The sequence below is a fragment of the Pseudorasbora parva genome, chromosome 11, assembly GCF_024679245.1.
Source record: "Pseudorasbora parva isolate DD20220531a chromosome 11, ASM2467924v1, whole genome shotgun sequence".
Lineage (NCBI taxonomy): Eukaryota > Metazoa > Chordata > Actinopteri > Cypriniformes > Gobionidae > Pseudorasbora > Pseudorasbora parva.
The window spans coordinates 47268751-47340649 of NC_090182.1; the positions used below are offsets into that span (position 1 = coordinate 47268751).

Genomic DNA, 71899 nt, shown 5'->3' on the forward strand with positions numbered 1-71899 from the left:
GTCCTAACGCCCCAGTATAGTGATGGTGTTAGTGAGGCCAGCAGGGGGTGCTCACCCTGTGGTCTGTGCGGGTCCTAACGCCCCAGGATAGTGATGGTGTTAGTGAGGCCAGCAGGGGGCGCTCACCCTGTGGTCTGTGTGGGTCCTAACGCCCCAGTATAGTGATGGTGTTAGTGAGGCCAGCAGGGGGCGCTCACCCTGTGGTCTGTGTGGGTCCTAACACCCCAGTATAGTGATGGTGTTAGTGAGGCCAGCAGGGGGTGCTCACCCTGTGGTCTGTGCGGGTCCTAACGCCCCAGTATAGTGATGGTGTTAGTGAGGCCAGCAGGGTCACCCTGTGGTCTGTGTGTGTCCTAACGCCCCAGTATAGTGATGGTGTTAGTGAGGCCAGCAGGGTCACCCTGTGGTCTGTGCGTGTCCTAACGCCCCAGTATAGTGATGGTGTTAGTGAGGCCAGCAGGGGGCGCTCACCCTGTGGTCTGTGTGTGTCCTAACGCCCCAGTATAGTGATGGTGTTAGTGAGGCCAGCAGGGGGCGCTCACCCTGTGGTCTGTGCGGGTCCTAACGCCCCAGTATAGTGATGGTGTTAGTGAGGCCAGCAGGGTCACCCTGTGGTCTGTGTGGGTCCTAACGCCCCAGTATAGTGATGGTGTTAGTGAGGCCAGCAGGGTCACCCTGTGGTCTGTGCGGGTCCTAACGCCCCAGTATAGTGATGGTGTTAGTGAGGCCAGCAGGGTCACCCTGTGGTCTGTGTGGGTCCTAACGCCCCAGTATAGTGATGGTGTTAGTGAGGCCAGCAGGGTCACCCTGTGGTCTGTGCGGGTCCTAACGCCCCAGTATAGTGATGGTGTTAGTGAGGCCAGCAGGGTCACCCTGTGGTCTGTGCGGGTCCTAACGCCCCAGTATAGTGATGGTGTTAGTGAGGCCAGCAGGGTCACCCTGTGGTCTGTGCGGGTCCTAACGCCCCAGTATAGTGATGGTGTTAGTGAGGCCAGCAGGGGGTGCTCACCCTGTGGTCTGTGCGGGTCCTAACGCCCCAGTATAGTGATGGTGTTAGTGAGGCCAGCAGGGTCACCCTGTGGTCTGTGCGGGTCCTAACGCCCCAGTATAGTGATGGTGTTAGTGAGGCCAGCAGGGTCACCCTGTGGTCTGTGTGGGTCCTAACGCCCCAGTATAGTGATGGTGTTAGTGAGGCCAGCAGGGTCACCCTGTGGTCTGTGCGGGTCCTAACGCCCCAGTATAGTGATGGTGTTAGTGAGGTCAGCAGGGGGCGCTCACCCTGTGGTCTGTGTGGGTCCTAACGCCCCAGTATAGTGATGGTGTTAGTGAGGCCAGCAGGGTCACCCTGTGGTCTGTGTGGGTCCTAACGCCCCAGTATAGTGATGGGGACACTGTACTGTCAAAGAGCACCGTCTTTAGGATGAGACATTAAACTGAGTTCCTGACTCTCTGTGGTCGTGATCTTTCTGTCGTGATGGTGTCATACGCTGTGAAGAAGAAAGAAAAAAAACGTAAAAATAAAAAAATACATTTTAAACCGTTTAACTTTATATAAATGTCAAAATTATTACTTTCGGTAAATGGTTAAATGGTCAAAGAGCATCCCTAATCTTCTTCTCGCCAATTTGCTTGCAGCCAGAGCAGTCTTCTTTCGGTTTCTTTTGGTTTGTTTGGCAGGTGATAAATAGCCTATTTAGTTCCAGGTTTTTGGCTTCGTTTGAAACGAAGGCTTTGGCTTTGACTTTTTGTTGTTGTTGTTGCAAAATAGACATATTTATTGGATATTTCTCCCCGTTTCCTTTATAGGAATGAATAATGGTGATAAGTGCTTTGATTTCCACCACTTGTGGCCGTGGCCTACTTTAATAAACCCCGCCCTATAGCCTGATTGACAGTTGACTGTGTTAGACATCAGTGGCTTGTTCCACAAAGCTGGTTTCAGTTACTCAGGTAAGTTCGAGATTAGTTTGAGCAAACTCTGGTTTTTCAGGCTCAAGAAGGTGGATTGGTTTTTGTCAATGTTCATCACCATGGTAACTTACACTACGGCTAACCGGCTCTGGAGCTGGTTTTAGTCTGGGTAGTGGTGGGCCGTTATCGGCGTTAAAGTGCTGCATTAACGTGAGACCCTTATCGGGCAATAAAAAGAATAACGCCGTTAATCTATTCTCAAAGTTGGGTTAGGAGCTGGGTCTATACCGTTTCCCAACTGGGGTGCCGTCTGACGTGAGCAGGAGTGCCGTGCAAAAGGTGCACTTGCACCGCGGTTCATCTGACATCTGATGACGATGTCTTTAATATGGGTTGTAACTTATGCTTTATGTATGTTGCTGTCGATGGATACACATGCTGGCTTCTCAGTGATACATTACAACAGTGATAATAAAAGAAAAACGGGCAAAACGGTCTCTCTTTGTAAACTGTTCTGTGCATGCGAGTGCTGCCATGCATTAGCCTGACAAGCCAGACCCACATCCAGATGTTTGGTCTGTAAACTCTCCACTGACGGCTCAATCCGAGGGGCGGATAAACGGTTGTCTGTCAAACTTCCTCTGCACGCGATAGGATAGCGCTACACCAACCAGAGCAACGAAGGTGAAGCAGAGCTCGCTGACTGATTAAACATTCGCCGTATCCGGTCGGCTAAACTCGAACACATCTTCCCTTCTTCAGAATGACTTCAGTGCCGTTCTTTGTTCTTTTCTCAGAGAAAAGCTTAACTCAAGTCTTCCAGAGTCGCGGTCAAAGCTGATTCGACAGACCGCCGCCGTTCGCCAGTTTCTGTGTTAACTAGAAGCACGCAAACGCAACTCGGCCGTCGTCATTATGGCCCCGCCCACCGACTCTATAAACGATGTGATTGGCCCAGCAAGAGTTCGGCGAATACAGCTCAGAAGGGTATTGAGAGTTGCTAGACGACACTCGTGGGCAGATTAGATTTGCTGCCGCTAGGGTGTGTCTAGATTTCTAGGCTAGCGATGCATCATATTGATAGCACAATGACTCTTTGTACTTCTTTCCAACTTCCAATTTTTCGGGTATTTTTGGTAGCTGGATATACATCATTTGTTGTGTCTAGATATAAATGAGGATATAGTTATAAATCAAAGAGTCATAAATCAAAATGTTGGAGCAACATGGCGGCCGGCATTCGAACCCCTCACCCGTATGTGTTTTCAATGGCATATTATAAACTTACGAGAATACTTGAAAGAAGTAAATATACATTAATGAGCACATATATTTTTGAAAGGACTACGTTTTTTTAGCTAAGAATAAACTAAAAAAGTTACACAGTGTAGCTTTGAAATACATAATATTAACATCATGTACGTAGCCTACATGGAGTTATAATAGTCATTACTATTCAAGTCGTATCATAACTGGAAAAACCTGAAAACCAAAGAAAGAAAACATCTGTATTTTCTACTTTCTTTAGAGAATATACAATATTACAATTAAATATGGAAGGTCTGTTTTATTAGTGTTTTTGTTCTATTGTGTGTGCTTGTCTTCAGTTAGCTTGAGAGTTTATTTAAGGCTATATTAGATTTTTAAATGATATTGAAAATGGTGATAAGAATAATGAAATTTCAGTCGTATCAAAAATGTTGATACCTTATTTTAAGCAAAAATAACTATATTTTAATATACATTATCGTTAAAATAAAGTGATTTTTTTGTATTTATTTAAAAGTCAGGAAGAGTCATGGATCCAGTATGCACTCTTTTTTATTTCCAGAGGGTAAAGGTGAAGAGGGATGAGCTGCACTAGGAGGAGCAGTAGTTGCGGTTATGCTCATTTATCCACAAGTGTTTCAGTTTCGGTTCGTTTATGTAGCGTTCAAGCAGCAACTCTTCTTCTTGTCGCTCCTTCTCCTTGAGTAATTTCTTCTCCTGTATTTTCTTGGCCTTCTTCACTGCCCAGGTGAACAGAACATTAACTCAAAATTTTAATTCCAATGAACTCAAAATTTTAAGGCAACCATGTAACTTTTTTTCTAAATATTTTTTTACAGTGTAGGTACCTTGCGGCGTCTCTTCCTGTCATTGGCAGTGCCGTCGAAGACCTCACGCTCCTCTGGAAGTTTCCACACACTGCTGTGGTGCATCCCTTCTTCGCAAGAAGTGAGCAAAACAATCAAACAGTTGTCTTAATAAACGGCTAACCAGCGCCATTATGGACACTGAATGCTGAGAGATAATTCAATACTTGTTGTCGATATCTGCAAAGTCTCGAAAGTCTTTCGCTCTATTCATTCAAAACGCACTAACTGCAAACCTGAGTCAGATCTGCGGTTTACGGCTGCCAGAGCGGAATCTCCACTATGATGTCACAGAGAGCTCAAACACTCGCAAATACGCCATGTTTATATTTTTTAAAAACTTTTTATCCATGTTTGTAGTTCTAATCGAATTGTAGTCCAACGTGCAATGGATTGTGCACATGCTCAACATAACAAAACCCACATGTGCACACAAGACCGAGCAGGCATGTGACACTATAAAGAACTTTATTATTTATTTATTTGAATTCTAATCACTTTGAATTCATATAATATGTTCATATAAATATTATATTAATTGACAAATAGCCAAATAGTAATATAAATATAATACATTCTTAATTTTTTTAAACAACGTGTATTAATTTGAGCTCTTTGTGAACCTATAATTATTAGGCATATTTCTTTGATTCACATCATGCATTGATATAGTCAGATATCCTAAAGTGTTTATTCCTGCTTTGTAAATGCATTTAATTTAATAATAATTTTCAAAACGATCTCTAAGGGAGCGTCTTAATCCCCAAGGTCATCAGTAAGGGCACTGATCAGGGAATCAGCCCATTGATTTCTGTCCTGATCACTGAACTAGGGAGCTGATTGAGACACACCCTCACTCTTCAGAAGAGAAGTGACTCAAACGGACGCTGTGATTGGCTGTTTGCCGCACGTGTCACACTTCCAGGTGCTCGCGCTTCAATCGCTAACTCTGGATTAAACCCGAGTTGACGGAGAAAGTTTATACCGAGCTTTGAGAAACGGTTGAACTTGATCTAAACCAGGGTGGCTTTATCTGGATTTGTCAGCTCTATACCTGCACTCAGAGTTTGTTCAGCAAGCTTCATGCAACAAGCCTCGGAAATGCAAAGGGGATTGCGATTCCATTTGAATTTTGTGCAGGTTGTGGCAGATCACGGAGGAAAGGAAATAGCAAATAGGTGATTTTTTTATAACTGTTCCAAACTGGCAGGTTCATAACTTGTTAGACATTAGAAATGCAATTGCAAAAAGACTTTGCTTTTTTGTTTGAAATGTTCAATTCTATGCTTTGTGGCTAGAACAACATGCAAATTAAGTGCAGATTGTGTGCTTTGTTTAATGTAAAAATAATTTAAAGTGAGTTTGAATATAATTTTTGTGGGAAAATGGAAGGATGGAATATTAATGGATGGATATCGCGATTAAAATGTCCTTCTCTATTTTTGATTCAGCGACGGAAATATTTGGAATTTTCGTGTGGAGTGTAATTACCGAGATGGCCGAAAGGGGTCATGATCAGCTACACTTCAGCGGTAGCGTGGCCGAGCGGTCTAAGGCGCTGGATTAAGGCTCCAGTCTCTTCGGGGGCGTGGGTTCGAATCCCACCGCTGCCACATCGTTTTCATCCCATCTCACACAAACACGCAATTCACTGCATGAAAACCTCATGACGGACACACTTTGGTCTCTGCTCTTATATAAATGCTGTTTTAATTTTGTCAGATTATATACTGACTGTTAATTAATATAATATTCATGAAATGGCCTACCATTCCAAATAAACTGTACTATTTATGTGTTTTACACTGCTTTTCTAATTTTAAATTTAATTAAGTTTTTAATCGAATGTATTAGCTAATTTATTATTTTTTTAAATAATCGAATTGTTTTAATCATATAGCTTTATTCGTCAATTAAATCAAATTTCGTTTTAATCAATTTATCAACTTGTTAATTTGATTTAAATCGTGTTTTAGTTGTTTAGTTTAAATATATATTTAATACATTCAATTTGATTAGATTGTATTATTTTAATTTTCATCAAATGTATTATATGTATTGAATTGAAATATGTATTTATTTGTATTAATTGGATCAAATGTTTATATTTAAATGTTTCCATCGTTTTATTTTAAACATTATTAATTATTATTTCAATCATATTTCATTTTTATTTAATTTATTCTATGAATTTATAAATCAATTATTTTATTATTTTCTCTGTGTTCTGTAAGCTTTCTGATGCATTCCATCGGTAGCGTGGCCGAGCGGTCTAAGGCGCTGGATTAAGGCTCCAGTCTCTTCGGGGGCGTGGGTTCGAATCCCACCGCTGCCATATTTTTTTCATTCCACGTACACATCAACACGTAGACATGAACTCTGCAGTTCATGAAAATCACATGACCGGCACTCTCAAATTTCATTTTAATGTATTTAATCATTAATAAATATTTTCTGTGTGGCTGTCCTGCTGTCTATCTGACCTCCTGAGGTTTAACTCTAGTAGTTCATGTTGATGTTTTACTTAAAATAATAGTTTTGGTTGAGGTCACCATTATGGTGATCAGTTGCTGTAGTTTACCCTTGACTTTCGTTTAATTGTCTTTAAACTGCAGTTCGATTAAAAACACTTGTGCATCGATGAAGAAACAGATCAACTGAAGTTCCCCTGGAGATTTCTCATCAGGACAGGAGTAGACTACCTCTGATCAATTTATCTCTCTGAGAAAGAAAGTCCTGATTGCGAGATGAAAACTCAGAGAGAGAGAAAAATAAGAATAGTAAGATTAAAATGTCGCAATTACCAAGCTTTCATTAATTAGACTGGCCGTGTGGAGTGTAATTATCGAGATGGCCGAAAGAGGGCCTGATCGGCTGTACTTCAGCGGTAGCGTGGCCGAGCGGTCTAAGGCGCTGGATTAAGGCTCCAGTCTCTTCGGGGGCGTGGGTTCGAATCCCACCGCTGCCACATCGTTTTCATTGCATGTCCTGATCATGTCACACAAACACGCAATTCATGCATTACATGAAAACTTCATGACGGACGCACTCTGCTTTCTGGGATTACCGCGATGCTGTTTCCATTTTGTCAGATTACATACTGACAGTAAATTAATATAATATTCATGAAATAGCCTACCATTCCAAATTGACTGCTTTTCTAGTTTGTATTTAAAATTAGTTTTCAATCGAATTTATTAGCTAATTAATTATTTAAATAAAATGTATTTGATTCATTTAAAATAAATTAAATTTAATTCATGTTATTAACGTATTAATTTGATTTAAGGGCAAGTCTGTATTTTTGACTCAATTATTTTAGTTAAATCGCATTTTAGTTATTTAGTTTTATCTTTTTTATATATTTAAATGATATATATTTTAATCAATTGTAATAATTAATTAAAATTTTCCGAATACTTTGTATTGATTTTAATGACATGTTTTGTATATTTTATATAAATAAAATATGTTATTAATATATTTAAATTAAATATGTTTAATCTATTAATTTAATGTTAATTCATTTAATATTTATTTATTTAAATAAAATATTTATTTATTTAAATAATATAAATATTTTATCATTTTTATTTATTTTAATGTATGTTTAAAAACAATTTAATTTTAATCAAAATATTTATTAAACAAATATTTTATTTAAATTGCATTTTAGTTATTTTACATTTAAATAAATTGAGGTAATTTGCCATTTATCTGTATAAAATAATGTATTTATTTTAATAATTTTATTTATTTTAATGACATGTTTTATTTTTATTTAAATACAGATATTTTAATCAATGTATTTGATTTTAATATATTAATCCCAGATAACAACCGCCAAAAATTGAATAACACACCGCCCATCCGGGTACTGCTGACCGGGACTACTTATGCTTAACGCTGTTGTTGACTGTCTGGCGCCATCTCGTGGTGGCTGTAAAAAACGTAACCGGCATACAATTGAAGACTTCAAGGGTTTACTCTATAAAGTTTTAAATATGTATTATTTATTTTTTTAAACCAACACATCGACTCGAATCAGAAGGCCTCTATTAACCCATCGGAGCCGTGTTGAGCGCGTTATTTGACGTTAGCCAGGACTTTAATTAAGATTGTGTTCGTCTGAAAGAAGAATGTCATATACACCTATGATGACTTGAGGGTGAGTAAATTATGGGCTAATTAAAATTTTTGGATGTACTCCAGCATTAATTTCAACATTTATGGTAAAAACAAATCTTCAGCAATAGATAACGGCTTAAAACAGTTTGGAACTGTTTTTCTTCGCGGAAGCTTTGCGTAAGAACGAATAATAACATATTTAAACTCAAGACAATACATATAAATATTTCGTGTTTAATTACTTGAGACAAGTAGCCGTGTAATAAGTGGGATAATGTACACCCAGCCGGTTGACTGTTATCGCAGAATAAACCCCTTCAGAGTGACATTATCCCTTAACGTAGACTCACTGTATTCCGGACATCACGGTATTCCGGACACTTGAACTTTTCCGCGATTTCTATAAATAAACACTTCCTGGTCACGGCATCTATATATATCCATGTGATCTTTGCCTCCTCCTCTTTCAATTCCAACATACATTGTGTTCACAGAGCCAGTCATTTTAAAGAAATTAAGGCTAGTTTTTAACGTGCACCAATGACTGTTCAAAAAATGGCGGGGGGAGGGTTTTCCGGCTGGACTAAGGGAAGAGGGGAGAATACCTTGGCTCTTAAAACATGCTTACCTATGGTCGCCCACCAGCAAATTACACAAAAAAACATTCTTATGGTCTTATAAAATAATTATGAGTATAAATTTGCAAATATTTGTACATTTTAAAGGCATATAAACTTTCAATGAGGCACTTTGAGCGACATGAATTTGAGTGGCAGCTGCGCATCAATGCAACCTCATTAAAACACCTCAAGTTAAATTAACGTTCATGTTAGATGCTGTTTTAAAAATCATTTAAACACATCTGCGTAATTTCACGTTATCTGGTTAACGTTAGGACAGCACACACTAATAATAACATGCAATTTCACAACATATCAAGCCATTAAGTTAACATATGTTTAAGTTAACATTACTTATAATTAAGCCATAAAAGTAACGTTAATAACATTAATCATAACGTAATTTCTATAACAATAAGTTATTTGAGGACCAAATAAAAATGAATCTAGACCATTTTATAAAAGGAACTTTTAATAACATAAAAAAATGAACATCAAAAAATGCATTCAGGTCTCCCCCTTTCCCTAGTGTGTCCTGGCCTCTCTCCTCGCCTGTTAAAAAGAAAAACATAATGCTTTAAAAACACTTGAAGCCATAATTACAATAACTCACAACAGTATTGTAACATTACAATTTTAACATTAGGCTAAGTTACAGAAAAGCTTAAAAATCCATGTCTTCTTCACCATTTTGGACTGTCATGTGCTTCACAGGAGCAATCGTCAATCAAAACAGTGTATAAACACTTATAATTAATAAATATACAACATATGAAGATTAATATCCTTATTTTACCAACTTATAGTTGTTAAAATGTTTGCGTTTTATATTAGAAACGACTCCTCCTTACCTGTCCGAAACACAGTGAGTTGAAAATTTCAGCCGTCCGGAACACCGTGAGTCCTAACGGTAATCCGGACACTGCGTCTCCTTGCAGTTTTTTCAAGATTTCTCCAAAATGATTCGTCCAAAATGTGTCAATCAAACTTTGAAATGTCTGGAAGGCATGTCCCCAGAGACAGACGAACCAATCAGGTTTATTTTACCGCGGATTGATATCTTACGGGACTTTTTACTGTGCAACATGTCCGGAATACAGTGAGTCTACGTTACTTAACATACGCTGGAATGCCCGATTGACCAATCAAAATCAATTATTACTCGGCTCTATTTCACAGAGCCGTGTAATAATGTATAATATGTGTAATAATGTATAATATGTGTAATAATGTATAATATGTAAGGTCGCAGCGTGTCCGTTAGATGGCGCTGAAGATCCGCGCTTTTCTTTTTCCTCTTCTTCTCCTGCTTCCTGTGAGCGGTATAAACTTCCGCCCGGCGTTCATTCGGTAGCGCGCAGCCGCGATTGTGTTGATTTCGGAGGTTCTGCGGCACCGGTTCGGCTGGATTCGGTTCCGATGGCGGCGCTTCATCCCGGAGACCCGCAGCTGGTGTCGATGATCGTCAATCACCTGAAGACGGAGGGCCTGTTCGATCAGTTCCGGAGAGACTGTCTGGCGGACGTGGATACAAAGGCAAAACGCACTCATTTACCATGATTTTACCACAGTAATAGCCGGGTATTGTCTGATTTTACCACAGTAATAGCCGGGTATTGTCTGATTTTACCACAGTAATATTCGGCTGTTATCTGAAGTGCCTCGGACCTGATGTTACTATCACAGAACTTTATGATCACGTTAATCGATATTCCCAGAGTCCTGTGAGAAACCCCAGCTCGGGTTTATGATCAATATCAATATGTCTTAGAAAGGTGATATTTAAATGCTTAGTTTTATGATCAAAGCTCTGTAGTTTTCAAACACACACACATTTGAGAGATAAACAAATAAAGCTTCATCAAAAGCCTGATGATCATATTTGACACTCGTGGTTTTTATTATAAATGATGTTTGGATAATCAAGTAAACCTGCTTTAGTCCAGCTGAAATATTACTAACAATCTCCGAGTTATCCTCGCGTTTACTGTATAATATCAGGTCAGATTTGACCGCAGAAAGACGCGAGCTGAAGGAGGACTTGGACTTTCACTTGATTTTGTTGTTCTTCTTCTTATACTAAACGACCTTTACTTTATAGAAGAGTTTGTAGTTTAATCTGTGTTGTTGTTCTTCTTCTTATACTAAAGGACTTTTCCTTTATAAAAGAGTTTGTAGTTTAATATGTGTTGTTGTTCTTCTTCTTATACTAAAGGGACTTTTCCTTTATAAAAGAGTTTGTAGTTTAATCTGTGTTGTTGTTGTTGTTCCTCTCAGCCGGCGTATTTGCACTTACGGCAGCGAGTCGACAACTTCGTGTCCAACCATCTGGCCAATCACACATGGAGTCCACAGCTGAACAAGAACCAGCTGAGAAACAGCATCAGACAACTGGTCCAACAGTACGTGTGTGTGTGTGTGTGTGTGTGTGTGTGTGTGTGTGTGTGTGTGTGTGTGTCCGTCCGTCCGTCCGTTTGTCTGTCTATTTTCTTGTTTGTCAGCCTGTCTGTCTGTCTGCCTGTGTCTGTTTGTCTGCCTGTCTGTCTGTTTGTTTTTCTGCCTGTCTGTCTGTCCGTTTGTTTGTGTGTTTTTGTCTGTCTGCCTGTGTCTGTTTTTCTGTCTGTCCGTTTGTTTGTCTGCCTGTCTGTCTGTCCGTTTGTTTGTGTGTTTTTGTCTGTCTGCCTGTGTCTGTTTGTCTGCCTGTCTGTCTGTCTGTCCTTTTGTTTGTCTGTCCGTTTGTTTGTCTGTCTGTCCGTTTGTTTTTCTGCCTGTCTGTCCGTTTGTTTGTGTGTTTTTGTCTGTCTGTCTGTCTCTCCGTTTGTTTGTCTGCCTGTCTGTCTGTCCGTTTGTTTTTGTCTGTCTGTCTGTCCGTTTGTTTTTGTCTGTCTGTCTGTCCGTTTGTTTTTGTCTGTCTGTCTGTCCGTTTGTTTGTCTGTCCGTTTGTTTTTCTGTCTGCCTGTCTGTCTGTCCGTTTGTTTGTCTGCCTGTCTGTCTGTCCATTTGTTTGTTTTTGTCTGTCTGTCTGTCCGTTTGTTTATTTGTCTGTCTGTCTGTCCGTTTGTTTTCGTGTGTTTGTTTGCCTGTCTTTCCACTTGTTAGTGTGTGTGTTTGGTTTGTCTGCCTGTCTGTCTGTTTGTTTATTTGTTTGTCTGTCTGCCTGTCTGTCTGTTTGATTGTTTGTCTGTCCATTGGTTTGTCTGCCTGTCTGTCTGTCCGTTTGTTTTCGTGTGTTTGTTTGCCTGTCTTTCCACTTGTTAGTGTGTGTGTTTGGTTTGTCTGCCTGTCTGTCTGTTTGTTTATTTGTTTGTCTGTCTGCCTGTCTGTCTGTTTGATTGTTTGTCTGTCCGTTTATTTGTCTGCCTGTTTGATTGTTTGTCTGTCCATTGGTTTGTCTGCCTGTCTGTCTGTCCGTTTGTTTTCGTGTGTTTGTTTGTCTGTCTTACCATTTGTTAGTGTGTGTGTTTGTTTTTCTCTCCATTTGTTTGCCGGTCGGTCTGTCTGTTTGTTTGTTTGTCTGCCTGTCTGTCTGTCCGTTTGTTTTTCTCTTTCTGTCTGTCTGTCTGTCTGTCCGTTTGTTTGTGTGTTTTTGTCTGTCTGCCTGTGTCTGTTTGTCTGCCTGTCTGTCTCTCCATTTGTTTGTCTGCCTGTCTGTCCGTTTGTTTGTTTTTGTCTGTCCGTTTGTTTGTCTGCCTGTCTGTCTGTCTGTCCGTTTGTTTGTTTTTGTCTGTCTGTCTGTCCGTTTGTGTATTTGTCTGTCTGTCTGTCCGTTTGTTTTCGTGTGTTTGTTTGCCTGTCTTTCCACTTGTAAGTGTGTGTGTTTGTTTGTCGGTCTGTCTGTCAGTTTGTTTGTTTGTTTGTTTGTCGGTCTGTCTGTCTGTTTGTTTATTTGTTTGTCTGCCTGTCTGTCTGTTTGATTGTTTGTCTGTCCGTTTGTTTGTCTGCCTGTCTGTTTGTTTGTCTGTCTGTTTGATTGTTTGTCTGTCCATTGGTTTGTCTGCCTGTCTGTCTGTCCGTCCGTTTGTTTGACTGTCTTTCCATTTGTTAGTGTGTGTGTTTGTTTTTCTCTCCATTTGTTTGTCGGTCTGTCTGTTTGTTTGTTTGTCTGCCTGCCTGTCTGTCTGTCCATTTGTTTTTCTGCCTGTCTGTCTGCCTGTGTTTGTCTGCATGTCTGTCTGCCTGTGTCTCTTTGTCTGTCTGTCCATTTGTTTGTTTTTGTCTGTCTGTCTATCCGTTTGTTTGTTTGTCTTTCTGTCTGTCTGTCTGTCCGTTTGTTTTCGTGTGTTTGTTTGCCTGTCTTTCCACTTGTAAGTGTGTGTTTTGGTTGTCGGTTTGTTTGTTTGTTTGTTTGTCGGTCTGTCTGTTTGTTTATTTGTTTGTCTGCCTGTCTGTCTGTTTGATTGTTTGTCTGTCCGTTTGTTTGTCTGCCTGTCTGTTTGTTTGTCTGTCTGTTTGATTGTTTGTCTGTCCATTGGTTTGTCTGCCTGTCTGTCTGTCCGTCCGTTTGTTTGACTGTCTTTCCATTTGTTAGTGTGTGTGTTTGTTTTTCTCTCCATTTGTTTGTCTGTCTGGTTTGTTTGTCTGCCTGTCTGTCTGTCCGTTTGTTTTTCTGCCTGTCTGTCTGCCTGTGTTTGTCTGCCTGTCTGTCTGCCTGTGTCTCTTTGTCTGTCTGTCCGTTTGTTTGTTTTTGTCTGTCTGTCTGTCTATCCGTTTGTTTGTTTGTTTGTTTGCCTGTCTTTCCATTTGTTAGTGTGTGTGTTTGTCGGTCTGTTTGTTTGTCTGCCTGTCTGTTTAATTGTTTGTCTGTCCGTTTGTTTGTCTGCCTGTCTGTCTGTCCGTTTGTTTGTCTGTCTGTCTGTTTGTTTATTTGTCTGTCTGTCTGTTTGATTGTCTGTCTGTCTGTTTGATTGTTTGTCTGTCCGTTTGTTTGTCTGCCTGTCTGTTTGATTGTTTGTTTGTCTGCCTGTCTGTTTGTTTGTTTGTCTGTCTTTCCATTTGTTAGTGTGTGTGTTTGTTTTTCTCTCCATTTGTTTGTCGGTCGGTCTGTCTGTTTGTTTGTTTGTCTGCCTGTCTGTCTGTCCGTTTGTTTTTCTGCCTGTCTGTCTGCCTGTGTTTGTCTGTCCGTTTGTTTGTTTCTGTCTGTCTGTCTATCCGTTTGTTTGTTTGTTTGTCTGTCTGTCTGTCTATCCGTTTGTTTGTTTGTTTGTTTGTCTGTCTGTCTGTCTGTTTGATTGTCTGTCTGTCCGTTTGTTTGTTTTTGTCTGTCTGTCTATCCGTTTGTTTGTTTGTCTGTCTGTCTGTCTGTCTGTTTGATTGTCTGTCTGTCCGTTTGTTTTCGTGTGTTTGTTTGTCTCTCTTTCCATTTGTTAGTGTGTGTGTGTGTGTTTGTTTGTTTGCTTGTCTGCCTGTGTCAGTTTGTTTGTCTGTCCATTTGTTTGTTGGCCGGTCTGTCTGTTTGTTTGTTAGTCTGCCTGCCTGTCTGTCTGTCTGTCCGTTTGTTTTCGTGTGTTTGTTTGTCTCTCTTTCCACTTGTTAGTGTGTGTGTGTGTGTGTGTGTGTGTGTTTGTTTGTCTGCCTGTCTGTCAGTTTGTTTGTCTGTCCATTTGTTTGTTGGCCGGTCTGTCTGTTTGTTTGTTTGTTTGTTTGTTAGTCTGCCTGTCTGTCTGTTTGTTTGTCTGTCCATTTGTTTGTTGGCCGGTCTGTCTGTTTGTTTGTTTGTTTGTTTGTTAGTCTGCCTGTCTGTCTGTTTGTTTGTCTGTCCATTTGTTTGTTGGCTTGTCTGTCTGTTTGTTTGTCTCTCTTTCCATTTGTTAGTGTGTGTGTGTGTGTGTGTGTGTTTGTTTGTTTGTCTGTCCATTTGTTTGTTGGCCGGTCTGTCTGTTTGTTTGTTAGTCTGCCTGTCTGTCTGTCTGTCCGTTTGTTTTCGTGTGTTTGTTTGTCTCTCTTTCCACTTGTTAGTGTGTGTGTGTGTGTGTGTGTTGGTTTGTTTGTCTGCCTCTCTGTCAGTTTGTTTGTTTATTAGTCTGCCTGTCTGTCTGTTTGTTTGTCTGTCCATTTGTTTGTCGGCTGGTCTGTCTGTCAGTTTGTTTGTCTGTTCATTTGTTTGTTGGCCTGTCTGTTTGTTTGTTTGTTTGTTTGTTTGTTTGTTAGTCTGCCTGTCTGTTTGTTTGTCTGTCCACTGTTTGTCTGTCTGTTCAATTGTTTGTTTCTGTCTGTTTGTTTGATTTTGTCTGTCTGTCTGTTTGTTTGTTTGTCGGTCTGTTTGTTTGTTTGTCGGTCTGTTTATTTGTCCGCCCGTTTGTTTGTTTGTTAGTTTATGTCTCCCTCTCATGTCCTCCTCCCCTCTTGTCCTCCTCCCCTCCTCCTCCCCCCTCTCTCTCTCTCTCTCTCTCTCTCTCTCTCTCTCTCTCTCTCTCTCTCTCATGTCCTCCTCTTCTCTCTCTCTCTCTCTCTCAGGTCTGGTATGCTGGAGCAGGGAGTGGACAGGATCGTGGCTCAGGTTGTTGATCCGAAGGTCCATCACACCTTTCGGCCGCAGGTGGAGCGAATCGTCCGGAGGTTTCTGTCTCCAAACAGCCACGTGGAGGAGGATGAACTTCCTCCTGTAGCTCCGCCCCTTCCTGTGGAAAACCAGGAGCCGGAGCCGCTGACTGCAGATGATGGAGATGATGCCGGTGAGCCGCTCACACATTAGTATATCACCGCATAAAACGAGGCTCTTCCTCAGTGTGTCTAACGCTCTTAAATCAAGACACACTTACTGGAGAAGCAGAATTACTTTAATATTTTTATTTCATACTTATACATTTCATTGTTGTTCTTTTCTGTGAGAACATCTGTGGTTTTCCTGTCACACTTTTGTAAAAGAGATTCTTCATCTCGGTGAGATTGAAATTCCCTGGTTAAAGTGATAGTTCATCCAAAAATGAAAATTGTCGTCATTTACTCTCCCTCATGTTGTTCCAAACCTGTATGAGTTTCTTCTGCTGAACACAAAAAAATATATTTTGAAGAATGTTTGTACACTGCAAAAAATGCTCTTTTTCCTTAGTATTTTTGTCTTGTTTCTAGTCCAAATATCTAAAAATTCTTACAATAAGAAACATTTGCTAGACAAGTACAAATTATTGTCTTGTTTTGGAAAAAATAATTCAAAATGAAGAGAGTTTTTGCTTAAAATAAGATAAATAATCTGCCAATGGGGTGAGAGAAATAATCTTGTTTTCTGTTTGAATTAAGATTATTCTTCTCACCCCATTGGCAGATTATTTATCTTATTTTAAGCAAAAACTCTCTTCATTTTGAGTTATTTTTCCCAAAACAAGACAATTACTTTTGCTTGTCTAGTAAATACTTCTTGTTTTAATAATTTTTAGATGTTTGGACTAGAAACAAGACAAAAATACTGAGTAAGAAGAGCATTTTTTTGCAGTGTAACAAAGCGGAGAGAACAACCATTCATATTTTTGGGTGAGCTAAATAAAGGACATCAGAAGATGTCCTTAAAGGGTTAGTTCACCCAAAAATGTAAATTGTGTAAAAAAAATAAAACCCATCTCACTACAAAACCCTAAATAACGGCTTATATATAGTGATGTTTAATTTCTAAACAAAGATTTGAACCGTTATGAGTCAGTGAATCGATTGATGATCCGGATCGCGAGTCAAACTGCTGAAATCATGTGACTTTGGTGATCCGAATCATGGATCGATTCACTGATTCATAACGGTTCGAAGCTATATAAGTCGTTATTTAGTGTTTTTGCGCACTAACTCTATTCTGGCCTCTTCATCAATGATTGTAGAGCCGCTGTAGTGAGATGGGCTTTGTAACGACGTCTTTAGTGCCTTTATGGGTCTTGAGAGAGGAAATGACATTGGTGTCAATGAAGGCCTTTCTGAGCCATCGGATTTCAACACTAATATCTTCATCTGTGTGTGAAGATGAGCGGAGGACTGACGGCTGGCCAACCACAGGAGGAATTAATCACACAATTTACATTTCTGGACGAACTAACCCTTTATTTCCACTGATTAGTGGTGTTGTGTTCTCCAGGTGCGAGTTCCAGCGCCGACGTTCAGATCCAGAGCAGTGTTTCCGACCCGATCCAGGATCCCACAGAGGACGAGATGATGGACATCAGCCTCCCTGAGGAAGAGGAGCCCAGCGCAGAGATAAAGGAGGAGGAGGCTGCGAGAGACGGAGGAGTGGAAGAGGAGGAGAAGGATGGAGAGCTGGAGGAGGTGAAGGAGGAGGAGGAGGAGGAGGAGGGAGATGTTGGGAAGGAGAGCAGCATTAAATCCTCCGGGAAGATGAGAGAGGAGAGCCGAGAAACGGACTCACAGAAACCATCCAGTGTTAAACAGAAGACCAGAGAGCGCCTGAGAGAAGGTACGACAGCAGATTATAGATTACTGTATATACCGGACTATAAATCGATCATAGGCGTAATTTGCGGGTCGGACATGTCCCCACCACTTTTTGAAACATTGAAACATCTTGTTGCACGGATGAACCTAACTAATACAAACACAACATCTCTGGTTAACTAGAAGAGCATAGTTTCTGATGAACCTAACGGACCCACTTTATATTAGGTGGCCTTAACTACTATGTACTAACATTTTAATTAATCATTTGATACAATGCACTCATTGGCCCTCATTTATCAATCTTGCGTAGAAACTGGTGTATATGTTGGCGTAAGATTATGCTTACACTCCTCTCACCGCCTGATTTATGAAACTGTGCGCACCTCTGCAATTCAGGTGTACGCAATACTTGCCCTTGATAAATGCGGCGGCTGAAAACGATCGTCATTAGAATAACACGCCCCTATATATTCAAGTCTCCGCCTCCCGCACGCCCTCATTTTACGCCATGGACAAACAGAAGACGGCAAAGAAGCGAAACTTCTCCGACGTGGAGATCGGGCGCGCTCAATCATCTCACTAGTCCACTAGTCAGGGCACTGATTAGAACATAAGTCAATGGGCTGACTCCCTGATCAGTGCCCTGACTAGTGAACTAGTGAGATGATTGAGACGCGCCCATCAAGACCATCAGGGAAGTGGAAAAAAAAAAACGAAATTGTTTTATTTAAGAGTATAAAGAGTGGGAATAAATGCACCCACAAAAACAAAATATGAACCCAAATTACGAGTACTGTTATTAGTGTGGGAGTTGAGAAGCGCACCCCAGCAGTTTAAAGCTGTTTTGATGATAAATTACCATCACAATGCATTATTTTACAGCACGTTTTGAAACAATTAGCATTTAATTTCGTATCACGGCACATGTATTGGGGTGTACGACAGTGATGATGATGTGATGTGGAGTACCATTCATTCACATTAATAATTACATGACAATTTGTAAGATTCTTATTATTATTATTCTTCTTATTGTTATTATTCTTAATGACGCTTGTTATTTTATGTTTTTATTGATTTTATTATTATTTAAAAGAAGAAGGTCATTTTTATTATTTTGTCAGTCTGAATTATTTTAGTCCCAGTCCGTGCGCAGCTGCCGGGCCAGGCGGGCCGGTAAAGCGCACAGGCTCGCGACTGGAGGAATACATATGCCTACAAATCAAACGCTTTGGTAAAGTCACACAAATTAAACATTGACGTTCATGTTGCACAAAATAAACACTGAATGTTGTTGTTGTGGTTTTTAACAGTGGGTCATATAGCATATCTTTGTCAGTGCGTTTTGTGGTGTTAGGAATTGTTTTTCTGCGCATTTTCCCGCTAACTCAAACGTGCGTACACCACCTCCTGAGCTGGCGTAGGATTTGAGCGTGTGTGTGTGTGTGTGTGTGTGTGCGTACACCACCTCCTGAGCTGGAGTAGGATTTGAGCGTGTGTGTGTGTGTGTGTGCGTACACCGCCTCCTGAGCTGGCGTAGGATTTGAGCGTGTGTGTGTGTGTGTGTGTGTGTGCGTACACCACCTCCTGAGCTGGAGTAGGATTTGAGCGTGCCGTACGCCAACATCCATATTGATAAATCTCAAAGTCACCGTGGGTTTGGGTGTACGCTGAAAATTTGGTGTACGCACTTTTGATAAATGAGGGCCATTGTGTACATGCATGCTTTTACATTGTACTTACATTTTAAAAATACCTGCATGTAAAACTGTCCCTGCTCTTGATATACAACCACTGATGATATTCGGTATAGATGCAAGAATTAATCATTAGGATTATGTTAATAAGTTAACTGTTGAATTGATTTTTGGTTTCTTAATATAAATCCCCCCCCCATACACATATGTCCCACCCACTTTTTAAAACAAAGTTATGCCACTGAAATCGATCCAGAGAATAAGTCGCATCAGTCAAAAAATGCGTCATGAAGAGGGAAAGAAACGTAAGTAAGTCGCATTAGAGCAGAAGCGGTGCGCACCCGCTCGCTGTGCATAATGGAGCAGCAGAAGGAAAGTTTGGAGGGAGTGAGAAACGTGTGAGGGACTGGCGAAAAGCAGAGGTTACTTTAACTGTAATGAAGAAAACGAATAAAAGCTAATCGCGGACTGAAAGCAAGATGGCCAGAGCTGGAGGAACGAGTCCACACACTGCAAAAAATGCTTGTATTTCTTAGTATTTTTGTCTTGTTTCTAGCCCTGTTTTTAACACTGATAATAGTCCTAAATGTGTGTTGATCATCAGATCCTCATCTGAGAATGATTAGGGAAGGATGTGACACTGAAGACTGGAGTAATGATGATAAATTCAGCTTTGATCACAGGAATAAATCACACTTTATTATATATTCACAAAGACAACAGATGATCTACACTGGAGGAATATTTCACTGCTTTACTGGATCAAATGAATGCCTCTGTGGGCAGAAAAGTGAGCGAACATGTGTTGTGTTTGTTTAGAGTACTCGTTGGAGGACTCGGATCTGGAGGGCCTCAGTGACATCACCGTGAGTTCTGTCCACACCAGCGACCTGTCCTCGTTTGAGGGAGAAAGTGACGAGGACGAGCCGCCATCTGAGTCCACAGAGGAGGGAGAGCTCAGCTCTGAGGGTGAGAAGCACATCGTGTGTGTGTGTGTTTGAGTGATGAATAGGTGCAGGGGCTGTGAGTGTGTGTGTGTGTGGAACTCATTGCTGCTCAGATTCCCTGCATGGCTGATGAACAGATCTTTACACTGCAAAAAAAAATGCTTTTCTTACTCAGTATTTTTGTCTTGTTTCTAGTCCAAACATCTAAAAAATCTTAAAACAAGAAGTATTTACTAGACAAGCAAAAGTAATTGTCTTGTTTTGGGGAAAAATAACTCAAAATGAAGAGAGTTTTTGCTTAAAATAAGATAAATAATCGGCCAATGGGGTGAGAAAAATAATCTTGTTTTCTGTTTGAATTAAGATTATTTTTCTCACCCCATTGGCAGATTATTTATCTTATTTTAAGCAAAAACTCTCTTCATTTTGAGTTATTTCTTCCTAAAACAAGACAATAATTTGTACTTGTCTAGTAAATGTTTCTTAATGTAAGATTTTGTAGATATTTAGACTAGAAACAAGACAAAAACACTAAGTAAGAAATTCATTATGAATTTGTACATGTTCTACCGCACCTATGATGTCTTTGTCCCTGTAAGTCATTTATTTTTAGTGGACTTAAATAAAGTGTGTGTGTGTGTAGGTGAGGGAGGACAGAAGACGGGTGAGGACTCTGAGGGCAGCAGGGAGAAGAAGCCTCGTGGTGTGAGACAGGGATATATTCACAAACCCTTCCTGTACTCACGCTACTACAGCGACTCCGACGACGAGGTGACGGTGGAGCAGCGCCGGCGCTCCGTGGTAAACACACGCTTAGTATATTCACTAAAACCTGAAACAACATTGGTACTTAAAATAAAAGAACGAGAGAACTTATTTTATTTCAACTAGTGTGCCAGGTAAGATTTCTTATTTGCATTTAGTTTAAAGGGCTGGTTCCGTGTTTTTTTCTAGTCTTGGTTGTGTTTATAGGGCGCAGTATAACATGTCTTATTACTTCTTTTTTTTTTCTTTTTTTTTTTATGCCATATTTTTCTTCTATTCTCCCTTTATTCCACACCGCTGTCTCCACTGTCCTTTGAACGGCTCGTTTGCTTCCTGCTTCTATGAAGCCCATCCCTCCGAAAAATGCAATGGTCTTAGATTGGTCAGATGGCCAAATGTAGTTTCCTGTATTTTTATTGGCTGCATAAAAGGGCCACGCCCCTTCCCATTACGGGCAGAAGTCACATCTGCGGAGACTAGCGAGGGTTTATGATGTCACCAACCCAGGAAGAAGCTTGTTGTAGTCCAAACCGGACATTTTTGTAGGCAATAAACTGCCGTAACTTTAAAAGACAATATCTCCGTTTGCAGTGAACGTTCAGCGTAACTTTGAAAACTTTGCAAAAACTTTGCAGTAACTTTGCAGAGACTGTTTATGCTCAAGCAGCGACATTACACACTAACTAAAGTTAAACAAGTCAAATCACAGCGACATCACACACTAACTAAAGTTACACAAGGCAAATTGCATGCAACCACCCCTTTAACTTGATGGATTAAAACGGCTGAAACTAAAATCAAAATCAGTAGTACCGTATTTTCCGGACTATACGTTTTTTTCTAAGTTTGGCTGGTCCTATGACTTATAGTCAGGTGCGACTTGTATATCAAATTTAATCCATACTGACTGACAAGAATAAACATTTAGCTACGTCTACAACCGCGAGAGGGCGCTCTATGCTTCTCCATTAGCCTACCCCTGACGAAAACAACTGAAAACTGAAAAAAAACTATTAACTGAAATTTTAACTTAAAAGACAACAACTGAGAAAGACTGAACACAAACAAAATGGCCCCCCCATAAAGAAAATCCTATTTAGCAAATTACAAACTGCAGGTAGTAAAATATGCAGCCGGAAATGGTAATGGAGCAGCAGAAAGAAAGTTTGATGTGCGTGAGAAACGTGTGAGGGACTGGCCAAAAGCAGAGGTGACTTTAACTGTAATGAAGAAAACAAAGAAAGCTAATCGCGGACTGAAAGCAAGATGTATGTTTTTTTTCGTCTTCATGACACATTTTTTGACTGATGGAACTTGTACTCTGGAGCGACTTGTATTCTGGAAAATACGGTGACTATATGGACATATAAAAAAAAAAAAACATGATATGGATATCAATATGATGATACCTGTTTTTTATCCCATTCACTTGGGAGTGTCTTGCCTTAAATATTTTATGTAGTTATTTTTTGGGGGGCATGCTTTTAATTGTATGGCTTTTGTTATTCACTTTGTTCTCATCATTAATATTACTAAAAAAAATAATTTGGGTAAACTGACACTACCGTGATAACACTATTTACCATAATAATATATAATATCAAAATCAATAAGTTAACCATTAGTGAAATGTAAAAATAGATTTATTTTAGTCATTTGAGTTTATAAATTGAGCCATATAGTCTGTTTTTTTTGTTCTTCTTTTTTTAATAGATGAGTATTAGTCTAAGCATGATTAATATTAGCCTGTAATACATCACTTGAATGATTTTAATTAGACTAGAGTAAAAAAACACGTAAAAGTGTGTTTTGGAGGTTATCTTTTATAGCACTTTATCTGTTTGCCTCTGTAGATTTAAATCGCAATACATATCTTTAAAGAGTTCTTTCTCCACTTTAGTAACACTTACACACACCAAAACTTACAGTTTTATTTATATCTATATTCTGAAGGTTTTTTGCAAAGGGTTTGTTCATATATCATTCACACTGAATTATACAACATGTTAGTCCTTGAAACAAAATCAAACAAGATTTTTGAAATTGGCTTTATCCAACGTTCAGATAATGCCGAATTTGCATATTTAAACAGCATATCAGAGAACCTGTAATAACAAAACATCCAAATTACACTTTTAAGCGCATCTTTTATAGCAGTTTATCTGTTTGCGTCTGTAGATTTCAATCACAATACATATCTTTAAAGAGTTCTTTCTCCACTTCAGTAACACTTACTTACAGTTACACCAAAACTTACAGTTTTATTCATATCTATATTCTGAAGGTTTTTTGCGAGGGGTTTGTTCATATATCATTCACACTGATTTATACAACATTTTATTCCTTAAAACATGGTGAAAATGTGTTTTTTCCGGCTGTTGACAGTATTTTCTAATTTATAAAGCGATAAAAAGAGTAATCCAAAATCCCCTCTCTAAAAACCTTTAACTCTAATATGTCTACAAAATCAAACAAGAATTTTGAATCTGGCTTTATCCAACGTTCAGATAATGCCTAATTTGCATATTTAAACATATTTAATTTGCATATTTAAACAGCATATCAGAGAACCTGTTATAACAAAACATCCAAAATACACTTTTAAGCGCATCTTTTATAGCACTTTATCTGTTTGCGTATCAGAGTCTAACATATTTGTCGGCGCCGATAGCATTGTGGGTCACCATGTAGTGCTGTTGTGCTTCGGGAGACCCAAGTTCGAGTCCTGCTTCATGGACTTTTCCCAATCCCGCCCCCCTCTCTCTCTCTCTCTCTCTCTCTCTCTCCAACCTTACTTCCTGTTTAGCTACTTTCCTATCCTAATAAAAGGCAAAATACAAAATCTTTAGAATGTAACATAATTGTTAGCAGTTGAATTTTAAACCAATTTGTCAGAACAAGTTTAAATATGGTCGGAAAAATCTGTTGGGAAGTCTGGAAATTTGAGTCTGGAAAAGTATGGAATTTTGAAATTAAAATTGTGTAGGAACCCTGGCATTGAACAAAAGCATGAGAACCTGATCAGCTGAAATAATGGTTATAATAAGACACAATCATAAAACAATTCTTTATGCTTTATATCACTTGTGCATTTATCATTGTGTGCAGAAGCTAATTATTTCAGGTTTATTCTTTCTGAATAATCTCACACACATATTATATTACCCCATAGGACCGTTAATTTGTAACGTCATAATTGTAATTATTGAATTGTAGACATTGTTTAGTTTTTCAGCTTTAGCTCCTACAGCTCAGCATTTAATGACTATGATTGGATTATTGGAAACAATCATTTGTCTTTTTTTTTTTTGCTCAATAAACATTATTAGTGCTTTATTAATATCTTTTTTTTATAATCATCATCATGCACAATTTTCTTCTTGTTTTCATTGCCTTTGCTTTTACGAAATCAAAAACTCTTAAATTTCTTTCACTTTGCAGGCCAAAGAGAAAGAGGAGCGTCTGCTGAAGCGGCAGCAGAACCGTGAGCGTATGGAGGAGAAGCGCCGACTCAGAGCAGCGCAGAATGAGGAACAAGGTGTGTGTGTGTGTGTGTGTGTGTGTGTGTGTGTGTGTGTGTGTGTGTGTGTGTGTGTGTTAATTATTGGTCTCTGACCCGATTATCTCCTGCAGATCGGAAGAAACAGGCGGATCAGAGACCCCGAGCCAAAGAGGCGCGAAAGGAGAAGAAGGTCCTGGAGAAGAAAGTGGCTCTGAGCAGACAGAGAAAGAGAGACTCCAGGTCAGGGGGGATTCTTTATATTTTCCTATTATCTTCTAACGTAAGAATATTCTGTAGTCCCTAAAACATTTCTTAAGAATGTTATTAAAACAAAACTTGAGAAGAAATTTTTTATACTGTTGTCTGAGGTCAACTAATGACGTGTGTGGTTTTACATTCAAAAACATCATAACTAATCAGTAATAGGCTATTTTCTACACTGGTTTTGAGGCTCTCTCCTGATTTTGATGGGCGTCACTGGAGACTTGGAAGTAAACGCCCACGGTTAGGATTGGATAAGATTTCTATATTTAATGAGCTTCAGCTCCTGTCAGTTCACATGAGGGCGAGATTGTTTTGAAAGACCGAGTTCAGAATCCAATGGGTGATGTCACGGACACTACGTACACATTTATTTACAGTCTATGAATATTAGGGACATACTCCATGTCAGATCACACATCATTAAAACAACAACATTATTGTAGATTATTCTCCGATCTTTCAAGTATTCATATTCTTGTGTAATCGGCGTGCCATCCTAAATGAACCCGTCTCTTGCGTGATACCCACATTTTTCAATATTCCTATCTAATGATTTATGACCTGCAGGGTTGCCAGAATAATAATTATACACTTTTTAATAACAGGCCAGAGGAGAACTGGCACCCCGACTGAGTCTGGTTTCTGATGGAGTTTCGGTTCCTTTGGTCGCCTTTGGCTTGGCTTGCTCAGTTGGGGATACTAACATTATGATCCAAGTTATTCAACTAAATATTTAAATTAAATTGATTTAGGTCATATTTAATTCTATCAACTATCCAAATCAAATTCTGTTGCAATATTGTCCTGTTTAACACTGTGAAGCTGCTTTGACACAATCATCATTGGAAAAGCGCTATATAAATAAAGTTGATTGATTGATTGATTATATACATCACACCCTCCTAGATGTTTTTATATTCATGTCTTGCAACGTTGTCAACACGTTTTCTTCATAACCCCAGCAACAAGATGCTGTCTTTTACAAATCCGTGTTCATCACAAGCAAGTGCACTTTTGTCAGAGTGTTTACATGCCTGTTTAGTGCGACTGCAATGAGTGTATGCCACATATTATGCCACTATTATTATGGTTGCAACTAGGGATGTCAACGATTAATCGATGATCGATTAATTGTCAATAAGAAATTTGATCGATAAGACTTATCGATCATCGATTAAGCAGGGTCATGCGCGTGCGTGCGGCTCCACCGCGAAACGGGAGGAAAAATGAAGCGAGCGTGCCCGAGTTCTGTTTGGGACCATTTTACAGCTGGAGTCACACCTTCATCAGGACTGCACGTTTGCATGTGCATTCGCAGCCTTTTGTTTTGTGCAAATGTAAGTTGTAATATTGTGTTTATTTTGTGCAGGCCTATCTATAGCGGATTTATCTCATGCATTTGGTTAATAATTAACGTTAGAGGCAAGCGGTAGTCAAAGCGTGGCGGTGATCAGCTTCAGCTCCAACAGCAGTGCACAGCTAATAATGACTATGATTAGGACTGTCATATTACACAACATTAATGAGAACACTATTGTAATCAAACATTGTGATTGTTAAGCATTTGGGTTTATTTGCCGTGTGTTTCATTGCGTTGATCCAGGAGGAGCGCGTGCACAACATGAGTGACGCATTCTGACTAGTAACTAGTTCAAGTGCACTTGTGCATTCGCATCAGATTGTGCTGAAGTAATTTGTAATATTACATTTATTTTGTAACGTTATAAATGTGATCAATCATATAGGATGCGTTTCTTTTAGTGAAATAAAACGCACTAACAAATGGCTTCAGTCAGTGATGGCTGCCGGTTTTCATTCAGTGCTTCGGCTTTAGCGCACATAGAGAAATGCATAATAACTATGATTGGGACGGTCATATTATATAACAGAAATGAGAACACTAATAAATGGTTGTAAAGTCATTGGGTTTAGGTGCCGTGTTCAGAGCGTTGTTCCTAGAGCGCGTGAACACCACGCGTCTCCCATTCTGAATATGAATATCAGCAACTCAGTTCAAGTTCACTTGTGCATTCGCATCATTTTGTGAAGATGTATAACTTATAATGTTTTGTTAACTTTATATAAATCTGATTAATCTCATATAGGAAGCTTTTTGTTGAGTTAAATGAGCTAGCAAAGCGCTTCAGTCTAACTTACCAGTGATTCAGCGCATCCGCTTCAGCTCACGCTGTTCAAACAGCAACGCACGACTAATAATAACTATGATTGGGACTGTCACATTACATAACGTTAATGAAAACAATATTTTAATAAATCGTTTTGAATTAATTGGGTTTAGGTGACGTTTCAGCACGTTGTTCTTGGAAGAGCGTCCACACATTCTGAATAATCAAAACTGAGCGGCATTGGTGTTGTATTAGGCCTACAGGGTTATTAAATAAGTCATTTATATAATAACTAACAATAAATAACATCGACTAATTTTACAATCCCATAGCCCTTTGTTTAGATAAAAAAAAATCCTTCTCATTCATTTGGTGAAGAACATGGCGTTTTGAGCAGCATTGCACATCCTGTCATGCTGTCGGCTATAAGCCACTGCTGTAGACGCATATTTCAGTATTACGGTTAACGATTAATCGATTAATTGATCGTTAATTTAAACGACGATCGATCATGGGAATTTGAGAAAATTGACATCCCTAGTTGCAACAATTATGAGCCTAATCGTATCAATTTGATTGAAGTCTTGTGTTTGCATGAGGAAAAGTTTAATTGCAATATTGCCTAATTCTCATAATCGTATTATGAGCGTGCATGTAAACGTAGTTCTTGACACTTTCTTTTAGAAAAGAGGACGACGGGAAGAAGAGTGACACTGAGGGGGATTCAGTCAACAAAGATGTAAGTTTCTCTCATTCTCTGCTGAACAAACTCTGGGTTTCAGAGCAGGTTTAGAGCTGACAAATCCAGATAAAGCCACCCTGGTTTAGATCAAGTTCAACCGTTTCTCAAAGCTCGGTATAAACGTTCTCCGTCAACTCGGGTTTAATCGCGAGCACCTGGAAGTGTGACACGTGCGGCAAACAGCCAATCACAGCGTCCGTTTGAAGTCACTTCTCTTCTGAGATCGTTTTGAAAATTATTATTAAATTAAATGTGTTTACAAAGCAGGAATAAACACTTTAGGATATCTGACTATATCAATGCATGATGTGAATCAAAGAAATATGCCTAAAAATTATAGGTTCACAAAGAGCTCAAATTAATACACATTGTTTAAATGAATTATGAATGCATATTTTACATTTATATTAATATTTGGCTACTTGTCAATTAATATAATGATTATATGAATATATTATATTAATTAAAAGTAATTATATTTTGTATAATATAAATATAATAAATTATTAATGCCAAAGGATGAGCAGTTTTGTCTAACATTTTTTTCACTATTAACTTGGAACGAGAGATGCAGAGGGTGTGGCTTTATTGCGTCTTTACTTGCAGCTGATTGGTCCAGTTTGGGTTTGCGATCTCTAGCCCAGAATAAAACCAGCTCCAGAGCCGGTTAGCCGTAGTGTAAGTTACCATGGGGATAAACACTGATAAGAACCAATCCACCTTCTTGAGCCTGAAAAACCTGAGTTTGCTCAAACTAATCTCGAACTTACCTGGGTAACTGAAACCGGCTTTGTGGAACAGCTTTTTCTGTCTAATGAACAACTCTGTCTGTCTGCAGGTGAAGGCGGTGAGTCTGAAGTCAGTACGACGGCTGTCTGATATGGAAGAGCAGCGCAAGAAGAAGGCAGATGGAGAGGAGAAGCTCTCTGACAAAAAACTAAAAAGTGTTCACTCCTTCATCCTGGACCTGGAGCTGGGAACTGAGGAACGCCAGAGGACAGCCGGGAAAGGAGTTCGGAAAGACTTGCACTCAAAAGAAAAGGAGCGCAAGGAGAAAGAGAGAGAGCGCAGCGGCGGCCCTGAGGAACGAGTCAAGCACAAACTCCGAAAAACTGGAGATGCCGACGAGAAAGACGGAGGGGCTGCGAAAGGAGCGGCTGATGAGAAGAAGGGGTCAAAGCTCAAGCCGGACAGGAAAAGTTCAGTCTCATCCAGAGAAATAAAGACCGAAGCTGCGGATGAAGCGACCCCGAAGAAAGGAAAAACGCCAGTAAACGAGGAGAAGAAAACGAAGGTGAGTGGCAAGAGCCTCCGACGTCTGGACTCCACCGGCTCTTCAGAAGAGCGGTCAGAGGTCGAGACGGGTTCAGAGGTCAGCCGGAAGAAAGACAAGCACCCTAAAGAGATTCTAAAGAGGTCAAAGAGTCATCCAGAGCTTAAACCCGGAGAGAAGCCCAAGGTAAAGTCGGACAAAAAGGATTCATCCGCAGAAAAGAAATCCATCTTGGAAACCGAAAGCGACGTCCGAAAGCTGGAGGCCGTGCCGAAGGTCAAATCTCTCTCTGAGAAACACAGGTCCAAATCCCAGAGTTCTGCTCCAGGCAAATCGGACAAAAAACCAGAAGCCAAGACTAAAGCAGGAACCGCAGAGCAGAAGAAAGAGGAAAGGAAAACCTCGGAGGAGAAAGTGAAGGTTGCGAAGAAAACGAGTGAGAGGAAGATGCCGAAAGATCCCGAGAGGAAGGCATTTGGGCTGGAGAGTTCCGACTCTGGAGAGCCTGCGGTGGAGCTCACGTCCGTCTCTAGCACCACACCGCTACCGGACGACCCGTACGGCGCTCTGAGCGACGTCACTCCTGAATCTGAGGACGAGGACGTGCTGGTCCAAGAGCCCCGCCCACTTTCAGCCGAAGCCGACGCCCTCTTGAGCCTGATGGACGTCTGCAGCTCCGCCTCGGCCCGGCAGGAAACTGAAGCCGATCTGAAGATGAAGGAAGCGGCGCTCACTCTCCTCTCCATGGATCCAGATATTGCCCGCTCCTCGGATCTCATCTCCAATTCTCAGGTTGCCATGAAGACAAGTACAGGCACAGGAAGTGCGTCGTATTACGCTCAGACGAACAGTGAGTCCGCCAGTGGCTCCTCACCCCAGGATGCAGGTACGGTATCGTCTGCTGTAATAGATTATCATGCACTTCGTACAATTTCACTGTAGAATGCAATTAGTCCTCGAAATTGATACGAGGGCTAAAATGTGTTCCAAAAATAACAAAAACTGCAACTTTATTCAGCACTGTCTTCTCTTCCACGTTTGTGTTCAATCTTCAAATAAAGATTCAAACGGTTATGAATCAGTGTATTGATTCATGATTCAGAATAATTGATCGATTCACTGAAACATGAGACCGATTCACTGAGAAGACCGTTTGAATCGTTATTTGAGGTTTGAAAAGAAAACCCGGAAGAGAAGCCAATGCTGAATAAAGTCGTAGTTTTTGTTATTTTTGGACCCAAATGTATTTTGGATGCTTCAAGAGACTCTAATTAACCCACTGATGTCACATATGGACTACTGTGATGATGTTTTTATTCCCTTTCTAGACATGGACAGTAGCCTAGAAATCTAGATGCACCCTAGCAGCAGCAAATCTAATCTGGCGCGAGTGTCGTCTAGCAACTCTCAAATACACTTCTGAGCTGTAAAAGCCAAACTCTGGTCGGGCCAATCACATCGTGTATAGAGTCGGGGGGCGGGGCTTAACATAATGACGGCCGAGTTGCGCTTGCGTGCTATTGGTAAACACAGAAACTGGCGAACGGCGGTCTTTTGAATCAGCTCTGACCGCGACTCTGGAAGACTTGAGTTGAGCTTTTCTCTGAGAAAAGAACAAAGAACGGCACTGAAGTCATTCTTAAGAAGGGAAGATGTGTTCGGAGTTTAGCCGACCGGATACGGCGAATGTTTAATCTGTCAGCGAGCTCTGCTTCACCTTTGTTGCTCTGGTTGGTGTAGCGCTATCTAATTGCATACAGAGAGAGTTTGAAAGACAACCGTTTATCCCGCCCCTCGCATTGAGCACTCGAATGGAGAGTTTCCAGACCAAACATCTTGGCTTGTCAGGCTACATGGACAGTATAGTGTAGATACGCTGTCGGACTAAATATAAAATATCTTAAACTGTGTGTGAAGATGAACGGAGGTCTTACGGGTGTGGAGCGACATTAGGGAGAGGAGTTAATGACAGACATTTAATTTTTGGCTGAACTAACCCTTTAAGCTCTGAGAATATTTTTTAGCGTACCCAAACTAAAAAACTTCCCATACCCACACACAATACACAATTTTGGTGTCATTTTAAAGGAAACCCTTTGGAGTTACATTGAACACTGCTAAAAGCGATACAAATTTAATTATAGGTTGTCTGAGCTGTAATAAACCACCCACAAAAAAAAGAGGTTTAAAAGGTGGTGTTTTTTGTTGTTTTTTTGTGTGTGTGGTTATAAGTTAATTTTTAAAAGTGTATAACTGCACTCTAGCTCCCTGCAGACAGTTTTGGCTGACCCAATGAACAGAGAGAACTACAAGTGTGAACACCCAATAGACACATGATATTTTTCACCAAAGAAAATGGTTCCAAACAAAGGAGATGTATTTGATTGTCAACAGCCTCTATAGTGTCTTATTATATAATTTAATGACATAAAAGATAATGCATACATCTTAAATGGTTAGAAGAAATCATCCTAATCTTCAAAAATATTGTTATCGACACTTTCAAAGAAAATATCTAGCTTTCATTTTTTTCGAATATCGCACACTCTAACGTACACAAACATGCACATCATATTCATGTGAATAAATAAACCTCATATTTTATTTCATCTACTAGCTGCTTCTGCCGCCACAGTGGAGCCCATGGAGACGGAGCCTCTCGGGTCGCAGGAGGTGACATCAGAGGTAAGCTCATGACATCATATCCTCTAAAGTCTCTCACTGTCAGGCTTGTATAAAATAAGTTAACTGCACAGAACCGATCAAAGCAAGCTGTTTTTCAGGGGTTGGGCTTACCCCCTTAGTTCAAGTGAAAGGAACTCTTAATGCTTCAGCATACTAAAGCCCCTTTCACACTGCGAATCCGTGTATTTGCCGGAAAATGCGACCCCCATTTGTTCCCGGGTCGCTAGATTTGGTCCATTCACACTGCCAGCGAAATACCGTAATATGTGCGCTTTCACACACAACCCGTAACGGCCCCGGGTCGAGTTGACACGTGACATCCGGATGTGACGTATAACGGCGAGCGATCTCCGCTTCAGCGCGGATAGGAAGGAGCTCCGTGGTCTCGACTTGTGTCCAGTTTGCGCACATTTCTGCTTGTTTAATTTTAGTTTCTTTTGTATACGAACACTCTCTGCGTTTAAAACACAGACGAGCTCTTCTGGCACTGCAGGGTTGTATTTTTGAAAAAACAAGCTCTAGGAGTCGCAAGATAACTACGCACACGCTGCGGCATTAGTTTCGGCTTTTGTTCACACAGCGCTCGTCCCGGGTCGAATACCGCAATGTTACTAGGTCCCCGACCCGGGTCGAATTCGGTAATCAATTCTGGGACGTGGTTGCTTTCACACAGAAGGCGACCCGGCAATGTTCCGGGAATATTGCGGGTCCGCCGTGCAGTGTGAAAGGGGCTCAAGATGTTTTGGACAATTTCATGCTCCCAACTTTGTGGGAACAGTTTGGAGATTAACTGTTTTGCCTTGAAATGTCACCTTATTGGGGTGGAGGGGTTTGAGTAAAGGCAAGGCAAGTCATGTTTATTTATATAGCACATTTTATACACAATGGCAATTCAAATGGCTTTACATAGAAATTAATTAAAATAGTGATGATTAAAACAGTTGTAAAGAAAAAATAAAATGGTGATAAATAGATCCCAATCTGCCTGATTCTAAATTCGGGTACTCCTATCTGAGATGGAAGCAGGTTCACAATGTCTTCTGGACCTTACAAGTCAGTCCAAGACTGGCTCCTGTAGGGTTCGTGACCTTTGCCCCGCCAGGCCTCTCCTTTCTTGAGTCTGTTTCTTTACACTAGGCGTTTCTCAATGTCAACGAAGGATCCTCGGAAGCTGGAATTCTGAGGATGCTTTGTCATCGACATCCGTCGAAGGACTGCTCCAATGTCGAGGATCCTCGGAATTTCAACGAAGGACTGAGTCCTTCGTTCGAAAAATTTCATATACAGGAAAGGATGCATATGTGTAGCCTTCGCGCTCTTCGTGCTCTCAAATCACCCACAGTCCTATGCGTGCAGCTTTGCTATCTTCAGACATTGGCGGAGTCGTAGCGTTAACGGGGCAAATATGCTTGTATCGGGGCTCGTAGATGGGTAGAAAGGAATAATAAATAAATAAATCCCAACTTTATAATAAATAATAAACAAAATGAAAGTAATGTGGGAAGCCCCTCACGGATGACTGCCCACACACATAAACCATAAACAAACCATAACAAAAAAATTATACAAATAACATTACACACAATGTTATTGATGGCCAACAGACTACCAAACTAAGCTTGGTTGCCATCACTGGCTTTTTTTTAAATGAATAACTTAAGTTGTACGAAATAATTTAACGTTAATATTATACCATTCACAGCATTATTGATAGCTTTCTTGTCTTTTTTAACATGGACCAAAGAATAAACAGAGGCGTTCATACCGAAATCTGACCTTTTCACTAACGTAATGACACAATGACGTGCACTTGCTAGCCTGTTTCATTACGTGTTCTCCGAATGCTAACGAGGAGCCTAGCCTAGCCTCTTAAGGAAGAGTCCTTCCAAGGAAGCATCCTTGACATTGAGAAACACCTACTGTCTGCTACCACAGGTTACTGTTACTCTCCTTTTCCAATCTCTTACAGTCAGACAGCCCTAAGCAAAAATAAGAATCAACCGGTGTATAAGAAATTGAAATAAACAGGAGAATTAAAAAGAATATGATTAATAGATAAAATAACCAAAGTTAAGAACATTGGTAAACTAAAACAGTTTTTAAGAGAATAAACAAATTATGCATAGATAAATAATGTGCAGTGGCTCAGTGCTCATTCAGTAAATGCACAGCTAAACACTAATCGCTAAAGGCAGACTCTCCTTGCTTTGAGTGAACTCTTGGTATTTCTAACTGACTTGATCCTGCTGATCTGAGTGATCTGTTGGGTTTGTATTTAATCAGCATATCTGCGATGTTTTGAGGTCCTAGCTCATTGAGTGATTTATAAACAAGTAATATTACTTTAAAATCGATCCTAAATGTAACCGGAAGCCAGTGTAAAGACCTGAGGACTGGTGTGATATGGTCATATTTTCTTGTTCTGCTCAGAAGAGCGTTTTGCGTTTCTGTATGAGCTGCAGCTGTCTAATGGTCTTTTTGGGAGGGCCGGTGAGAAGACCATTAAGATAGTCTACCCTGATGGTAATGAAAGCATGAACGAGTTTCTCTAAGCCTTGCCTGGAGTCAAAGCATCTAACTCTTGCAATATTTTTCAGATGATAGTATGCTGGTTTAGTTATTGCTTTGACATGACTACTGAAACTCGGGTATGACTCCCAAATCACACAAAGATTCCTGACTTCCTGATTTTTGTTCTTAGACCTTAAGCCTCAAAATATGTGTTCACCTTGAGAATTTCATCTTTGTTTCCAAATGTAGTGATTTCAGTTTTGTCTTTGTTTAACTGAAGATAGTTTTGGCACATCCAGTTGTTAACTTCATCAATGCATTTGCACAGGGAGTCGATGGGGCTATATAGTCATTAGGTGATAGTGTTAAGTAGATCTGGGTGTCGTCAGCATAGCTGTGGTAAACAATTTTGTTATTTTGCATTATTTGGCTCAGTGGCAGCATATACAGGTTAAACAGGAGTGGTGCAAGAATTGACCCTTGTGGGACTCCACGTCATGGATGTCCACTCAGACGTATGGTCACCTATACTCACATAATAACCTCTCCCTTCTAAGTATGACCTGAACCATTTGAGGACCATTCCAGAAAGCCCGACCCAGTTTTCCAGCCTGTTAAGAAGTATGTTGTGGTCAACAGTGTTAAATGCAGCACTGAGGTCCAGTTGTACCAGAATTGATGTTTTGCCTGTATCAGTATTTAAGCGAATATCATTTATAATCTTTATGAGCGCTGTCTCTGTGCTGTGATGCGGTCGGAAACCAGATTGAAAATTGTCAAAGTATCACCTGATTGAAAACAACTTTGTTCACCTGATTGAAAACAACTTTTTCAATGATCTTGCCTAAGAAGGGGAGATTTGAGATTGCATAAGTACTCGAATGACCCTAGGAACTATGTTGTCTGGGGCTATATGCCCCTGATAGGGTCTCCCAAGGCAAACAGGTCCTTGGTGATGGGTCAACCCAGTATGATTAAAAATGAGGACCGAGATGTTGCCTTTCCCTCATAGGGCCTGTCCGGGCTCAGCCCAAATGAGCAACGTGGGGCCACCTTCCCGTGGGCTCACCACCTGCAGGAGGGATCCTATGGGGTCGGTGGGTTGTGGATCAGGCGAGAGTGGAAGGCGAGGCCCCCGATGACCCAATCTTTGGAAATGGAAACTGGCTTAGGGGATGTAGAATGTCACCTCGCTGGCTGGCAGGGATATCGGCTAGAGATAGTCAGGCTCACTTCCATGCACAGCTTGGGCTCTGGAACCTCACTTCCTGAGAGAGGCTGGACTCTCTACCATTTTGGAGTTACCCGTGGTGAGAGGCGGCTGGCTGGAGTGGGTTTGCTTATAGCCCTCAGCTCAGCCACCATGTGTTGGAGTTCAGGTAGTGCCTTCGGGTAGGGGATATGTCTCTCACTGTTGTATGTGCCTACTGACCGAACATAAGTGCGGAGCACCCGGCCTCTTGGGGTCTCTGGGAGGAGGGCTGGAAAGTGCTCCAACTGGAGACTCCATCGTTTTACTGGGTGACAGTGACACCTGGAGGGGCATGATTGGGAGGAACGGCTCCCCTGATCTGAACCCGAGCGGTGTTCTGGTATTGGATTTCTGTGCTAGTCACGGCTTGTCCAAAATGAACACCATGTTCAAGCATTAGTGTGTCCATCCTTGCACGTGGCACCAGGACACCCTAGACCGGAGGTCGATGATCGACTTTGTGGTCGTCTCATCTGACCTGCGGCCTTATGTCTTGGACACTCGGGTGAAGAGAGGGGCGACGCTGTCAACTGATCACCACCTGGTGGTGAGTTGGATCTGCTGAGAGGGGAGGAAGCTAGACAAACTCCGGAGACTGAAGCATTCTATGGGAACGTTTGGCCGAGCCCCCTGTTAGAGAGATCGTCAACTCCCACCTCCGGCCGAGCTTCGACTGGATTCCGAGGGAGTCTGGAGAAATTGAGTCCAAGTGGACCATGTTCTCCACCTCCATTGTTAACGCAGCCGCTCAGAGCTGTGGCTGTAAGGTCTCAGGTGCCTGTTGAGGGGGAAATCCTGGTGGTGGACACCGAAAGTAAGGGATTCCATCAAGCTGAAGATGGAGTCCTACCAAACCTGGCTGGCTTCTGACAGATAAAGGCAGGCCAAGCGGACTGGTTGTTGTAGGCAAAAAATCTGGCATGAGAGGAGTTCGGTGAAGCCATGAAGGAAGACTATCGGTTGGCCTTAAAGAGATTCTGGCAAACTGTGTGATGCCTTAAGAGGGGGTAGCAGTGCCCTACCAACAGTGGCGATGGGCAGCTGTTGACCTCAACTGGGGATATCATCATACGATGGAAAGAATTCTTTGAGGATATCCTCAATCCCACCAACATGTTTTCCATTGAGGAAGCAGTGGCTGAGGGCTCTGAGGGGGACTCATCCATCACCCGGGCTGAAGTCATCGAGGCGCCGGGGGTGGATGAGATTGACCCTGAGTACCTTAAGTCTCTGGATGTTCCGGGGCTGTCTTGGCTGACACGCCTCTGGACTGGCAGACCGGGGTGGCGGTCCCTCTTTTTAAGAAGGGCGACCGGAGAGTGTGTTCCAACCACAGGGGGATCACACTTCTCAGCCTCCCTGGGAAAGTCTATGCCAGGGTAGTGGAGAGGAGATATCGGCCGATAGTGAAACCTTGGATTCAGGAGGTGCAGTGTGATTTTTGTCCCGGTCGTGGAATACTGGACAAGCTCTATACCCTTTCCGGAGTGCTGGAGGGTTCATGGGAGTTTACCCAACCAATCCATATGTGTTTTGTGGATTTGGAGAAGGCATTCGACTGTGTTCCTCATGGCATCCTGTGGAGGGTGTTCTTGGAGAATGGGGTCCGGGGCCCCCTGCTTATGGCTATTTGGTCCCTGTACGACCGGAGCAGGAGATTGGTCCGCATTGCCGGCAGAAAGTCAGACTTGTTTCCGGTGCATGTTAGACTCCGGTAGGGCTTCCCTTTGTCACTGGTTCTGTTCAAAATATTTTCTAGACGCAGCCAAGGGCCAGAGTTTCCGGATTGGGGACCATGCGATTCCGTCGCTGTTCTTTTAGGATTATGTTGTCGTGTTGGCCTCCTGACCAGGACCTTCAGTAGCACTGGGATGGTTTGCAGCCGAGTGTGAACCGGCTGGGATGATAATCAGCACCTCCAAATCCAAGGCTATGGTTCTCAGTCAGAAAAGGGTGGCTTGCCCACTTCAGGATGGTGGAGAGTTTTTGCCCCGAGTGGAGGAGTTTCGTTATCTTGGCGTCTCAAGTAAGGGAAGGATGGAACGGGAGATTGACAGTCGGATCAATGCAACTTCTGCAGTAATGTTGAAGATGTATCAGCCTGTCGTGTTGAAGAAGGAGCTGAGCTGTAAGGCGACGCTCTCAATTTACCGGCCAATCTATGTTCCTACTCTCACCTATGGTCATGATGGCTGAAATGAGCTTTCTCCACAGGCCCAGACCTCCTCATCCAACATCAGGGCCTGAAGCTGCTGAAAGCATTCTTTAGAAATGTTGGCCCATATTGATAGGATAGCATTTTGCAGTTGATGAAGATTTGTGGGATGCACATCCAGGGCACGAAGCTCCTGTTCCACCACATCCCAAAGATGCTCTATTAGGTTGAGATCTGGTGACTGTGAGGGGGCATTTTAGTTCAGTCAACTCATTGTCATGTTCAAGAAACCAATTTAAAATGATTCGAGCTTTGTGTCATGGTGCATTTTCCTGCTGGAAGTAGCCATCAGAGGATGCGTTCATGGTGGTCATAAAGGGATGAACATGGTCAGAAACAATGCTCAGGTAGTCCGTGGCATTTAAACGATGCCCAATTGGCACTAAGGGGCCTAAAATGTGCCAAGAAAACATCCCCCACACCATTACACCACCACCAGCAGCCTGCACAGTGGCTACATGGCATGATGGATCCATGTTCTCATTCTGTTTACGCCAAAAACTCTACCATCTAAATATCTCAACAGAAATCGAGACTCACCAGACCAGGCAACATTTTTCCAGTCTTCATCTGTCTAATTTTGGTGAGCTTGTGCAAATTGTCGCCTCTTTTTCCTATTTGTAGTGGAGATGAGTGGTACCCGGTGGGGTCTTCTGCTGTTGTAGATCATCTGCCTCAAGGTTGTGCGTGTTGTGGCTTCACAAATGCTTTGCTGCATACCTCGGTTGTAACGAGTGGTTATTTCAGTCAAAGTTGCTCTTCTATCAGCTTGAATCAGTTGGCCCATTCTCCTCTGACCTCTAGTAAAGCATTTTCTCACACAGGATTGCTGCATACTGGATATTTTTCCCTTTTCACACCATTCTTTGTAAACCCTAGAAATGGTTGTGCGTGAAAATCCCAGTAACTGAGCAAACACTCAGAAATACTAAGACCGGCCCGTCTGGCACCAACAACTATGTAATGCTCAAATTTGCTTAAATTACCATTCTGACATTCAGTTTGGAGTTCACGAGATTGTCTTGACCAGGACCACACCCCTAAATGCATTAAACAACTGACATGTGGTTGGTTGATTAGATAATTGCTTTAATGAGAAATTGAACAGGTTTTCCTAATAATCTTTTAGGTGAGTGTATATTGGCAGCTAAGAATTTCATCCTGTGGGTTTTTCTGATTGCAGGTGTGTCTGTAGCTCCTGTAATGTGTTGGTGCTTTTCTTTCAGGTTGGTGATGAGCAGACAGATGAAAAGGATAAAGAGAGAGACTCACAAATGCTTACAGCAGACGCAGCTGAGCCCACACAGACTCTAACTGAAGGTGCAGCCGAATCCATGCAGACCCTCCATGCAGATGCAGCCGAATCCATGCAGACCCTCACTGCATATGCGGCCGAGCCCACGCAAACACTCACTGCAGATGCAGCCGAATCCAGGCAGACCCTTACTATAGATGCAGCCGAGCCCACGCAGACCCTCACTGCAGATGCAGCCGAGCCCACGCAGACCCTCACTGCAGATGCAGCCGAGCCCACGCAGACCCTCACTGCAGATGCAGCCGAGCCCACGCAAACGCTCACTGCAGATGCAGCCGAATCCATGCAGACCCTCACTGCAGATGCAGCCGAGCCCACTCAGATCCTCACTGCAGATGCAACCGAGCCCACGCAGACCCTCACTGCAGATGCAGCCGAGCCCACGCAGACCCTCACTGTAGATGCAGCCGAGCCCACGCAAACCCTCACTGAAGATGCGGCCGAGCCCACGCAGACCCTCACTGCAGATGCAGCCGAGCCCACGCAGACCCTCACTGCAGATGCAGCCGAGCCCACGCAGACCCTCACTGCAGATGCAGCCGAGCCCACGCAGACCCTCACTGCAGATGCAGCCGAGCCCACGCAGACCCTCACTGAAGATGCGGCCGAGCCCACGCAGACCCTCACTGCAGATGCAGCCGAGCCCACGCAGACCCTCACTGAAGATGCAGCCGAGCCCACGCAGACCCTCACTGCAGATGCAGCCGAGCCCACGCAGACCCTCACTGAAGATGCGGCCGAGCCCACGCAGACCCTCACTGCAGATGCAGCCGAGCCCACGCAGACCCTCACTGAAGATGCAGCCGAGCCCACGCAGACCCTCACTGAAGATGCAGCCGAATCCATGCAGACCCTCACTGCAGATGTCACTCAGACCCTCATTGCAGATGCAGCCGAATCCACGCAGACCCTCACTGCAGATCCAGCCGAGCCCACGCAGACCCTCATTGCAGATGCAGCCGAGCCCAAGCAGACCCTCACTGCAGATGCAGCCGAGCCCACGCAGACCCTCACTGCAGATGCAGCCGAGCCCACGCAGACCCTCACTGCAGATGCGGCCGAGCCCACGCAGACCCTCACTGAAGATGCGGCCGAGCCCACGCAGACCCTCACTGCAGATGCAGCCGAGCCCACGCAGACCCTCACTGCAGATGCAGCCGAGCCCGCGCAGACCCTCACTGCAGATGCAGCCGAGCCCACGCAGACCCACACTGCAAATGAATCCGAATCCACACAGACCCTCACTGCAGATGCAGCCGAATCCATACAAACCCTCACTGCAGATGCAGCCGAGCCCACGCAGACCCTCACTGCAGATGCAGCTGAATCCAAACAGACCCTCACTGCAGATGCAGCTGAATCCAAACAGACCCTCAATGCAGATGCAGCTGAATCCAAACAGACCCTCACTGCAGATGCAGCCGAATCCACGCAGACCCTCACTGCAGATGCAGCCGAGCCCACGCAGACCCTCACTGCAGATGCAGCCGAATCCACACAGACCCTCACTGCATATGCAGCCGAATCCGAGCAGACCCTCACTGCAGATGCATCCGAGCCCACACAGACCCTCACTGCAGATGCAGCTGAGCCCATGCAGACCATAATCACGGACACTCCTGAGACGGTACAAACCTTCACTGCAGACACAGCTGAGCCTGTGCAGCCCCTCACTGCAGACACAAAGGAGACGGATGCAGGTGAGCCCACGCAGACACTTACAGTAGACAACGCTGAGCCTGCGCAGACTGCCTCGCCAGACGCAGGTGAGTTACAGTGATGGTTAAGAGTGAGTGTGTGTTTCTGATGTGTGTGAATGTCTCGGAGTAACCCGTGTGTCTGATGCAGGTGGTGCATCTGTCTCAGACGAGCAGGAACAGAAGTCATCAGACACCTCTGAGACGGTAAAAAATCATAATCGTTTCATCAGTATATATTATACAGGAATCATGTGCATGTCATTAATGACTTTGTGTGATCAGGTGGAGCCGACAGAGAGCAGCACACGGAGAGGACGATCATCGGCTCAGAGGGCAGGTGTGTGTGTGTGTGTTAAAGGGCTAGTTCATCCAAAAATGAAATGTATGTCATTAACTCCTTACTCTAATGTCGTTCCACACCCGTAAGACCTGCGTTCATTTTCACACACAGATTAAGATATTTTATATTTAGTCTGAGAGCGTATCTAAGTGTATGCACGCTATACTGTCCATGTCCAGAAAGGGACTAAAAGCATCATCAAAGTAGTCCATATGTGACATCAGTGGGTTAATTAGAGTCTCTTGAAGCATCCAAAATACATTTGGGTCCAAAAATAACAAAAACTATGACTTTATTCAGCATCAGTCTTCTCTACCGGGTTTGTTTTCAATCCTCAAATAAAGATTAGAACGGTTATGAATCAGTGAATTGATTCATGATTCGGATCGCCAATGTCACGCAGACCCTCACTGCAGATGCAGCCGAACCCAAGCAGACCCTCACTGCAGATGCAGCCGAGCCCACGCAGACCCTCACTGCAGATGCAGCCGAGCCCACGCAGACCCTCATTGCAGATGCAGCCGAGCCCACGCAGACCCTCACTGAAGATGCAGCCGAGCCCACGCAGACCCTCATTGCAGATGCAGCCGAATCCACGCAGACCCTCACTGCAGATGCAGCCGAGCCCACGCAGACCCTCACTGCAGATGCAGCCGAGCCCACGCAGACCCTCACTGAAGATGCAGCCGAGCCCAAGCAGACCCTCACTGCAGATGCGGCCGAGCCCACGCAGACCCTCATTGCAGATGCAGCCGAGCCCACGCAGACCCTCACTGCAGATGCAGCCGAGCCCACGCAGACCCTCATTGCAGATGCAGCCGAATCCACGCAGACCCTCACTGCAGATGCAGCCGAGCCCACGCAGACCCTCACTGCAGATGCAGCCGAGCCCACGCAGACCCTCACTGAAGATGCAGCCGAGCCCAAGCAGACCCTCACTGCAGATGCGGCCGAGCCCACGCAGACCCTCACTGCAGATGCAGCCGAATCCACGCGGACCCTCACTGCAGATGCAGCCAAATCCATGCAGACCCTCACTGCAGATGCAGCCGAGCCCAAGCAGACCCTCACTGAAGATGCAGCCGAGCCCACGCAAACCCTCACTGCAGATGCAGCCGAGCCCACGCGGACCCTCACTGCAGATGCAGCCAAATCCATGCAGACCCTCACTGAAGATGCAGCCGAGCCCACGCAGACCCTCACTGCAGATGCAGCCGAGCCCACGCAAACCCTCACTGCAGATGCAGCCGAGCCCACGCAAACCCTCACTGCAGATGCAGCCGAGCCTACGCAAACCCTCACTGCAGATGCAGCCAAATCCACGCAGACCCTCACTGCAGATGCAGCCGAGCCCACGCAGACCCTCACTGAAGATGCAGCCGAGCCCACGCAGACCCTCACTGCAGATGCGGCCGAGCCCACGCAGACCCTCACTGAAGATGCAGCCGAGCCCACGCAAACCCTCACTGCAGATGCAGCCGAGCCCACGCAGACCCTCACTGCAGATGCAGCCAAATCCACGCAGACCCTCACTGCAGATGCAGCCGAGCCCACGCAGACCCTCACTGAAGATGCAGCCGAGCCCACGCAGACCCTCACTGCAGATGCAGCCGAGCCCACGCAGACCCTCACTGCAGATGCGGCCGAGCCCACGCAGACCCTCACTGAAGATGCAGCCGAGCCCACGCAAACCCTCACTGCAGATGCAGCCGAGCCCACGCAGACCCTCACTGCAGATGCAGCCAAATCCACGCAGACCCTCACTGCAGATGCAGCCGAGCCCACGCAAACCCTCACTGCAGATGTCACTCAGACCCTCACTGCAGATGCAGCCGAGCCCACGCAGACCCTCATTGCAGATGCGGCCGAATCCACGCAGACCCTCACTGAAGATGCGGCCGAGCCCACGCAGACCCTCACTGCAGATGCAGCCGAGCCCACGCAGACCCTCACTGCAGATGCGGCCGAGCCCACGCTGACCCTCACTGCAGATGCGGCCGAGCCCACGCAGACCCTCACTGCAGATGCGGCCGAGCCCACGCAGACCCTCACTGCAGATGCAGCCGAGCCCACGCTGACCCTCACTGCAGATGCAGCCGAATCCACGCAGACCCTCACTGAAGATGCGGCCGAGCCCACGCAGACCCTCACTGCAGATGCAGCCGAGCCCACGCCGACCCTCACTGCAGATGCGGCCGAGCCCACGCACACCCTCACTGCAGATGCGGCCGAGCCCACGCTGACCCTCACTGCAGATGCGGCCGAGCCCACGCAGACCCTCACTGCAGATGCGGCCGAGCCCACGCCGACCCTCACTGCAGATGCGGCCGAGCCCACGCAGACCCTCACTGCAGATGCGGCCGAGCCCACGCCGACCCTCACTGCAGATGCGGCCGAGCCCACGCAAACCCTCACTGCAGATGCAGCCGAGCCCACGCAGACCCTCACTGCAGATGCGGCCGAGCCCACGCCGACCCTCACTGCAGATGCGGCCGAGCCCACGCAGACCCTCACTGCAGATGCGGCCGAGCCCACGCAGACCCTCACTGCAGATGCAGCCGAGCCCACGCAGACCCAAATGTAGTTTGGATCCTTCAAGAGATTCTAATTAACCCACTGATGTCTCATATGGACTTCTTTGATGATGTTTTTATTCCCTTTGTGGACATGGACAGTATAGTGTGCATACACTTGCATACGCTCTCGGACTAAATATAAAATATCTTAATCTGTGTGTGAAGATAAACGGAGGTCTTATGGGTGTGGAACGACATTAGGGAGAGGAGTTAATGACAGACATTTACATTTTTTGGGTGAACTAACCCTTTAATGTAAAATATCTTCGTTATGTAGCTGTAAAATCTGAGATTAAACTGTGTTTCTCTGACTGCAGCAAATCAAACCAGAAATGATAATGAAAAAGAGCAAACGTCTATTAAAGAGGTGAGTCTTCTTTGCTCTTTGTCTGTCTCTGTATGTTCTTCTATTAAAGTGTGTGATGTTTCTGACAGTGTGAGGATGATGAGGATGATGATGATGATGAGGATGATGAAGATGAGGAGAGTTGTGGAGCGAGCAGGACTCCGCGCAGAGGAAGATCCTCCAAAGCATCTGATGCTCCACCGAGAGAAACGCGTAAGAGTCTCAATCGCAGTGAGCTGTTCTCCACACACACTTCTGGTCATGTGACCGTTTTTCTGCTCTTTCCCATAAGGCTCTGCTGCACAACCGAAGGAGGCGGAGCCAGCTGTAGAGGAGGAGCCTAAAGAGGTGCATTTGTTTGTGTGTTTAGAATCTTCGGTTTTGATTTACAAAAAAAACACTTAATTCTACTTTTTGTAGATTAATTTATACCTTTTGAATAAATTAATTATAATTCAGTGCATCCGGAAGGTATTCACAGCGCTTCACTTTTTTCCATATTTATGTTACAATGGATTAAATCTCATTATTTTTTCTCTCAGTTCTACAAACAATACCTCATAATGACAACGCGAAAGAAGTTTGTTTGAAATCTATGCAAATGTTTTATAAGGGCCAGTTCACCTATTAATGAGAATCCTGGGATCACTTCTGTCAGACTTTCCTTCATCATATAAAGCCATCAAATCTCTTCAGAACATCTGGAATAATCCATTCGATCCGTATGGATCAGTTTTAGGATCTCTTTATTAACTTTCTGACGCGTCAGTGGAAGTTGCTTAGACTGTCAATGGAGGAACAGAAATCTTTCCCATGTTATTACAAATATCTTCATTTGTGTTCAGAAGATGAATGAGAGTCAGCCAAATATAATCTGACCATTAAAGCATAGTCCAGAAAATCTGAAGCAGAATAAACTATAAAACAAATAAAAACAGATTTCATACGGCCCTACGTTTAATTGCAAAATTGAATTACATGCACTGCAAAAAATTTGGATTTGTTTTCCAGCCCAAATTCTAAACATCCTTAAATCAAAAGACAGTTATGGCGCAAAATTAATAAATTAATAAAGTCTTGTTTTCTGAGAAAGTGAACAAAAAGAACAAATATCTGTCATTGGGTATGAAAATTACTGTATTTGAATTAAGTTTAATTAAGTTGATTTTTCTGAACCTGTTGGCAGATATTTGCTCTTGTTTTAATCATAAAATTATCTCAAACTTTAAGCTATTTTTTTGTAAAATTAATTAAAAAGTAATGGAGGAAATTGTATTCTCAAACCTTGAAGTGCCATTTATATATAACTCATTGTGTGCTTAGACATTTATATTTAGTGAACACATTGACATGTTGTGTTCCCTTCAATTTATTCCTTTAATTTTCTTTAATGGTTGTAAAAAGGGTTTAATAAAACCTGCAGAAGCCCGGGGTCAGTTCATGTGCTGGTTTCTGATGGAAAGAGACCTGTGATAACGGCACTCTCAGAGTCAGTGTATTTTATATACTATTAGAGTATTAATAATGGCTTTTGTTTTTATATTTTCAGTTTCCATTTTAAATAAGTTTTCATAATTTTAGGTGCTTTTACCAATTTAATGAAACTTTTTTTTTTATATTTCTGTTTAGCTATAATTTATATTTATTTTAGTACTTCGACTTGTTTATTTCAGTTAGTTTCCAATGCAGCATTTTCAATTTTGATATACATTTAAGATAAAATGTAATTTTTTTGATGTTTATATTTTATTTTATTTCAGCTTTATTTTAATTAAGAGCCACTGTTTAGTTTTGAGATTTTTGTTTATTTTGTCTCCGTAACATTTTTTTGTTCAGACTGATAAAAAGAAAAAAGCATCCAAAATACACTTTTTATTGATTTTTATCTTTTTGCGTTTGTAAATTTAAATTGCCATAAAGGACTCTTTCTAAAAATGAAGGCTTTATTGTTTTTGTTTTTTTTTCCACCTCAGTAACACTTTATTTATTCATAAATATATTCTAAAGGTTTTTTTCTGAGGGGTTTGTTCCTAAAAACATGGTAAAATTATTTTTTTCTGGTTGTTGACAGTATTTTCTGTTTTACTGTGCTCGAAATGTATGCAAATGAGTGCATATTTAATTAGAGTATGCCTAATTTGCATACTTTAAGAACTTGTAATACAAAACAATTGGTAATTGACTGTGTTTAAGTATGTCATTTTATTTATATATATATCACTGAAAAAATTATTAATAGTTGTTTCTTCAGTTTTTTAGTTAGCATCAACACTGTTTAGAGCAAGAGAAGGAGTCATTAATTTAAGTGAAGAAGTTGCTTTTAGAAGTTAAATTGACTGCTAGCAAAGTCCAACCGTATCTCCAAATACGAGAGCAATGTCATGACCGTCACATTATTCCAAATCTTAGCCAAAGGATGTTTATTCCAGGTCATGTGATCAATGTTTGTTTATGATGGGACTGAAGTGTGTGTGTGTTTTTATCAGCAGGGCCGCAGGAGTCGACGCTCCACTGCTCAGATAAGAGACACTCCCTCAGGTGAGTGTCTGAAACTCTCTCTCTCTCACACACACACACACTCGCTTGCACACACACACACACACACACACACACCTGTCTGTCTGTAGATGATCAGTTTCTCTCTCTCTGCAGTGAAGCCTGCGCTGAAGCGTAAAAGATCAGACGAGCTTCTCTGCTCATCAGCGGAGGAGCAATCAGCCAAACTCAGACCAGCTGACGGTCAGTTTGCTATCAGCCATTCACTGCCTGTGTGTGTACAACAGCGTCTCAGTGTGTGTGTACAACAGCATCTCAGTGTGTGTGTACAACAGCGTCTCATTGTGTGTGTGTACAATAGCGGTCAGAAAGTAACTTTACTCGTCCCGTCTCTGATGTTTCTCTCAGCGAGTCCGTCTGAAGATCAGGACGCCATCAAAGCCAGCGATGAAGACGAGGAGAGGAAGGAGGAGGAAGAGCCTGTGAGCAAACAAACACTCCTGACATAAACATCAGACATGTGAATCAATGCCTGACTGTGTGTGTGTGTGTGTTTGTGTGTGTGTGTGTGTGTGTGTTCAGAGGAAACCCGCCCGCCGTGGACGACCCTGCAAAGCGTCCTCCGCCACTGACGACTCAGGTACGAAATCTCCTCATTACTTCCACACACTCATCTGATCACACACACCTTACACTAGTGCACTTCATCCTCATGAGAGGAGAAATTAAAGCCATCTGTATAGAACATTTTAAATATGTTTCTAATTTGAGTTAAATTATAACTTTACTCAGTATAGTCCTATATTTATTTACTGATTTATTCACTATTTTAAGATGATATATTTATTTTAAAGTTATATTATACTTACTCCTATACAGTGATGCCAGTAACGCGTTACTTTAATCTGACGACTTTTCTCCAGTAGCGAGTAATCTAACGCGTTACTCTAATCTGATGACTTTTCTCCAGTAGCGAGTAATCTAACGCGTTACTCTAATCTGACGACTTTTCTCCAGTACCGAGTAATCTAACGCGTTACTCTAATCTGATGACTTTTCTCCAGTAGCGAGTAATCTAACGCGTTACTCTAATCTGATGACTTTTCTCCAGTAGCGAGTAATCTAACGCGTTACTCTAATCTGACGACTTTTCTCCAGTACCGAGTAATCTAACGCGTTACTCTAATCTGATGACTTTTCTCCAGTAGCGAGTAATCTAACGCGTTACTCTAATCTGATGACTTTTCTCCAGTACCGAGTAATCTAACGCGTTACTCTAATCTGATGACTTTTCTCCAGTAGCGAGTAATCTAACGCGTTACTCTAATCTGACGACTTTTCTCCAGTAGCGAGTAATCTAACGCGTTACTCTAATCTGATGACTTTTCTCCAGTAGCGAGTAATCTAACGCGTTACTCTAATCTGACGACTTTTCTCCAGTACCGAGTAATCTAACGCGTTACTTTAATCTGACGACTTTTCTCCAGTAGCGAGTAATCTAACGCGTTACTCTAATCTGACCTCTTTTCTCCAGTAGCGAGTAATCTAACGCGTTACTCTAATCTGATGACTTTTCTCCAGTAGCAAGTAATCTAACGCGTTACTCTAATCTGACGACTTTTCTCCAGCAGCGAGTAATCTAACGCGTTACTCTTATCTGATGACTTTTCTCCAGTAGCGAGTAATCTAACGCGTTACTCTAATCTGACGACTTTTCTCCAGTAGCGAGTAATCTAACGCGTTACTCTAATCTGACGACTTTTCTCCAGTAGCAAGTAATCTAACGCGTTACTCTAATCTGACGACTTTTCTCCAGTAGCGAGTAATCTAACGCGTTACTCTAATCTGATGACTTTTCTCCAGTAGCGAGTAATCTAACGCGTTACTCTAATCTGACGACTTTTCTCCAGTAGCGAGTAATCTAACGCGTTACTCTAATCTGACGACTTTTCTCCAGTAGCGAGTAATCTAACGCGTTACTCTAATCTGACGACTTTTCTCCAGTAGCGAGTAATCTAACGCGTTACTCTAATCTGATGACTTTTCTCCAGTAGCGAGTAATCTAACGCGTTACTCTAATCTGACGACTTTTCTCCAGTAGCGAGTAATCTAACGCGTTACTCTAATCTGACGACTTTTCTCCAGTAGCGAGTAATCTAACGCGTTACTCTAATCTGACGACTTTTCTCCAGTAGCGAGTAATCTAACGCGTTACTCTAATCTGACGACTTTTCTCCAGTAGTGAGTAATCTAACGCGTTACTCTAATCTGACGACTTTTCTCCAGTAGCGATTAATCTAACGCGTTACTCTTATCTGATGACTTTTCTCCAGTAGCGATTAATCTAACGCGTTACTCTAATCTGACGACTTTTCTCCAGTAGCGAGTAATCTAACGCGTTACTCTAATCTGACGACTTTTCTCCAGTAGCGAGTAATCTAACGCGTTACTCTAATCTGACGACTTTTCTCCAGTAGCGAGTAATCTAACGCGTTACTCTAATCTGATGACTTTTCTCCAGTAGCGAGTAATCTAACGCGTTACTCTTATCTGATGACTTTTCTCCAGTAGCGAGTAATCTAACGCGTTACTCTAATCTGACGACTTTTCTCCAGTAGCGAGTAATCTAACGCGTTACTCTAATCTGATGACTTTTCTCCAGTAGCGAGTAATCTAACGCGTTACTCTAATCTGATGACTTTTCTCCAGTAGTGAGTAATCTAACGCGTTACTCTAATCTGACGACTTTTCTCCAGTAGAGTAATCTAACGCGTTACTCTAATCTGACGACTTTTCTCCAGTAGCGAGTAATCTAACGCGTTACTCTAATCTGATGACTTTTCTCCAGTAGCGAGTAATCTAACGCGTTACTCTTATCTGATGACTTTTCTCCAGTAGCGAGTAATCTAACGCGTTACTCTAATCTGACGACTTTTCTCCAGTAGCGAGTAATCTAACGCGTTACTCTAATCTGACGACTTTTCTCCAGTAGCGAGTAATCTAACGCGTTACTCTAATCTGATGACTTTTCTCCAGTAGCGAGTAATCTAATGCGTTACTCTAATCTGACGACTTTTCTCCAGTAGCGAGTAATCTAACGCGTTACTCTAATCTGACGACTTTTCTCCAGTAGCGAGTAATCTAACGCGTTACTCTAATCTGATGACTTTTCTCCAGTAGCGAGTAATCTAACGCGTTACTCTTATCTGATGACTTTTCTCCAGTAGCGAGTAATCTAACGCGTTACTCTAATCTGACGACTTTTCTCCAGTAGCGAGTAATCTAACGCGTTACTCTAATCTGATGACTTTTCTCCAGTAGCGAGTAATCTAACGCGTTACTCTAATCTGACGACTTTTCTCCAGTAGCGAGTAATCTAACGCGTTACTCTAATCTGACGACTTTTCTCCAGTAGCGAGTAATCTAACGCGTTACTCTAATCTGACGACTTTTCTCCAGTAGCGAGTAATCTAACGCGTTACTCTAATCTGACGACTTTTCTCCAGTAGCGAGTAATCTAACGCGTTACTCTAATCTGATGACTTTTCTCCAGTAGCGAGTAATCTAACGAGTTACTCTAATCTGATGACTTTTCTCCAGTAGCGAGTAATCTAACGCGTTACTCTAATCTGACGACTTTTCTCCAGTAGCGAGTAATCTAACGCGTTACTCTAATCTGACGACTTTTCTCCAGTAGCGAGTAATCTAACGCGTTACTCTAATCTGACGACTTTTCTCCAGTAGCGAGTAATCTAACGCGTTACTCTAATCTGACGACTTTTCTCCAGTAGCGAGTAATCTAACGCGTTACTCTAATCTGATGACTTTTCTCCAGTAGCGAGTAATCTAACGAGTTACTCTAATCTGATGACTTTTCTCCAGTAGCGAGTAATCTAACGCGTTACTCTAATCTGACGACTTTTCTCCAGTAGCGAGTAATCTAACGCGTTACTCTAATCTGACGACTTTTCTCCAGTAGCGAGTAATCTAACGCGTTACTCTAATCTGATGACTTTTCTCCAGTAGCGAGTAATCTAACGCGTTACTCTAATCTGATGACTTTTCTCCAGTAGCGAGTAATCTAACGCGTTACTCTAATCTGACGACTTTTCTCCAGTAGCGAGTAATCTAACGCGTTACTCTAATCTGACGATTTTTCTTCAGTGTGTCTATAATCATCTTCAAATAGTGTTCCCTTTTATTTTAATGTCATTTTATATTTTATGATTTTCTCTAATTTCCTCATAGTAGAAGTATTTAATTTATTTGTCACTCATTTATTTTACTCTAATTTATTTTTCTAAATAAAATGAACTTTTTTTTTATTGTATTGTTTTTGTGCATTTCTTTTCAGCTGTTTATTTATTTTATTTTATTAATTTTCATTCGTATGTTAATTTTAATCTAATATTTTGATTTGACTTGCTCGTTAAAGTACTGTATGTATTAATTTATAATAAAAATTTAATCTTTAAAATTTGGTTCATTCCTTTTAATCATATTCATTTTTAGTTTTCATCCAATGTTTAGTAGTATGTCTTTTATAGTATTGAATTTATTAATTCTCTTTTTTTTATTTAATTTATTTGAATGTAATTGTTTGTTTTAATCAGTTTATTTTGATGATTCCATTGTCTTTGTTTTTTATTTTACTTTTTAGTTTTTTAATCAAGTGTTTCTTATTTTAGTCTTTTATATATATATATATATATATATATATATATATATATATATATATATATATATATATATATATATATATATATATATAAAATTTATAAATCATATAAATTTTTCACACTTTTGCTGTCAACATTTCCCGGTTGTCCTGTGAAGTGTGTGTTCCTCCGTTCCCAGATACAGGAGCATCAGAGAGAAGAGACGGAGAAAAGGAGGAGGACGAGGAGGAGAGCAAACCCAGAGCCACGACACGCGCCGCCTCACGACTGGAGGCAGAGAAGTACGTCTGGATCCACACACACACACACACACACACACACACACACACACACACACACACACACACACCGGTCCATCATTCCTCATGTCTGTAATTTGTGTTTCAGGAATAAGCCCAGCAAACCGTCCACTCGAGCTCTGAGCAAACTCAGCGGGAAAGAGGACAGCTCTCCGAACACACGGTGTGTGTGTGTGTGTGTGCGCGTGTGTGTGTGCGCGTGCACGCGCGTGCGTGTGTGTGTGTGTGCGTGTGTGTGTGTGTGCGTGTGTGTGTGTGTGAGCGTGTGTGTGTGCCTGTGTGAGCGTGTGTGTGTGTGTGTGTGTGTGTGTCTGTGTCTGTGTCTGTGTGTGACTGAACAGACACTCATTCTGTCTCTCTGTCTGTCTCAGATCGGTGAGAGGACGGAAGCGCGACACACACACACGCGGAGGACAGAAGCCTGAAGATCCTCCTGCCAAAAGAACCAAACGATGAAGCGCTTCAGCTCCTCATGTTCATGCTTGTTTGTAGTTTTAAGGTTAGAGTGTGTTTGAGCGGCTGAGAAATGAGACTCTGTCAAGAGATTGTGTGTGTGTGTGTGTGTGTGTGTGTGTGTGTGTGTGTGTGTGTGTGTGTGTGTCATATTTCTGTCACTAAAGCTGCTCATTCTGTGAATGTCATTATTGTTCCATTTTATATTTTTACCTTTTTATTATAAATTCCAGTATTGATCCGAGACCTGATCTGTGGTGTTTTTTTTATATTTTTTATTGTGTGAGATGTTTATTCTATGGTTTAATTATTCACTTTAATTCTATAATATAGACCGGTGAAGTGAATAGCACTGATGATCTCTTGATCGCGGCTCCTGTTAGTGGGTGGGATATATTAGGCAGCAAGTGAACATTTAGTCCTCAGAGTCGATGTGTGTGAAGCAGGAGAAATGGGCAAGCGTAAGGATTTGAGCGAGTTTGGCCAGATTGTGACGGCTAGACGACTGGGTCAGAGCATCTCCAGAACTGCAGCTCTTGTGGGCTGTTCCCGGTCTGCAGTGGTCAGTATCTATCAAAAGTGCTCCAAGAGGACCAGTGGAGAACCGGCCACAGGGTCATGGGCGGCCAAGGCTCATTGATGACCGTGGGGAGCGAAGGCTGGCCCGTGGGGTCCGATCAAACAGACGAGCTACTGGAGCTCAAACTGCTCCAGAAGTTTATGCTGGTTCTGATAGAAAGCTGTCAGAATACACAGAGCAGCTCAGTTTGAGGCGTATGGACCAGTCAGGGTGACCTCTGACCCCGCCGAAAGCACCAACAGTGGCACGTGAGCATCAGAACTGGACCACGGAGCAATGGAAGAAGGTGGCCTGGTCTGAGGAATCACGTGTTCTTCTACATCACGTGGATGGCCGGGTGTGTGTGTGTGTGTGTGTGTGTGTGTGTGTGTGTGGCTTACCTGGGGAACACATAGCCCCAGGATGCACTATGGGAAGAAGGCGAGCCGGCGGAGGCAGTGTGATGCTTTGGCCAATGTTCTGCTGGGAAACCTTGGGTCCTCCATCCATGTGGATGTTCCTTTGACACGCTCCACCTACCTAAGCATTGCTGAGACCATGTTCAGCCTTTGATGGAAACGGTATTCTGGTGGCTGTGGCTCTTCCAGCAGGATAATGCTCCTGACACAAAGCACAAATGCTTCAGGAATGGTTTGAGGAGCACAACAACCAGTTTGAGGCGTCGACTCGGCCTCCAGATTCCCCAGATCTCAATCCAATCGAGCATCTGTGGGATGAGCTGAACAAACAAGTCCGATCCATCCCACCTCACAACTTACAGGACTTAAAGGATCTACTGCTAACATCTTGGTGGCCACAGCACAGCTTCAGGAGTCATCAACCAAAAAAAAAATCTATATATATATTTTGTTTGAAAAGTTTAAGATTTTTGACATTTTAAACACACAGTTTATTGTTCTGGTCTGTGTGTGTGTGTGTGTGTGTGTGTGTGTGTGTGTGTGTGTGTGTGTGTGTGTGTGTGTGTGTGTGTGTGTGTGTGTGTGTGTGTGTGTGTGTGTGTGTGTGTGTGTGTGTGTGTGTGTGTGTGTGTGTGTGTGTGTGTGTGTGTGTGTGTGTGTGTGTGTTTCACAGAGACAGCTCATGTCTTCCAGCAGGAGGCTGAATATGATTATGATCACTTCAGATGTTCCCTTCAGTTATTGCCTTCACATTCGGCTCATTTATCCTCACACTAACTAGTGCTGTCGTCCTGCTCTCTCCTAAAGCCTCACACACACACACACACACACCAGCGCAGACATACAGTCGCTTTGGGAATTGCAAATTGATTCCTAAAACAAATACACTGCAAAAAATGTGAGAGATTGAGACTTGTTTAATAAAACATGTATCAAAATGGAGTGAGTTTGTGCTTAAAACAAGAACAATATCTGCCAGTGGAGTCGGTAAATCATCTCGTTCTCTCTGAATGAAGATTAGTTTTCTGACTCCATTGCTCACTAAAACATTTTTAATTGGAGACCTGATTGTTTTTTTACAGTGTGGCAGATACTTGTTCTTGTTTCAAGCACAAACTCACTTCATTTTGATACATTTTTCATTAAACAATTCTTACTACCTACTATACTATACATACTGTATTAATAAATGTGTCTCAAAACAACACACACACACACACACACACACACACACACACACTAAACAACATTACAAGAAGGTCTCCAGCACTGTAAAAAATGATGTTCAATAAGTTATGACAACATGTTTTCACATCGTTTTAACTCATCAAAATAAGAAATGTTAAACTTTTTTTTATTAGTTATACAAGATGTAACTCATTTTTTAAAGTCAGTTTAACATAATTTAAGTTGAAATAACTTAAAGATCCAAGTCGATTGTACTGCGAAAGATCAAAATCATCTTTTTTTACAGTGTGTCGAATAACGCGTGAATGTTGATCGTGTAAAGCGGTTTATCTGCTGTTTCTGTGAGTGTCCACACGGCGGCGCCACATCCACAGAGAAGCGCGTGCACGTGTGTTTGGCTGAAAGACTCACGTGACTCCATCCTTACCTGCTAAAATTAATATACATAACATAAAACATGACATCTCAACAGATGAACACGTGTTCTGCCTTCAGTTTCCCGCCAAAGGCTTTCAATCGGGTCCGCGACAACATGATGCAAAAGTAATCAAATAAAAAACTGAAATAAAAAAGAATTGATATTTGTATTAATAATATATCAGATGAGAACAAATTGATTCAAATAATGTATAAACTTAAAAATTAAAAATGATTATACATTTAATGTGCGATAAATGAAATGCTTTAACCCAAATATGAACAAACCCAACGGTTGGGTTGAATATTTAACTCATTTAATTACAACATTTGGGTTTGTTCGTATTTGACCCAAATTTGGGTTAAAACAACCCAGCATAGTTATTGTACATACATTAATAAAAACATTTTATAATAAATGATTTGATTTAAATAATCAAAGAAATGTTATAAAGCTAAATAAAACACTTATTTAAATAAATACGAAAAGCAGCGTAAAAATAAATAATAATAAGATAAAATATTTTTTTCATAAAATAAACATAAATTAATAATAAATAAAAAGTAATATATTCGAACAAAACATTTGCTTGAAAAATAAAATTATTACATTTAAATAAATACATTTTTCTAAATGAGTAAAACAGTATTTAATAAAAATATATTAAATATAAATACGATAAGCAGTGTAAAAATAAGAAAAAATTAAAAAATACATTTGAATAAAATGAAGTAAATACATTTTGTTTGTATAATATATAATTAATTAATATATTAGAACAAATTAATTAAATAATACACATTTGATTGAAATACAATTTGACTTGAGTAGCTACATAAAAACATTTAAAATAAAAATTATTAAAATACAATTTAATTTAAATAATAATATTGATTTAAACATATTATTTAAATAAAAAAACATAGGCTAAAGAAAAAAAGAATAAATTATCTCATTTAGAAAAACAAAATAAAGAAATTGGTTTAAAACGAAATAAATAAAAACACTTAATTATTAAATACGAAAAGCAGCGTCTAAATATTTAATAAATACTTTTGAATAAAATAAGATTAAACATTGTTTCTATAAATACATATGTATATATTAGAACAAATTGATTAAAGAAATAATACACATTTGATTTAAATCAAATTTGACTTAAGTAGTTTCTAATTAAATAGTTTGATTTGAAATAATGATATTGATTTAAATAAAAATGCATTAATATTTTTGAAGTATAAGTGAATAAAATGCATTATTGGTGTACTAATAGAATAACGATTTACACATTTATTATAATATCCATTTCTCACAGTATTTATTGGGGCTTTAACATGAAAATAGCCGCGTCTTAAATGTTTGGATGGGTTTGAGAAGCCTTGAGTAATAACACACACACACACACACACACACACACACAAACACACACACACAGGTCAGACTTTACCTTGTGTTGTTGTGCAGGTGAGTGTTTACCTGTGCTCGCGACCCGATGCGCGTTTGACTAGTGTGTGTGTGTGTGTGTGTGTGTGTGTGTGTGTGTGTGTGTGTGTGTGTGTGTGTGTGTGTGTGTGTGTGTGTGTGTGTGTGTGTGTGTGTGTGTGTGTGACGCCATGAGCTTTTAAACGTCGATGCTGTCATCCGTGTCACGCCATTCTTTCCCTGCTTATTCCCCTCAAACTGTGCTCTGAGGTTTACACATATAAGGTCTGTCAGATGCTGTTAAACATCTCACTCACTCACACACACACACACACACACACACACACACACACACACACACATTCAGACTCAGTAGCCTACACACACAAATATTAGCAGCTCTTTTGAGGTTTATTGCGCCTGGCGCGTTCGCTTTTTCATTAGTCCTCTGCATGCACGCGCAATTTATGCTTCATGAGCGTGATCCCACGCCCGAACACACACACACACACACACACGCGTGTCACTTTTATCAGACAGGAACACGCGTGAGTGATGCGCGCTCCCGCTATGGAGAGAGCTGTCTTACCTCACTAAGAATTGAAAATAATTGATAAACATTATTCCCGAAATACAAACATTTATGCGCGGATAAAATACCATTTCTATCATTTAAATGTGCGTGAAATGTAAATTACGCGGATTCTGATTATTTTAGGAGGAGATATACCGATAAAGTTAATTTCTAAATGTTATATTGATCTTGTCTTATTAAAAGTCAGCCGTAATTCTGTCATTTTAAATATTTTGTGAAATAAAGCAGCCGAATATATATATTCTGTTATGACGCTTTAGATAAAAACATGACAGAAGTATATGGATAGCCTGTCATTATTATTATTAGACCAGCTTCAAACATAATCTCCATAAAGAGGAGCGATTATTAACATTTACAATAAAATCCGACAACATGGTTTAATAACTCAACATCATTTTACAATCAATTAAATTTAATTATTTATCCTTATTTATTTAAAAGTTTTTATTAAATTTAATATATTTCCCGTCAACGGTCAATAAACTTGGCTTATTGAATATTTATTACAGCTATTAATTTACTAAAATAATAGCTTATATATATATAATATTGTGTGTGTGTGTGTGTGTGTGTGTGTGTGTGTGTGTGTGTGTGTGTGTGTGTGTGTGTGTGTGTGTGTGAGAGAGAGTGTCAGAGACGCGATATAGCCTAACAAAAAGAGAACCTATTTATAATTATTTAATGCGACACTTATATATTTACGCTATACCTACATTTGAGGAAAAATCTGCAGCTTCAAAAATAATAATCATGAGGAACAATCGGACAAGAAGAAGGATTGTGTGTGTTTTGCTGTTGTTGTCATGACGCGATTATTATTATTTACAATTAGTACTAGTCCTGTTATATCGAAATATGATGAGACGCATATTCATAAAATTCATATTATTCTTGTGCCGTTTTGGGCCTCGTGCATTCAGAAAACATGCTCAAATATGACGCGCACAAGAGTCGGAGTTTGTTTGACGAGATTTTATTTGTAATTAGTTGTATATTTTGTGGAATATATATAGCCGTAATCGGTTAAACTATCCGCTTGTACTCTGACTGTTTTTATCAATCATAAGATAAGATAAAACAAATAATGAATGAGCATCTATTAAAATAAGAGCACAAACCCCTTTACTCCTAATGCGTTATTAATCAAATGTAATATTTACTTACAGGTGTGAGCCTATAATCCACTGGAGCAGCTGAGAATAAACCACACATATGAGGCATATGAACGAGTATTTATGAGATGATGCTGAACACGATTATTATAGAGCTTATTTTACTCCGCGTAAAACGTTCGACGCGATAATTCTGCGCGTTCAATCCGCGTTTAGTTGGGCCTTTTCCGTCCGCAGCTCGTGTTGGGTTGTCAGTGTGATTTTAAAGGGTCATTGATATCTGTTCATTTTTCTCTGTGGGTGTTTAAGGGTTAAAGGCGTTCTGCTGTACCTAAATGTGAGCAACTTCCACACAGCCAATCAGAGCGCGCTACAGCGGCCCGACTGGCCAATGAGAGTGCCTTAGGGGTCAGTGTCACCCGCAGGTGAAGTGGATAGTAGCGCTGTGTGTTCACACTCACACTCGCGCGCTGGCGACGTGGATGCGCATCCACAAAAACTCCCTTCACGCGTGGCGCGATGCGACCCAACTGCAGCCACGGGGCTCGATCTGGAGCGCGTAACCCTGTTGCTGTGTGAGCGACAGTGACTTTTAATGCCTTAAAATGGCTGTGCGCAGTAACTCTCTGATGCCGTTCTCCATTCAAGCCATTCTGAACCGAAAAGAGGAGTCTCGGCATCTTAACGATCTGGATGTGTGTTTCTCGAAAAGCGCGTGCTGGAAAATCTTCGATGAAATGGACGGCGCGGATAGGAGCGATGAGCGGGAGCATAAGAACTACGACTCGGACTCCGGGCTGAGTGAGGACAACGACACCAAAGCGCAAAGCGACGCAAATAAGCCCGAGAAAGACGCAGATTTAGCGGACGAAACGGACCAGGAGTCCACGGCGGCGGAGCACTGCAAGGGCCTGAGCGACTGCGTGTCCGGTGAGTCGAGAACCGTTTGCTTTGGGCTCCTGCAGAACAGCGGCTTGATTCATAACGCTTAAAAACTTCTTAATTGGGATCGATCAGCCATGGAACCACTAAAGGTTCTTTATAATGGGGAAAAACGTTCTTTTAGATATAAAAAAATAAATAAAAACATGTCCGCCACACTAAGAAAAAATAGTTTTTTTATGAACTTGGTTCTTCTGTGGCATCACCCTTTGGGATATTAAGTTGGCTTGAAAAAAAACCAAACTCAATCTTTTCAAATTGATCCGATTTAAGGTTTTTCTAAAAATTACGATTAAAAACTCGGAAAATCCCATAGGCTTGCGTAGATTAAATGTTCAAACAAGCCATGTTCAAACTCCAACCGTCAAAATTCAAATAATTTGACAGTTGGATATAGACTCAGTAGACTCAGTAAACTGCCATTCTGTGTACTATATCTATCTATCTATCTATCTATCTATCTATCTATCTATCTATCTATCTATCTATCTATCTATCTATCTATCTATCTCTATCTATCTATCTATCTATCTATCTATCTATCCATCTATCTATCTATCTATCTAGGCTATCTATCGTCTGACTTTCTATCTATCTATCTATCTATCTATCTATCTATCTATCTATCTATCTATCTATCTATCTCGCTTAATCCTAGCAAGCTAGCTTTTAATAAAATGACTAAACTTAAGCCTAAAACTATTCCAAACCCAGAACCTTCAAGCTTTTAAAGTTAATTCAAACTTTCTGGCCAGGCTTTTTCAGCCTATATCAAGTTTGTCTTGTCATGTAGGCTAGTTTTCAAACTGAAGGCGTTTTGTGTGATTATTCTCCAGACTGTAACGCGACGGAGGAGAAGAGCGGCGACCATCAGCCCAAGCAGAGGAAGAAGCGTTCCCGCGCCGCGTTCTCTCACGCGCAGGTGTTCGAGCTCGAGCGACGCTTCAACCATCAGCGTTATCTCTCCGGCCCGGAACGCGCGGACCTCGCGGCGTCTCTCAAACTCACCGAGACGCAGGTCAAAATCTGGTTCCAGAACCGACGCTACAAAACCAAGCGGCGTCAAATGGCCGCCGATCTGCTGGCCTCGGCCCCGGCGGCGAAGAAAGTGGCCGTGAAAGTGTTGGTCCGGGACGACCGGAGACAATACAGCCCCGGTGAACTTCTACGACCGCCGTTACTCTCGCTGCACTCGTCCTATTATTACCCGTACACGTACTGCCTTCCCGCCTGGGGCCTTTCATCCTCAATCACGGGAAACCAGTGACAACCGGACGCCTGGCGTAGGCTATTTATTACCGAAGACAGTCGTTTACCGACCGGGAGATTTATTCACAGAGCTGCCTTCAAACCTGGGCTAAAACTGCCTTTTTATTCATCTTCTACCATGGACTAATATCAGTTTTGCTCCTGTAAAAACACTAGGATTTATTTCAGAATGTATGGAAAATGTTTTGTTTTTTTTTTAGCAAAAATGTCTTCTGGTTGGAAAATTCAGCACTTGACGTCGTTACCGCGCTTTTAAGGTAACGGTAAGCCCGGCACTTTCCCGCCCCCACAATTCAAAAATCTGAGGAAAATATTGATCTGCCGAATGTTTATCGGACTCAGCGTTTACTCGACATGTACCTGTTTTAATATTAGTGTAACGTGTTTTTTGTTTAATGAAAAGGAAAGCAAGCATTAAAACGTGCATAATTTCATTCGTGTTTCTCGCATTTTATGAGATGTTATTTCTCTGTATCCTCAAAGCGTGAAATTAATGAGCCGTGACATGAGCCCACTGGAGTCATTAACAAATATTATTAGACACAAAACAGCAAAGACAGGTTATTATTCACATTACTTCAGCGTCCGAGGGTTCATGTGTTATTTTAGGAAATGGCCGCTAAAGATGTTTCAGATCATCATAAAAAGTTAATCTCTACAGCCTCGTTTAGGTCTATATTTACAGTCTATTCCACACTAAACATGATGTGTTGTTTGGGTCAAATATGGACAAACCCATTGGTTTAAATATATTAATTACATTTTTAACCCAACCTTTTGGGTTTATCCATATTTGACCCAATTTTTTTGACAAATCAATAGGCTATATTTTGGACTACTGGATTTACTGAAATGCATAACAATAAAGCATTGAGATGACAAAGCAGTGCATACAATAAATCAATGACCAATATGTTCAATAAATATAGTGGCTTTATGATTTAATGTTTTGTCTCGCGTTTCAAACGCTTTGATTTATGCGCGACTGTGCGATCAGAAGGCCTCGCGAGCCTCCCTGAACTCATGTAATTGCACAGCGAATTCAATTAAGTATTTTGTATATAAATGTATGAATTATGTTTCAATAAAAAAAAATGGTATAGCTTGCATTTCGCTTGCTCTATTTGTGGTTAATCTGACATGGCGAGTTAGTAGGCCTATTCCTGAAATTGACTGATATTGGTTGAAGCAGGCATAGATGATGGGTGTGTTTTATTGCATTCAAGTTGAAAATGAAGACACAATCACATATGATTGTTCTCGGAGTTTGCGTTGAGGAGCAGGTGGAGATGATCAGGGTTTCAGGATTCAGTCATCGCATCTGTTCTGATGGATTCAGGTATGAAGAGCTTTGTCTAAACAGATTTACCAGCGCTATATTCTGCCAGTCTTCAGTCAACAAAACAGCGAAAAGCAGAATTTAAAAGTCGTACAGTTGCCCAAAAGGCTAGCAATAATGTTGTCAATAAAACTGTAAAATCTGATCAACATACACTACTGGTCAATATTATGTTGTAAATCAGAAACCAGACTTTTAAACCTCAGAAATGTATAGTCATACAAAATAGTTTGACTATAAAAAAAGTCATTTAAACAAACTCCTCAAGAAATTATTAATTTTCCAAATGAGTCACATCGAAGGCCTGTATGAGCGCATTATTGAGCTTTAAAACCTCGAATATTGCATTTGCATTGGCAATTTTCAGGTGGAAAATTCTTGGATTGAAGTGACAGATTTTGGATGAATATTAACACAATAATCGCCACATTAAAGTCTCGCTGTTGGCTTTGAAGCCGCCGAAATTCAAGTTATTATTGAGAGACTTGGTATTTCAGAAATTCCATTTAGTATTTTCCTTATGCGTGTGTATAGCCTGTCTGTTTTGGGTTAACATATGCCAGAGCATTGAAGATTGAATTGATGGTCCATATTTTTTGAAGCAATTTCTCAGAGAGCGCGTGCATGTGCCGAGAGTGATGCGTCCAAAGAAGAGCACGAGCCTTTGCATTCTTCGGCATAAATGCAGCGAGTCCGACGGTTCAACTTTCCGGGAAAATGTGTGTAATGACCGAGAGGGGGGGGGGGGGGGGGGGGGGGGGGGGAGCTTATAGTCTCAAACACAAACGGACTGATCTAGAAATCATTCGCAGATGGGAATCATTGAAACGATCGCGTGCACGCGCACACACAACATGAAGGTTCAGAGATTATTCGGTTCATTAAAGATCCTTCTTGTCTATAAGTAGCCCCTTTGCTTTGGAGATTAATATAGGCTACTCCTTGATGTTTTATATCGATGTAGGCTATTTGTTTGCATGTTTAGATGGCAAATAAGTTGAAAATATGTCCTATGACGTCACAACGTAGCCTAAATTCGAATTGAAACTTTCGTTTTATAAAGAGTGCAAAGGGTTTTGACGTGTTACTGATTGTGTCGTCATAATGAATTGCTCTGTTGTGTGACATGTGTGTTCAGTTTGTCATGTTGGCGCGCAGGGTCTATATTTTGACAGGATTTGCAACTTTAACACGGCCTCGCAATTTCCCAGTACATAAGTACTTTTTTACTATCCCGTGAATGCCTGTGTATTTATGGTCAAATTTTGGACGTCAAGGACAATTTCTTTATACACGCTAATAGAGCGCGCCTGTCACACATAATGGCGAGTAATCAGGGCAATCATTTTCCCGCGCAGAGACATGAGCCAGTTGTTGTTCTAGATCAAGTTTCCCGTTTAATGAAAGAAAATGGCCGTTTCAGACACTTCAGTCTCGCGGGTCAGAATCCTCCTCCACCTGCGAGACGTTCATTTATTTCCTAATTGAATTATATTTTCTCTTCTTTAAGTTTGCACATGTGCTTTGGGTCCATCGTGAAGCTCTTTGTACCTGCTCAGTAATGCGGCCGTGAAAGCCTCGCTGATGTGAAGCAGATGTTTCGCGCGTGGAAATGCTTAGCAGGTGCTCGCGCGTGTTTAACCTCACGCCTCGCGCAGTTAGCGTGTCACAGCATCACGGCTAATTATCATGTCTAATTATCATGTCCAATTACACTCACGCTTGACTTTATGGGATGTTTCTGCAATAAATCCCGACAGATAGTTTTCCTTTTACCCTGGAATATCATTTCAGATCAGATGAGTAGGCTAGCCTAGAGAAGTCACCCCATAGTATTTATTTATTAATTTATTTATTTATGGTATAAACTTCATTTAATTCAAATCATGCATAATAATACTTTAAAATAATACACTAAAATAGTTAGCCTAGACTAATGCAAATCTCTCTCTCTCTCTCTCTCTCTCTCTCTCTCTCTCTCTCTCTCTCTCTCTCTCTCTCTCTCTCTCATATCTTATATATGTTTCTAGATGTGTGATTAAATTGTTTGTTAATTGTTAACACTTTATTTTACAGTGTCCTTGTTACATGTAGTCTGTGTAGAAGCAGTAAATTATGCATAATTACACTACCCTAAACCAAACCCTAATCCTATCCTGTAAATAGCCTATGTATATAGCTATAGTTTATTAATATTATTAAATATATAATTACACTGAAACTATTAAACCCTAAAATAAAGTGTAACCTAAAAATATAAGACGAGTAACTTGGTTGAAAAAAAAATCTCAATCTCGATAAATGTGCGTCGATGGATCACTCAGCGTTTTTGCAGCAGTTGTGCTTATATTTGGTATATTTTGGTTAATGTACCAAATGTTGATGTTGGTCCCACATTTCGTAGGATATATATATATATATATATATATATATATATATATATATATATATATATATATATATATATATATAAAATGTATAGCCTATAGCAGGCTAGGCGATCGATGTTTCTAAGAATTATACAGTTTTTCTGTTGCAATTAAACAACATTAGTTGTCTGAGGCCTAGCTATAACTGTTTTTTTATAGTGTGGTTGTGCAATAATCAAAACGCATAGCATGTATTGTGTTGTCTAAACGGTGAAGTCAAGCGAAGCTCCGTGTAGTCCGTCGGTCCTCCCGCGGAAGGTTCCGTAGCGTTCCCAGCGTTCGGTCGCGATCTCACGGTCAGTCTCTCAGTGTCTGTCTGGAGGATTTATTTCCCTCCAGAGATCCCTGGAGCTCCATTAGGTCAAAGCTCTCATGACTTTACCAAAACTCCCAGAAAATCCGCTTTTAGCGGCTCTATTTATTTTTCTGCTGGCGGGTTTTTCTTGTTGTGATTGCGCATGAAGTCGTTCTTCGAAATTTGATAATTCCCACTTCTGAAGTGATTACGAGCTCCCATTCAAATTTTGAAATGGTGGGGCATTCATGTGCAATTTGTGCCTAGAAAACTCATATTTATGATAATTCAGAGAGCACGTAAATGCAGCATAAGTCTGTGGAGTGTGTGACACACGCTTCGACACGAACTGGTGTTTGATATTGTGTGTGTGTGTGTGTGTGTGTGTGTTATCAGCTCACGTTTTGAGCCAAATTCACACTCAAATAATAGGCTAGATGAAATATTAACTCACGGCGCGATATCTGATCTCTGGAGGAATCTCCCGGCAAAAGATTCTCAAACTGCTTGGAAACATTTAGACTCAAACAAATGTGCGATTTCGACGTTTATTTTTCACTTTAACAAACTGTGGTGACTTATTATAGTTTATATTAGAGATTAAATCAATAGCCTACATAATTGACTGATCGGTTAAAAATCATATTTTTACTCTATGAACTAAATCACGTCAGGTGTAGTCAACCATTAATAATAATAACACTAACAACATTATTCCCTCGCAATATATCTGTAGATTGTGTCTGAAAGGAGTGTGTGTGTGTGTGTGTGTGTGTGTGTGTGTGTGTGTGTGTGTGTGTGTGTGTGTGTGTGTGTGTGTGTGTGTGTGTGTGTGTGTGTTTCCTTCACCATATGACACCGGCACACCCAGCAGTGTTTCACTGAGACGAAGAACAATACAGATGCACAAGGTGTTAGTTTCTTTCTTTCTTTCTTTCTTTCTTTCTTTCTTTCTTTCTTTCTTTCTTTCTTTCTTTCTTTCTTTCTTTCTTTCTTTCTTTCTTTCTTTCTTTCTTTCTTTCTTTCTTTCTTTCTATATAAACACACCCTAACAGTATTTTCTTTTACACTTTTAAAAATAAAGCTTCTTGGCATTGATGGTTGAGTGAAGAAGCTTTAACATCCATAATCTTTCCACTCCACTAAAGCTTCTTTATGGTGGAAAAAAGGTTCCTTAGATCATTCAAATGCCACAGTCAGAAAGAAAGGGTTCTTTTCTCTCGGAACAGAAGGTTCAGTGGGTTCCTGACTCAGGTTTGATGAACTCTTTATGCCAAAACGGGTCTCAAATGATTGCATAATACTTCATGTTTAATGGTGGTTTTTTTTAATGGTGATAAATATGTTTACGAGCTGCTTAATTCATAACATTTAAAAAAAAATGATTCAAACTAAATTAAATAATCAAAATTACCCCATGAAACCCCATTTTATATTATAATCACTTAGTTACTAACACTCTTCAAAATATATCGACCGCAGAGCCATATCTGATTCCCATGTCAGTGATCGGTTACACTGTAAAATCCAACGCTGTTCTTACTAAGACTTTTTTAATGAACTTTACTTAATGTCCAATAATTTGTTGACCTTACTTAAAATAATTTAGTAATCTGAACTGTTTGCATGCTATGCCTTTGTTACTTAGAAAACCCAAGTAAACATTACTTGACTGGCTTGAGTACCATTATGCCAAAGGAAAAAAAAAACACACACAAAAAAAACAGGTGGGCGGGCCAAAGGTTGAGGCGGGGATATTTTAAATAGACTTTCCCTCATTTCCTCCACTTCTGCAGTCATCCTTCTTCTTAGTTGCATTCACTCATTTTCCAGTCATCTTGAATCTTATTGAAAATACAACTAAATACTTTGGGAGAGCAACACATAAGCTGACTTCATAAATGTATGTTGATTTCCTAAAATATCTCACCATTATGGTGATCAGTGTTCCCTTTGGTTGGGCACTTGGAACTTAATTTATATTACTATAAATCTCTTCCTATTGAAGCAGCAATGCAACACGAAATCACAGTTATCTGATTTCAAAGGAAGGGAAGTAATAAGTATATATATATATATATATATATATATATATATATATATATATATATATATATATATATATATATATATATATATATCTACACATAAAGATAAAAATGTAATGCCAATTAATGATCTTTTAACATTTTATTGCTAACGCTTCTGACAAATATTTAATTGTGTTGGTATAATGCCTCTATATTTGTGACAATATCCAATAATAGGCCATGCTTGAATCACACACAGACTTCAACATTCAGCATGCAAAACACAACAATGGTAACATTTTTTTACACTTAATAAGACCATTACAAGTTCATTTGCTGTCATTATTGGGGTTATACTGACAAAAGACAGCAAATAAAATGGTAAAATAACACCAAAAATAATAAAACGGAGTTACGATTGCCCTGTGATTAATTTATTCATGCTGCAATGCATTCTGGGAGTACACTTCCTCAGCTCACAGATAGAATTATGTTGACTTGAATGGTTTAAGTAAGCACAACTTGATGCAATTAAGCTTACTTAACTGAGTGTTAAGGCAATCAGTTTCCACACATTCTTCTATAGACTTAAAATAAACAAGCTTTTCTAACTCACTAATCTTAAGATTACTTTGCTTAATTTTTTTGAGACAACAAGTTTGCATACTTATTTTTAAGTAAGGACAACTAATCACATTTTACATTGTAGGCTATTAAGATAACCAATTTTAATAACCCTTTTCCATTTTAAAGAAGCTTTAGTAAGCAAAGGCGATGTTACCAGAAACGTTCACATAAAAATATTTAGAATATAAAAGTTTTATTCACTGTATTTATAAATCTAATGATTTGAACTGAGATCAGATCACATCTTCTTCTGCATCTGTCAAATCCTTAAATGTCTCAAATATAAATCCGCAAGAAAGGTTTTTGGAAATAAATAGGCTATAATTTGACAAACACTTTTATCCAAAGCAACATGGCATTGCAAAAATTGTTCAGTTAATGGATTGCCTGGGAATCGAGATCTAATGACTTTAAAGCCTATAATCTATCAATAATCTTTTCTGTGATTATGAACGGATTTAGTGTTGTTTCTTATCCTCTATTTACTGAGATTCTCTCTTCATTTCTCTTAAATCAGTATTCTGTATTTGGAAAGGATTAGTCTCATCAAGGTGTTTAATTGATAGTACTTTGCCAATTGAGTGATATGATTTCCGTATCATAATCATTGTATGTAATCATCATCATAGCCTATTATAAAACATTTTAGCCTATATATTCCTCCGGTGTAGATCATCAGTTCTCTATGTGAATATATAGTAAAGTGTGATTTATTCCTGTGATCAAAGCTGAGTTTATCATCATTACTCCAGTCTTCAGTGTCACATGATCCTTCACTAATCATTCTCAGATGAGGATTTGATAATCAACACGCATTTATGATCAGTGCTGAGAAAAAATACATAGCATATATCCACAAATTACTTTATAATGCAACTAAAGTTAGCCTACATATACGGTTTGTTATATTTTTAACAATGTACATTAAAATAAAACAATATTTAAACATGTTTGGCGTTTTTTTAATGCCAAGCTGAGCTCTCTCTCTCTCTCACGCGCGCGCGCTTTCTCTCCATGGCAACAGGGAAGCGTCATGAAGGACGAGTCCATTCCGTTAGCCGCGGGAGCGCGCAGTACACATAAACACAGTATAACGCAGTAAATCCCGCCCGCATTAAACTTATATCTAATAATTGGTGAGTTTATCTGGGCATTGATCTGAAGACGGACCTCACACACACTCATCTGGCGCGTCTGAAGCCGTTCGACAGTGAAGTGTGAGAGGATGATGAGTGTTGGTCTGCGCCGAGGGAAGATGGCGGCGGCTGGACCGTGATCAGATTAACCCGCTGCTCTTAAATCTCTATCTCTCATTCGACTGAGAGTTTGAGCTGTTATCTTGGTTAAACTGTGCCGAATTGTGGCGTGATGTCGGACTCGGAGGAGGATATTCAGGAGCGGCAGCTGAAGATCGTGCTCCTGGGAGACGGAGCGTCCGGAAAGGTACAAAACACACCAGAAATCAACCAAAACATCCTCAAATATCATCAGAAGAAACACACATGCATGACAGCACAAAAACTGCAACATCATGTACGCCTGGCAATATTTAATCACACATATATGGCCGCTATGATGATAAGCTGTCACACTTGGGTCGTATGGGCTATATATAGTAACGTAGTAACGCATATAGTAGCGTACCGTAGTAACGTATTCCGATTGACACCGTGTCCGTGACTATATTTTTACGATATTGGACATCTGCAGCGTCAAACATGTGGAACATATCAGCATCTGCTGTTCAAATAGTGTTTTCACTCAAGTTGCTTTGCAGGATTGATGCGGATCAAACATTATCAAGCGTTTTATGTTGAATATAAGTCAATGAAACCCTCTAGATAATGATAAACTGAGGACATAAATTCATATCGAGTCACAGATGAGCATGAGCAGATAATAATAATAATAGATTGTATTTATAGCGCACTTTTCATTCCGAAGAATCTTAAAGTGCTAATTACATGAATGTAATGCTATTTTAATTAGCAGTTTGTTTCTAGCTGGTTAATCTGTACTAGACGCACATGGCAGGATTTGCATTCTTCATTCATACTCTTGTCGTTTTATGATGATGGCAATAATGCTGACACGATTAATACAGCAGACAGAGTGAGGAATACAGACAGACTTTAAGCTTTTAAGCTGTTCATTATATTTCAGTGTGAGCAGGTTGAGTAGCTCAATCCATTTACTGTCAAACCTAGGTAACGCTGTATTTTAGTGTCATTGTTACATGTATTTACTATACTAATAACTATAAATTATGTATAATTACATGCAACTAATCCTCACCCTATAGTAAGTACATGTAGTTACTTAACATTTCTCAGTACGTAAATGTAGTGATGGCGAAGTGAAGCTTTCTGAACCAGTGAAGCTTTCAGCACAGTTGTATCAGAAAAAGGTTCATTACTCGAAGCTTTTCAAGTCAGAACTCAACGAGGACCTCTGCTGGTGAAAGTGAGGGAAAGTGCTGTGTCGCAAAATGTTTTGCAACCGACGCATTATCTAGAAGCAAAAAGTGAATTAATGGATTGATTGATTAATAAATTAATCAATATATTATATATGACATTATATGACACAATCTGTTCCATTGCATACTCCTAGTAACTTAAACCAATAAAGATATGATTTTGTATTGTGAATGTGAACATTTTTCCTGTTTGTAAACAAATAAAACTCACGAATAAAGGAAGCATGCTAAATAAATGCATGCACACAAGGAAAAACACACACACTTTCACATGATTATAGAAGGATAAGCCTATACTTGTCTCTAATGTATGAAGTCATAGGCTAGTGCGGATTAAATAAATAAATAGATAAATATATGCGGCAGAACAAAAGCCAAATAAATGATCAACTTTATTGGGCGAAATCAAATGAAAGTGTTCCCACATTTCAGAACGCCCTCTCTTTGCAACAGGGTCCATAACAAACTCGCGCAATACAAAAAAACCCGCTCAATGCAACGCAATACACCCACAAAGGCACGCCCTGTGTCGCGCATTTTTAAACCTTTCTGAATCAGTCACGTGGGTGTTTGTGAATCGAAGCTTCGGACGTCATTGGTCACGTGGTTTTGATAGAACGAATCAAGCATCGATACAAAGCTTCACAGAAAAAAAGTTTCATTTTTTTGACACACGCTTCGGAGCTTTGGTGTCACTGTTAACATCACTACGTAAATGTATAATTACAGAACATTAACTTTTGTTTGTGTGCGCAATGCATGTTTTTTTTCCTTTCTTTCTGGGTAGTAAAATTTGTCTAAATATCCCCAAAAGCAAAATGTTTTTAATTTTTATGGACTCGAATTTATTGGTTAAATTTATTGTCAAAAAGAACGTCTAAAATGTTACAATCATAAAACTTGTGACAATGTAACAACAATTTATTAAAATGTAAACACAAAATTCAACTTAAATTAGATTTGTTTTTTCATTTTAATCCGTTGAATTTAAATTTCAATCTAGCTAATTTAAAGCCCTAATTTTACATTTAGGTTGTCTAAGAATGGATGAATTTAGCAAAAATAAGAAAAAGGCCAGTGAATTTTGGGTGTTTTTTTTTTTGTTTTGTTTTTTACTGTGAACTCAAACAGAACCTCCAGAAGTTTATATATATATACTTAAAGTTATTCTTGAATGTTTAGGACTTCCAGGTGAAATTTTGTGTAACGACCCCTAAGCAAGTTATAGCAAGTTATTTGCCGCTTTTCAGAGAAAAACTTTTTTTGTTGATGTTTGTTTTACTGATAATGTAGATGTGTCCCAAAAAGTTCAGGAACTACAGTAAATAGATTAAAATTAGAAATGTGATTTTACATTGTTAGTTGATGTTCGCTCAACTAATGGAGCGTCTTGTAAAGTGTTGCGAGTATCTGTTGTTGTAATGTCTCATCTTACATGTGTTGATTGTCATCGTTCTTGAGGTTTGTGTGTCAAGTTTTGAGCTCTTCTAAAGCGATATCTCAGATATCTTTGCTTTGTCAGATGATTGCTCCTTCAGAAACAAAGATAGCATCGTTTACGTCACATATTAAGTGTTCTTTAAGTTGGTAAACATTACTATTTTTATTGTCTCCTTTTAATCAGAAATCCAGTAAAGCAGTGAAATATTCCTCCAGTGTGGCACAACTGTTGCCAACGTTAATAATAATAAATAAAAAGATTAGTGAAGGATCATGTGACACTTTAGACTGGAGTAATGATGATAAATTCCGCTTTGATCACAGGAATAAATCACACTTTACTTTATATTCACGCAGAGAACAGATGATTTACACTGGAGGGATATTACGGAGGATTTACTGGATTTATGATTAAATAAATGCAGTCTTGAAGAGAATTAGCTCTTCTTTCAAAAACATTAAAAATAGCAATGTTTTCAAACTTTTGACCGGTACTGTATACACAGTTACCAGAATATATATTATGTTATTAATTAAACTTTTGCTGAACAAAAAATCAGTAGTTGTACATCTGTAGGCATTTTACATTTATTGAAAAAAAACAAATTCAAATTGATAAAACAAAGTAGTGTTACTGAGGTCAATTATTAAGACAATTAATATTAAATATTAAGTTAAGTTTTTTTGCCTTGAATTTGTAACTGTACACAATTATTTTTTTCTTTCTTTCATAGAAACGAGGATAAACTGATACTTTAAGGGGTCGTTCACCCAAAAATGATCATTCTGTCATCATTACTGTCCCTCATATCAGGCCATATTTGCCCTTCCCCCTGAGGAACACACATATTTCCAGCTGTTTTATTGACCTCTCGCTATTAAATAAGTTGTTTTTTCCCCCCAAAATTATGTAATTTTTTCCAAATTCCGTTTTTTTTCCCTTCATTTTAATCTATTTTGGACTCTATTTCAGCGGTTAAATTACATTTTAGTAATAAAAAAGCATGTCTAATGAATTGAAATCATGAAACTTTGAATTTTGAACTTTAAATACGATTTAACAAAAATGTATTAAACACTTAACAAAAATGATATGCTTTGGGCCTTATGAAATCCTTCTTATTTTTCACAAAATTCTGTTTTCACATTTTAATGGTTTAATTAAAATTTAATAATCAAAAAGCTTGTCTAATTAATTTAATTCATAAAAACAATTTAAAAAAAAAAAAATATATATATATATATAAAATTAAAATATTATGAAATTTATTTTTTAAGTTTTTTTTTTTTAAGTTTTTGGCCATCAAATGAAGGCATAAATCTTTCCATTTACCTTTGCGCTTGCGTGCGTGTGTGTGCGTGCAAGTCCGTGTATGTGTGTGCGCATGCGAGTGTGTGCGTGCGTGTGTGTGAGTGCGTGTGTGTGTGTGTGCATGTGCATAGTGATGAAACTGACAGTATTTGAAAGCTGAGGCTTTGTTTCATGAAAAGTATCAAAGCTTACTGTGATTACTGACTGGTACGTGCTATAAATAATGTTTTGTGACGTTTCATTCAATGCATCAACTTAAACCCCTAAAAGTTTGAGTTTGAGTTTTAAGAATCAATATTGGTTCATCAAAATTGCTGAAGATTTGTGTGCCCGAAGCATTAGACACGAGGTGAGTTTGGAAAGCACTGAGTCTCTCCGCTAAACTAGAGTCTTAAAGGCCAATTTTCCAAGCAGAAATGTCTGTTAGGCTTTCAGACCACAGGAAAAATTTCTTTATCCTGGATTTCTATGTTTGGTTTGTGTGGCATCCACAGAGAGAATGGCAGCGGCGGTGACCCTCGCGGCCGCAGAAAAGGCTTCTGGGTAGCAGTGTGTGTGCAAACCCTTCTGGCTCCAGATGGGGCTGTTTAAACCTCACTTAAAGCAGACGGGGCAATGCTGAAACACAAACGTGTGTCCTGTCCGTGGAACGACCAATCTCAACGAGTCCAGCT

At 40.8% G+C, this 71899-nt stretch overlaps 3 protein-coding genes and 3 non-coding genes across 7 annotated transcripts in view; all 6 read left to right on the plus strand.

Moving 5' to 3' along the window:
* Window positions 1–5577: 5577 nt before the first annotated feature.
* trnal-aag (transfer RNA leucine (anticodon AAG)) lies at window positions 5578–5659 on the plus strand. Its single transcript has one exon. It is a non-coding gene; the product is annotated as a tRNA-Leu (tRNA).
* Window positions 5660–6299: 640 nt separating this feature from the next.
* Window positions 6300–6381, plus strand: trnal-aag (transfer RNA leucine (anticodon AAG)). Its single transcript has one exon. It is a non-coding gene; the product is annotated as a tRNA-Leu (tRNA).
* A 551-nt stretch (window positions 6382–6932) lies between these two features.
* Window positions 6933–7014, plus strand: trnal-aag (transfer RNA leucine (anticodon AAG)). Its single transcript has one exon. It is a non-coding gene; the product is annotated as a tRNA-Leu (tRNA).
* A 3079-nt stretch (window positions 7015–10093) lies between these two features.
* On the plus strand, window positions 10094–51591 carry bod1l1 (biorientation of chromosomes in cell division 1-like 1). Its single transcript, XM_067456379.1, has 24 exons — window positions 10094–10330; window positions 11072–11196; window positions 15248–15465; window positions 16830–17183; window positions 19681–19830; window positions 20452–20609; window positions 24015–24111; window positions 24207–24315; window positions 27150–27204; window positions 28046–29366; window positions 31098–31165; window positions 38370–40224; window positions 40307–40362; window positions 40441–40495; window positions 43392–43441; window positions 43510–43633; window positions 43713–43768; window positions 45907–45958; window positions 46073–46159; window positions 46325–46398; window positions 46499–46556; window positions 50774–50876; window positions 50983–51057; window positions 51266–51591. Exons 1-24 carry the CDS (start codon window positions 10214–10216, stop codon window positions 51348–51350), a joined length of 5502 nt encoding a protein of 1833 aa, XP_067312480.1. The 5' UTR covers window positions 10094–10213; the 3' UTR covers window positions 51351–51591.
* A 5218-nt stretch (window positions 51592–56809) lies between these two features.
* Window positions 56810–60376, plus strand: nkx3-2 (NK3 homeobox 2). The gene is made up of 2 exons (XM_067458148.1): window positions 56810–57993; window positions 58842–60376. Exons 1-2 carry the CDS (start codon window positions 57669–57671, stop codon window positions 59270–59272), a joined length of 756 nt encoding a protein of 251 aa, XP_067314249.1. The 5' UTR covers window positions 56810–57668; the 3' UTR covers window positions 59273–60376.
* A 6685-nt stretch (window positions 60377–67061) lies between these two features.
* rab28 (RAB28, member RAS oncogene family) overlaps window positions 67062–71899 on the plus strand; it is a 46669-nt gene continuing 41831 nt past the window's right edge. The window contains exon 1 of one of the 2 annotated variants that reach the window (XM_067456713.1): window positions 67062–67437. In XM_067456713.1, the coding sequence (XP_067312814.1) occupies window positions 67363–67437 (75 nt within the window). In that variant the 5' untranslated portion in view covers window positions 67062–67362. The remainder of the gene's footprint in view (window positions 67438–71899) is intronic. The other variant, XM_067456712.1, reaches the window with a different exon arrangement.

Excerpts from the sequence above, each read along its gene's own strand:
- nkx3-2 (XM_067458148.1), top strand. The coding sequence starts at position 57,669 with ATGGCTGTGCGCAGTAACTCTCTGATGCCGTTCTCCATTCAAGCCATT. Across the intron at positions 57,994-58,841 it reads CCTGAGCGACTGCGTGTCCG|ACTGTAACGCGACGGAGGAG; the intron begins GTGAGTCGAGAA and ends ATTATTCTCCAG.
- bod1l1 (XM_067456379.1), top strand. The coding sequence starts at position 10,214 with ATGGCGGCGCTTCATCCCGGAGACCCGCAGCTGGTGTCGATGATCGTC. Across the intron at positions 43,442-43,509 it reads AGCAAACGTCTATTAAAGAG|TGTGAGGATGATGAGGATGA; the intron begins GTGAGTCTTCTT and ends TGTTTCTGACAG. Across the intron at positions 43,769-45,906 it reads TAGAGGAGGAGCCTAAAGAG|CAGGGCCGCAGGAGTCGACG; the intron begins GTGCATTTGTTT and ends TGTTTTTATCAG.